Below are 72,089 nucleotides of genomic sequence, written 5' to 3'. Positions count from 1 at the left end.
TCATGAAAGCTCCTGTAGGTCTGATGTGTAGGTTGCCGAATATTTTTGTTCATATGGCGTATTAATATCTGCAAGTGTCTTGCATATTTGTTTCATCTAGTGGCCCTTTACATGCTGTTTTATGCTAAATTTAATTCTCAGAATCTCTTTAGTGAAGTGAGAGAATGCAAATCAACAATATCAACATTACCATTTACACTAGATGAAAGGTAAGAGTATTAATAGTCAACAGTTAACTCTTGGAAACATAAATGTCTGCACAAAAATGCTTGGCCATTGCTGTGATATTTAATGTATAATTCCAGTATGTACACCAACCGATGAACCAAATAAAGGATTTAATGACTTACTGATCCACAGCCTTCTGGTGCCATTGAAATGACCTATTTCATCTGCCATAATTGTGTAGAAGTGCAGCAACATATCACCATAAATGATCTTTTTTTTTAATGATGTCCAAGAAAATATTACTAATATTACTAAATTATTACTAAATTATATTGTGCCAACATTTAGGCAACAGAAGACAAGGGGATAAATTATTTACTGTTCCTTTAACTAATATAGTTAATGTTTTTTTTGGATGGGGAGCTCAAAAATAAATAAATGCATAATTTATCAAAATAGTTAATTTTTAAATAATGGCATGATTTGCTATAATCTGTCATTTAAAAAATAGAAAAAGTAGTTCTTGCATTAAGTGAAAAATAAGCTTCATTTTTAAGAACAACTAGTCATTATCCAATCTAACAAAAAAGTCAGATTTTCTCACCTTAACATTTCTCTTAACAATATTTTCTTTAATGTTATAACACAATTCAAGTTGACCTTGAAGACCTTTGTGAATGTAAGCTAAATGACCCCACTGCAAAGTTTTATCACACTTCATTCAAAACTTTATCACATTCACAGAATGACACCGGTGCATGCAAACACTACCATAAACCTAACCTGCTTGGCAGAGGTAAAAAAAAGGGTTATGAAAATGAAAAAGCTCAAACAAGGACACAAGTTGTCTGCTAAAGTTGTGAGTTTCTACAGTATGCATTAGCATTCAAAGCATAAAGCACAATCCACTGCTACGCCTGCACGGTGTCTGCATACATAGAACATACATCTAAGGAAAGATAAGCTGACCATAGAGGAATTCATCCTTGGCAAAAGCATTCAGTACAAAGGCTTCCCATTGCTATTCTCAGCACTGCAAGCATCACCATTACCACCCCGGAGCACTACTAGCACACTGGCTAGTTACTATAGTGCCATGCATAATACATCAGCCTGACTTTGAAGGGCTTTTCTCTACAGATATGACATCACTGAAGAAATCGCTTATGGAAGGCAGCATCAAAGTTCCGCGGCCGCCTTCAGCTTCTGCCTCGGACCGTGGCTAAAGCTCAAGCCCAAGCGTGAGAGCGTTGGCATCAAACAGCCGAGATGATGGTTTAATGCGAGTTGGGGCACCTTGTGAAACACAGAAATGTCAAGAAGCAAATACCTCTTCAAAAACACTCGTAAGTATCATTTTAAGCTGCAAATGTGACCATTCTGGACAATTTTGGAGAGATAAGAATACTTGCTGCTTTCCTAATGGGTCATGCTTTCTGAGCATGACAAATCAAAGTCTTCCGGTTACTTTTATGGGATGCTCTGATGCCTCTTTGGCCTGACAGCACAGACATGTTATGCAATTTGAGAACAGAGCTATCAAAATCATCTTACATCAGGACCAACACAGCAGATGATGTCAAATGATGAGTCTTCATCCATTCAGCCATCCATTCATATTTACAGCTGGCCTTATGACCCCCATTAAATTAGCATTAGCGGCGGTTTGCCACGGTTATTTTTAGTGCTTATCACCCACTACAAGAACTGAACCAATTCCGCTTTCTTTTGATTCTTGCTTGCGAGGCTTCATCTAAACATAAAATAACATAAATGGAGAGATTCCCTAAGCTGCATGCCCACTTTCAGTGGGCTTCGTTTTGGCTTCTTTTCATCATTATCTCCAGCAGAACAGGACATGCTGTTGCATTCCCAGTAGCACTGATACATTTTTAGCAGTTTGTACAAAACAGTGCTGAGCTGCAGATGGGTTTGAATTGCCACAAAGCAACAACACAAAGCCACAACCGGCACTTCCCCCAAGCATCTGTTTAGCTTTGTGAGCTAAAAGAGAAAAGTGGATGCAGAGGCTTATTAAGCCACCTCTCACTACTGAGATGACACACGCGTTTCTGCTTCAGACTGGCCTGTCGTAGTCACTGCAGTGACATATGTGCCTTCTCAGTACTGGCTGGGATTCCTCTTTTTCCTCTTTAGCGAATGAAAAAATGATGCCACCTCTGCCCTGGAGTGTATATGGTGTGGCCAGTTTCTTCTCTTTCTCTCTTGCAGTACTATAAATAGTGGAGAGTGCTGCTGTCTCTCATATTTCATGTGTCACTGGCTCCCACAGTCACAAGTGAAGAATGCTCACCACATATATAAAGCCTCTTCTTGCCTCCCTCTTCACTCGCTTGCACTACTTCACTCTCCTGATAATCATTCTCCTCGTTCCTCTCCGTGCTCAAAGACCAGGTCTGACTCACCTTTTTTCAAACAGCAAGGACTGCAAGAAAAAGTAAAGCATTTTGAATCACATTAAGCTTGCCATGATTTTTAAAAGAAAAGAATAATAGCAGTGACTTTACACTTTGTGTTTTAATTTGAATTTGTAAAACGAACACTTGCAAATGCTCAAAAGTCAGGGTAGTGCAGCACTCGCATCGAAACCCAAGGCAGCAGTGCTACAATTAAAGGCTGTATTGGAGGGTATGCACATACATAATTTTCTACCAATCAAAAGTTGGTGGTCATTTAGAAATGCCTTTTACTAGAAGGAAAACCTTAGATACAATTATGTTTTTTGACAACCAGGGTGGTTTACCATAAGACTTGGATAGTGTAACTTGTGGATACTGCCTGAGCCGTGGTGCAAGTGGAGCACAGGCGAAGTTTGTTGTACCTGAGCTTTTTGTCGTTTTAATTTGTAGGGTTCTCATTTTGTTCATTCTGCTATTTTCAGCAACTGACAAACAAAATCTGTTAAAGGTGAGAAGCATGCCGTCTAGCTCTACTCCCATCAGTGACTAAAAAAAGAACAGAGGAAAAGATAAGCTAGTATATGTTGATTGTACCCACTTAACCCTCTAACTTCAATCAACCTTTAAGCTAGCTAAAAATAGGACTGTACTGTTGTTGAGATGCTGAAAAAGCTTGCCCACAAAAGGCTTTTTCACATCGGAGGCTACGATAAGGTTGCGTGAATTACCTAAAATTTTTGTTGAGCTGGCCGTTGATGACATTTTTGGCAGGCGCTCATAGTCATCAGGTGTACGCCTGTGCGCCTGTTGCTTCTCATTCTACAGTTCTACAGGTTGTGTGAATATGTGTCACACTGTGCTGATGTCAAAGTTCAGCTGTGTTGAAGTTTGACTGGGGCACCTGTGAGTGCTCCCTGGTCAGCGGGCTTGTGCTCTGGTTTGTTCAACGCAGCGGGAAACTATCATTGTGCAGCATAAACCATAGAAAAGAATGGGGTTCAGAGTGCAGTGCAGTGTATGCTGCTTCCTATATGAAAGGCAGCAGTCTTAAACCAACTTTAAAGTAAATATATCCATGTTGACTGCTAAAAAATGGTTTTGGTCATAGCTAATTTCCTCATTCATGAGTATTGTATGGAGGGGAATTTTTTAGATAACGTAACCCATAAAGTTGTGTTAAAACTAGCAGCTTTGAGTAACAGGAAATTATCGTTGTTTTTGCCTTGATCAGCATTTGATTATGGTTGGGGTTGTTTCATGCATCTTTTAATGCATAGCGTGTAATTTAATATTGTACAGCTGTACCTTGCTAGTAGAGAAGGAAGCTAGCAACTTCCCAGTGTTAGCTAGTAACTTCCCAGCTTTACCCATTCACTGTTTTTTTTGTTTGTTTGCTTTGTTTTGGGGTTTTTTTGGTAAAGCGAGTGATAGCTAAAGGGCCAAACCCCAGGCTGCAAACAATCGTATCAGTTGCTATGGCTACATTTTTTTTTTATCAATGATGCTTTAGCTGTGGTGATTTGAAAAATGGAACCAAATCTGAATCTGCGAGTGTATTAACTCGCATACGCTGACCACAAAACTCACACTTTTCACACATTTTTATGCCACATGTGCATTCCACACACACATACATGCACAGCTAAAAAGAATTCCATATCTGAGGTGGGGCCATTTTAATAAACCAGAGTGTTATTACTTTGTTGCATCTGATGGGCTTTTCCTAAGGTTTATTATTTAAAAACACTTTACGGTTGAAATCATATTCTGATGTATTACAAGGCTATTGCATTTCATTTCCTTCCACTTACTTTAAATCAACATCTTTTAGTTTTTTGTCCTGGTGTGACGTTCATCAAGACCTAATAGCAAGCTCTTTCCTTTTCAGTGTACCTATTTTTCTACTCTTCTAATAATAATTTCCTGTCCTGATTCACATATTATTTACTGCTTCTGAAGCATTTGTTGTGCTCATAGTTCTCATGGTAGAGTAAGTGCACGAGGGTGTTTTTCAGCCTAATTATAATGGTCATGTGGTGCAAGAAATTCGTATTAATTACATTTTTTCTAGGCACAGAGTAGCCAGATGCCCCCACTTCATCTTGAACACAACAATCGACTCAAACAGCCCTGTGGAAGTTGCTGCTCAATGTAGAGAAAACACTGAATTATCTTTTAACCTCTCCTAAATGGGAAAACAATAATGTAGCTCTCTTTTTTTTAACCTCGAGTGAGTGTTTGGCTTCAAAAGTAGGTTTTTATTGGGCTACTTTTTGTCACTGAAATCTGGCAACAGATGTACAAAATTCTGGCAACAGATGTGCTCAAATCTGGCAGCAGATTTAACAGAGCTCAGAGGGTGGACATATGAAATTATCTGCAACATGCTTTAATAATCTGTCAACAAAAGACCACTAAGCTCTAAACCAAGGCTAAGGTTTTAGTTTTTACAATAATATTAAATATCCATTTTATCCAGCCAGCTGCTCTGTCGTGGCTTACAAACTATAATCACATCATCTAAACTATTATGATGGTTTAAACTAGCAGTGAACCCCAAACATTTTCTATTCTCAGTAGAAATTCCATAATGTTGTAATCTACGACAGAATTACAAAAACTTCTATAATCCCAATGCCACTACAGGAGCATCTCCTCAATTATCTACCTATTTTCTTCCAGAGATAGAAAACCATTCACACCTTTGGTCTATTTAGAATCGCCATTATCCTAACCACAAGCATGCCTTTGGACTATGGGAGGAAGCTCGAGTACCTGTAGAGAACCTACACAGAGAACACGCAAACTCCACACAGAAAGGCCTCACATATGAGTTCAACCCAAGGACCCTCTTGTTGTGAGGCTACATTGCTATCCACCACACCACCACGCCGTCCCTCTCAGTGAATCTTTTTGGTTGTAATATCTTAGTTAGCTTTAGGGACGGATCATGACTAAGAGGTTAACATAACGAACATGTGCTTAAAGTTATAATGTAACTTGGAGATTCTAACCCATCCAAGCATCTATATCTATTTATTCTGGAAGAGGCTATAAAAACTGAAAGAATCTGACAAGGGTCAGTCAGTTTGAGGATATATTAAACTTTTCTGTTGGTAAGACTGATGCTTTTACCACTGTTAGTCGGTGTTAGCTGTTATTAGCCATTTTTGGTGAAATGGTCTTTGAATATAACTTTGTTGGACTCTGATTGTGATGCTTTTTGAATAAACTCTCACGTGATGTGAGACTGTGAGAGTGTAATCAAACTTATTTTTAGAGGGAAAATGTGATTTTTAAGATGCTAAGTCCTAACATTAGCTAGCTCATTGTTAGCTTATAACCAACTATTGGTTGTTTAGCTAGTTCTTGTCAGCTGTCTGGACATGGACATGTCTGATCTACTGACGATAAGTAGTTGTGTCAATATTGGGAATAATATGTAAATGTGTTAGAACCGCGACTTCGGTTCAGTAGATGAGAAGGAAGAGGACTGACACGTTCCCAGATACTGTAGGGGATCACAATAGGAGGGGCTTCTAAAAACCTTTAACTTGACATTAAGTGGCCTGTTGCTCTATAACTTAATTTCCTCCTTACCTCCCATCATAATTGTTGCTCACGAGCAGAAGGTGGCACAAAAAATATGAGTCTTACAAAACTGCGTAAAGGGAGTACAACTTCATGCTCCAACACTGTTTGGACACTGCACTGTTAGATCTTCGAAACTGAGGCTTTTTGAAGTTAGAGCTGGGAAAATTAATGCAAAAATATATACATATATATGTATAAATAAAATAAACACAGGGTTTAATAGTGGAAGCAGATAAACATGCAAAATGAAAGACCATGCAAACCTTTCAAGATTTAAAGGAAAACATTTTAAAAAAAGATCGAGTGAAACCGACTTTGAAGCCGCCCTGCTGTAGAACTAGAAGATGCAGACGTGTAAATTTTGAGAGGCCACAAAAACTGTTAAGCTCAAAATTATAGCTGTGTCAAGATGAATGCCTCCTCTGTGAAACATTTCAAAACGCAATATATTTTGATTAACAAGTTGACTGAAATAAGTGGAGGGCATACATAGGTGACGTCAGTCAGACGACCAGGGTCGGACACAAACACGTGGCTCTAATGTTCTAGTGCACCATGACTAGGGCTGAACGATTAAGGAAAATAATCTAATTGCGATTTTTTGCCCCAATATTGCGATTGCGATGCGATATGCGATTATTTTTTAAGGTCTTTGTGTTCTGTATTATTAAACAAAGACAAGCAATACATCATATAGTATGGCCAATACTATATTACATTAATTTTAAACTGTTCTTTCCTGGAAGACAGACCTCTGTTATGATGACATGAGGTGATGCATGAATTGATGACTGACATTTTTATTTAACTTCTTCAATCACAACAGTATATTTGAACATACACAATAGTTTATTTTTAGCTTACAAACATCTGAGCATAAAGTGCTGACAAGGAACCCTGGTGTAAACATTAAAATGAAAGTCAGTACAATGTGCAGATTGCAGAAATATACATAAACAAAATCAGTGGCTTTACCACACTCAGTTTTTCGACATCTGTGAACTACTAGACAGTCATTCAATTAAAAAATAATATTAAATAAATAAAACTAATAAATAAAAAATACACACATCTTACTGATCTCTGCAGTCAGTAACATTACACATAAAGTGCAAACATAATAGCAATTGTATAAACACACACACAAACACGCCTTTAAAATTTAAAGGCGTGAAATTGGACGGTCTAGCCTTCTGAATCAGAAGGCTAGTTCTGATTAGCGTCACCGCTGTCTCGGTGGAGTTTAATAAACTCGGCCGTCTGCTTCTTGCTATCTAAAATATAACCAGACACTGGCGTAAATTCTCGACTGTCTCATACTTCTGTTTAATAAGTTTTCTGTTTGACGTTTAGTCAGCTGTGTGAAAACCAAGGAGGAACCCACCCGGGGGATTAATAAAGTTTTATTTTATCTAATCTAATAACTTTAATCTCAGCCAAACCGATTTACTCACGAACAAACAAAACACTGAAAAAAGCCCAACAATAACATTTTTAGGTTGTCTAAGTGACTTATATATTACGTTTAACCCGAGCAGCGAAACTCCGCGGTGATCTGAAAATGATGTGCCGGGAGTTGTGCCGTTCTCGGCCGCATCAGTAACCCTCGAGCTCCCGGCTAGCTGTCGAGCTGGTGGGTAGCAGACGCCTCTGAAAACGTCGAAGCACTTTTGCAAATATGGGATATCTTGATAAACCGAGCAGATATTTGATGTTTACACAACTACTTTCTCGCCTGAAAATATGTTAAAAGTTTATTTTGTGACCCAGAAAGATTAGTATGAGTAATTTTAAAACTTAGTAGCGGCCGCCATTGTTGGAAACTGGAGTTTGGCTGGGCCGCGCTATGAATTCTGGGATATGGTAGTAATTTGGACAGCCTTCGGCGCGTCGCTGTGACGTAATCGGTCTACAAATGCGGCCTCAGGAGGATGCAGCCCATGAATTTGGACATGTCCAGAGTATAATCGCAGCCTTTGCGGTTAGAAAATTGCACTTGATCATGTCGCGATATTATCGCAAATGCGATATATCGTTCAGCCCTAACCATGACTCCTTTTGGAAGTAATTCTTTGACAATCAAATGTAATGAGTGTTTATATAAATGTAAGGAAGAGGCCATTGTTGTCTGATCAGTGTCTTAACTGTTAAGACAAGTTAATGGTGGATACTGCATTATTTCCCTGCCACAAATCAATGGAATTCATCAATTTTGCTCAAAGGCTAAGATAAGTAAGGACACACTGTCTTTTTGTTACTATAGCAGCTGAGAGGAGTACAAACGTGGAATTCCCAGCTCTAACTCACATATTGAAGCACATGGTGTGCAGTATGTTAGCCAGCTGAGCGAAAATCTCGGTGGGAATTGACCCTTAGCCAATAAACTGCAAAGTCTCTTCGTCTCTCAGTCAGACACAATACTTAGTCATTAGTGAGACGCTTAGCTCAACCTGACTAATCCCTATTAGTCAAACTTAAAAGGTCTGAGAAAAAATATTTCCTTGGAGTTGCAGTCAGGAGCACATTCTGGGTAGTAAGGAGCATAATGGTCTTATTTATTTTGTCTAGCAAACAGAGTGTCTGATAGCTGATTCACTTCATTTACATCTGTTTCCCAGTTGCAAATGTCCTGTTTATTCTCTGTCTTCAAAGCTGTTTAAAATACTTCAGTCTCTGCTTTGTCTCAGATGTGCCACTGAAAATCTTTAAAAAGTCTGATCTGCATTCTAATCAGTTTCCAAATTCCCTAAGAGTCGGGGTTAAATATAACCTTGAACGTAAAGGAAAATATGATGATGGAAAAACATTACTGTTATTAAAATGTGAATTGGATTTTAGCTTACATATAGCTGGCTCATTCACTAAATGGTTGGCTAAGGTGGTCCTCTATTGATTGCTCCTGTGTGCTTCTCTGGCCAGGCTGGTCAATGACAACACTCATTTCAGCCAATCCCAAATCCAGAGCACTGCACTAACAGCGCGGGTGTGGCCACGTGAGCTGGAGGGGTGGGGTGGGGAGGGACGACTTTCACGGGCACTGACTGGAAACAGCATTCTCATTATTTGCACTGCTTGTTTTGCATCTAAACCTCCCATAACAAGACCTTTACAGCTAATTACCCCTCTTAATGTTTCCAGCAAAATAAAAATAATATCCAGAGGGGGGAAAAACACAATTGTATTACAATTTTGTCTTCATTCTGGTTGTTCGGTGTGAGCGTACCAAGCCATTGATTAATGGCAATGACTGATAGATCAGTAAACCTGATGACTCACGTTATGTTCAATTGTCAGCTGTCTGGAGACATGAGGGTCAGGCCTCTAATCCGCTGACAATAAGTTATATCTGGCGTATGTGGTTGCTCTCTTATGACATAAGATAAGATAAGATAAGATAAGACTTTATTCCCACAACGGGGAAATTCTTGCGTCACCTCAGCTCAGGTACAGATATCAGAAGGAAATACAAAAATACAAATAAGTACGATCAATGAAAAAAAGTAAGATAATACACTATACACAATGGTAGCATACACAGTATGTGATTATGGATATAGTTGGAAATATGGAAGACATAAACTATATAGCTTGATAAAGCTATTGTACCACTACTATTCCATATATAAACAGACATACATAAACATGATGCCATCTTGGGCACTATAATAAAGATGGCAGGGCAACATGGCGGCTTCCACAAACCAATACATGCTTTTATGTATTTGTAATGGATTAACTCTTAAGTTTATGAGTATTAGAATCTGTGTATATTTAAGAGTTCAGTGTGCTTATTCTGTTAAACAACCGCATGCACACACAAAATAAACTTGTTGCACTGTTGTACATGGGTTGTAGATGGACATGCGGAGTGGTCTCAGTGGCACTGGACTCGTGCACTTTGGAAGACCTGCGCAGAGACTGACAACTCGGTGACGTCGAAGCGCAGAGGTGGGCAGTCAAGTCTTGCACGTTGACGTAAGGAACCCTTGCTACAGTTTTGCCTGTCTGCTAAAGGAAAGCAGCATTGCAAAAAGAGTAACCAGTTTTTCTCAGTAATCATGTTTTCAAAACTGCTGAAAGCTGAAACAGTAACTGACAATAATAACATTACATTAACACAATGCAGCTTGACAGCCAAAAACGTATTATGCCAGCCTCCAGGTGCTTGCTTGAAGCAGAGGTGAGGTAACTTTACTCTTTTCTACTTCACATCCACATTTCAAACTTATAATCACAAAAACGATGACTCAAGTGACATCCCTTTGGGCAATTTATCAGTCTTTGTGCTTCCCAAGGGCTTCACCGTAGACAGTAGATACATAGCCCTTAAGCAACAATGAACATTTTCTGAAATAGTTCAGTGTTTGGGAACAACTGGGAGTAGCAGTAGCAAATATACTGGGAATGCATGTAACAATTGCAAGTCGGCTCACAGAGAGAACACGGTTGCAACAGCAACCTGTGCAATGCTGTTGTGTCTTTGTAAAATACTATTTTTAAATATCGTTTGGGACAAACTGGTGGCTGTCTGACCGTGCATTTAAGCATTGTCAGTCCACCACCCATCCTCTCCAAATAGCTGTGCACTGCATTATCTGAGCTACCCCACAACTGTTCATTATGGATGCACTTGTGTGTGAATAAAATGGCTTTTGCCTATGAGCATAAGCCACAGGTACGAGCCACACACATCACAAAGATACCCAGACTGTCTAGAATGCGATGAGGGTTCAGCTGAAGTGTGGCCTACATATGCAGTTTTCTTTGTGCTACATTTGGCCTTGCCTAACAGTGTTGGGTCAGCCTGCAACTCAACCACGTGTCCGTTTCATAAAGGCCAGATGGGCATTGTGACATTTGAGGTCATGTCTGGCCTACAGAACATTTGCCAATACCGTGCCTGTCATGGTAAAAGTAGCCCAGATTAGGCCCAAATGTATCCACTATCTGGGATTAACTCTGGATACAGAGAAAAACGCTACTACGGCTAGGTTGGAGCTTTTCCAACCTCACTACTTTAAAGAACAGAGTAAATCTATCAACATGGAGGTCCACGCTGCTGCCTCAAATCTTTGGTTTGCAGCTGCCTGAATGGGACGCCGAAGTGCTGAGCAAACCTTTAAGATAAAGAGGAGATTAGTGACTGTCAGGGCGCTGGCTGGATGTGAGTACAGTGAATGAAGAGGCATTAAAGCCAGACAAAGCAGCACCCAACTGGCCAGACGCCACTTCCTCTACCACACGTGTACACACACACAGACACACACACACTCTTAGAAAACTGCAGGCAAGCAACTGCTGGCAAAGGGTTCGAAATTAATGAGCACTCGGGGCACCAAAATGCCCTTTAAAGTTTAAAAAATGCTTAGGACATAAAAACTGTCAGAAAGAGAACAGATAACACTGCCCTCCATTTTTGAAGAACTCCTTTGCTTTTCATCCTCGGCGCATTTAATTGGTGGTGTGGTCATTTTTTTATGGCATTTAATAGCCACTTAAGGGGATTTTTTTTCCTTTGCAGCACATCGAAAGCGTTATCGGTCACAAAATAATCAAGGACACAGCCTGAAGCGAGAGCATGCACTGACACCGTGCAGTCTGTAACAGACCCCACACAAACCACACTGTCAGCAAAAAATGAAGCAATGGAGGAGTGGAAGGTGGAGTGGTTGGGACAACCTACAGTGTTTATTCACCAACAAAAGCCATTAGGAGCACACAAAAAAAGTAACAATGAGAAAAAAGGGGGGGCAGGAACATCCTCTGTAACAGCACTGATTTAACACGTGAAAAGTCAGTATGCATATATCCTCTGCCGCTTCCAAAGAACCCAGGTGGTGGAGTAAAGCAGAGTGAGAACTGCTCTCAACAGGGTGATAAGTGTTGAATGGGTGTTTGACCACAATGTGTCATTTTTTTAATTATTAATATTTTTAGCTTTACAGCTCCAAAAGCTTTGCATGCTTTCTCCCGGCAGCATTAAAGATAGAAAGCTCATTCGTAATTATGTAAGGCCCACTTACTCGTAAGAGTGAGAACAAAGAGCGCCTGTCAGGCTGCAGTCGACGGTCCTTCAACGCCCACCGAGTCAAAAAAACACAACAACACACACATGCAAAGAAGCGAGGGCACGCAATCTAAATCTAAATTACATGTGGGTAAACACGAGACAAGAGCTGCTTCCTTTGTTGGGACAATAGAGCATCACTGCCTTTATGTGTGTGAGTGTGCAGTGGAGGGTAAACAGAGGGCAGAATATGAGCATGCAATAATTTAACACACACCCCCCCCCCCCCCCCCCCCCCCGAAGAAAAAATTGAAATGAAATGGACATCGACTGGGAAGACAAGTTTACTTCTCTTGTTTTCTGCAGTCAGAAACCCTGACGCCCGGTTCAAAATCAAGTGATGATGCGTTATTTACTAACGTAATAGCATTTTTCTGTGATGCAGCAAATTCAAACTAGAACAAACTATGATAATTTCTTTAAATAGGTTGACTGTAAATGTGGAATATCACTTGTTAGCTGTTGTGCATTTGGTTGGGACTTGAATTAGCACAAAAATGAGCCTGATATCAGACAGAATTCTTGATCTTTTTCTCAGCTAGTTACACACTGACTCCAGCCTAACCAGGGAGGGAATCAGAATCAGAATCAGAAAGACTCGGGCATTAGGTTCTCCCTAAACAATGATTAGATGCTAATATTTCTTTCTGAATACTGTCCACACTGATGCATCCCATTATCTTTTGGGGTATTTTTCCATAAGGGGGAGCAGAGCAGTGGAAAACCAGGTCCTGTTCTTTCATCTGTTGTTCATTAGGCTTGGTGGTGTCAAAAATAAGTGAACACTCATAACTATTGGGTCTCTTTATTTAATATCTTTTCAGAGATACATAACGTTACATTTGATCCTTCTGCTCTAATGGCTATCTTTGGAGTGATACCTCAAAACGTCACTTTCTCAAAACACGATTCGAGTTCTATTGCCTTTGCTTCACTCATTAAGGCACCTTGTACTTTCAGGATGGAAACAGGAAGCTCCTCCCACACATGAACAGTGGCTTGCTCATGAGGTTTTTGCATTTGGTAAAGATGAGATATACACTGGCAGGTTCAACCACCAAATTTCTTAAGGCGTGGCAGCCATTTCTAACATACATGGAAATATTTAAAATGTTTTTAAAATTTAAAAACCACCTTATCTGATACCAAATGTCTACATCACTATTGTGGTTAACTGTACACTGAGTGTCCCTTATACATTTTATTTTTATATTTGTGTTTTGCTTTGTTTTGTTTTTTGTTTGTTTTTCTTCTCCTCTCTTTCTGTTATCTTTTGGGGTATTGTAAATACTGAACAGCAAAGTATTGTATATTCAAAGTTTTGTATTAACATGCTGTTGAAACTTAAAATAATTTTTTTATTTAAAAAAAAAAAGAAAAAAAATTGAAGACTACCCTGTCACGGTCACAAATTAAGGATGCTTGAAGGCAGGTTCACAATACCATTAATCCCACCTGTGGTGCTCATTGGACTGCGTTTTACTTCAAATGTATTGGAACTAACTATGAATGAACTAACAAGGTAAGAGCCTTCTGTTCACTCTACTACAGGCTGAACAGAAGTCTTTTCTAATCTCACTGTTAAAACAACCATTTCAAAGCCCACAACCATTATGATAAATATTTTTTAGCATTGTTAAACATATTGCCAAAAAGTACATTTCACACGCAACATAAAACAGCAAAGTCCAGGGGGGCAACTCTCCCACCCACCTACTCACTGTGTCCCTCACACACTCCAAGCTAATTGGGAGTCGCCCCTCGCTGACCTCCCCTCACGCACAAAAAGAGTCATCGCCATGACAGCAGAGTTTTGCTCATTATCCCCAACAAGGGTCTGCCTTGTTAGAGCACAAACTGCCACGCAGTACCTGGCTGACATCACAGAAAAACCCGAGTCCATGTTGCCACAGCAACCACAACTCGGCAACCATGATTTGCCGGCGTTTTACTCCGTGGGGGATTGATTGGGTGAGCAATGCAGTGAAAGGTGGATTAGGAGTATTATTGTTTCCCTCGGTGCAGAGGGAAATACAAGGTCTGAGCTTTGCCAGACACAAAGAGAACGGTGGACCCGTTGAAACAATGATGAGAGCACTGGCCCCAACTTGGCTTAACACAGAGATGAAAGATGCCTCTCATTTATCCATTACTCATTAATTTGCTAATGTGCTGCAGTGATTAAAAAGTAGTGCGATGGCCTTCTGGCTGAGCAGGCTGCGGCTTGCTCCATGTGGTTACTAAATTGAACTAAATGTCATTGTTTAACTGAGCACATATTCACAGCCATGGTTGCTTTTTCTCTAAAATGTCTTTTCAGTTCACAACCAGATGGGAGCCACAGCAAATGTAGGTGCAAAGCAATAGGAGACTTTTGCAGCTGAAACACTCGACCATCAGGTAAAATGAACAAAACTCAGGTGAAAGAATGACGCATTTGACAAACAGCCATTACCCTCTTCATGTAGCGACTGTTCTGCTCCTCTCCCCTCTTAAAGCAGAGGAGAAGAGAAAACCACTCAGTACCTAAGACAGGAGAGCAAAGTGCAGCTGTTATTTGCCATCATCCATTAGCGAACCAGTCCAACCCATGAGTGAAAGCTGCAAAGAGAGGATATGGTTGGTAGTCGTTCAGTTAAACGCCCAAGCTGTGCTGCAGGTGCTCACACGGTGTCCAAACAGCAAATGTCAACAGCGGCACTGCAAATTTCCGTGAGTGTTTCCATTTAGATACACTCAAAGTTGAGTTCTTCACTCAGGTAAATTCAAAGGAGACCTTCACAATGTCGCATTTTTAAACCTCAGCCTTAACACTTTGGTCAGTGGGATGTTGTGTGTGTTCAAATATTTGAATTAAATAAAAAAAAGCTGAAAGCATTAACTTAAATGTGGGCTGTGACATACTTAAATCGAAAACCCTAAGAGTGATTCCCAGGCATGAGTGATAGTATAAAAGTCTGGACAGAAGATTTTTTTTTAGAAATATTTCACTGTCTTGTGAAAGTTCACTAAAATGCGTGGGTGTGAATGAGATTTCTGAGAACTTAATGACTTATCCAGTACTGGAAACTGGTGATAAATACATAATAGATAGATAAATGAGCTGAATATTTGGAAAAGTTAAGGCAAAGGACTGGCACAAGAGAAGCCTATCACCTGCAAATGTGTGTGGATATGAGAATTTAACTGACGAGATGTCATTAAATATCTCTGTAAAGAAGATCAGGTCAGTATTAAAGGTCATGCTAAAAACAACCAAAAAACTACAAAGAGACATATAATTTGTAACATTTTCTTGAAGGATTTTTCAATTTCAATTAAATTTTATTTCTACAGCGCCTACAGACTCTACAGACCCTACAATAATACATACAGAGAAAAACCAATCATATGACCCCCTATGAACGAAGAACTTTAGGGACAGCGGGGAGGAAAAACTCCCTTTTAACAGGAAGAAACCTCTGGCAGAACCACGCTCAGGGAGGGGCAGGGCCATCTGCTGCGACTGGTTGGGGTGAGAGGGGTTTTTATCTCACTGTACATGAATTTCTTTCACTTTCCCCTGAGAACACAAAGTCATAGTGGCAATCGTTGATGTTTGATATATTTGTTAACTTTGTTAAATAATTCTTCGTTTCTTTTTTTTTTTATTGCTTTAGTTTCATTTGTTCTTTAACCAGGTTTTACAAAATGCTGCCCATGGTGTTGGCACCTTGTCCTGCTTCTTGCATCTCCTGCTGTGTTTCTGCTCTGAGTGGTTCACACAATAAAGAGGTTGTTGACCAGGCAACCTATCTCTCCATCTACACACTGATGGTGGGAGGGGGAGCCTGCTGTGTGATATGAATCAGATACTGCCATGATTGGAATACAATGACCTGGCAACACAATCTCTCTCTCTCTTCTCTCTCTCTGTGTCCATGTCTCTCTCTTTTTCAGAACAAGGTTATCAACAGAGATTATCTGGTTAGGACAATGGATGTAGATAGTGAAGACTTTACCTACAATTCATAGCTCAGTTTTCCCTGTATGCCATTTTTACATCATGTTATTACTGTAATGATGGCTATGAAATTAATAGCCAGAGGAAGAGAGCTGCCCTGTGGTATGGACATGATAATGCACAAGTGAGATATTTGCCTTTGTTGACAATTAGTCACTATAATAATTACATAATAATGTCAAGAATCTGCAGAGGACATTAGTATTTTATCTGTAAATCTTACATAATATCACTATAGAGGCAAGAGAAATGATAATATAGTAATGCACCTGCAAAAGTAGGTCATACGATGTTTTATTCTAATGAATTATTTGTCAAAACCCTATATGCTATTATATAGTGTATGTATAATATGTCTAATAAAAATTGAAGACCTTTTTTTCTCTGTAATTTCATCACTGAAGGGGCAGCTGTGGCTCTGGTGGTAGAGCGGGTCCTTTTCCATTTGGAAGGTCGGTGGATTGATCCCTGAGCCCCCCAGCCCACATGCCTTCTTGCACAAGTGCGTATGCAACTGTGAGAAAGCGTTTAGGCATAGATAAAAACACTGTGTGATTTGCGGTAGAAAGTGCTTTGAGTGCTCAATTGAGTAGAAAGGCACTATATAAGAACCAATCCACATCCCATACTTTATGTTGAGCTCTGGACAAGTCAAATTTTGAATGAACTGCCTCAGAATGCTGTGAATACTCACACTTTAAAGTGCTGAGTGTCACCGAATAAGGACCAGTCTAATAAGTCTATTTAGGTTACGCAGTGTTTTAACTTAGATCTCGCTTTTGTGACTGTCACCACCTATAACAGCATGTAAATTTGCTAATACCTGGGAACATTACATTTAGGCTCGCACAGATCCCACCGGGGTGAGAGACAGCCTGGTTCACCTGTGCCCGACGGATACAGCCACTTAAAACGGCTGGCTGGTCTTTGACAGGCCCATGGCCGATCCTCGGCCTTTCCCCAGCCAGTGCTGAACCTTTCCGTAAAACATTGATACAGATATTTGTCTGAAGCAAATATTAACTCGAGTTTGTTCAGACTGAACGAGCAAGCCACAAGGCCGAAAGTGACACATACAGGCTGCGGTTATTGCTGACTACTGCTGCTGAATATAAAAAAAGAAAAAGATTCTTTAATGGCACTGAAAATGTTTTTATACGAAAAACAAAACCTAAATTCAAATGCCCCTTGATTATTACTGTTAGCTCAAATACATTTTGTAAAAACAGTATTTTGCACAATCGGAACAAATCTCTGAGGAATACTTACCAAATCATGTTTGGTAAGTATTCAAATCATATTCATAAATCTGTAACTTGAGCTCAGTTAGGGAAATCGTTTGATTCTGAGTCTTGCACAGGAAGCAGTAATTCGTGTGTTGGATCGGTCAGTATGAGGTTATTAAAAGTTTGTCCACATCACATGCATCATCATCTGAATATAAAACCTTAATGAAGCCTGTTGAGGCTGCAGTAGCCGAGGACGATAACGGGCTCTTACTTTTCTGAGCCGTGGCAGAGTCAATCACTTTACAGACTTTACGGCTTGACTATCCACCATGAATCTTTAGCAATTAGGCAGAGAAATGACGGTGGGGGGGGGTTAGGGGCACTGAAGGGGAAGGCGTGGTGTGTTGGAGGTACGCTATTATATCTCAGAGTGCCAGGTGAATGCACTCGGAAGACTGTAATGTCGCTCAGCGTGTTCAGGAAATGGAACATTTTGGAAAAAGAAGCTCTTTGATCAGTTAAATGTTGTGTGACGAGAACAGTGGCTGGCAGGTTCACCTGAGAGTGTTAAATCTGGCTTGTAGCAGTCAGTAAACACAAGCTGTTTGTGTGAGCACTCTGCCGGACCAAATGAATACTGGAGACAAGGAGCTGAAACTGTAATCATGCTCATACCAGAGCTGCAACATGATAATGATATCTATAAAGCTTTACGAGGTCACTTCTGGTAAGTCACTGGTTCCAAACCTGGATGTTGGGACCCCCCGAGGGGTCATGAGATCAGTATGAAATGTTGCTAGATGTTTGAAATGGAACTTTTTTATCATCTTGGCTCCCTGCAGCTGGTGACCTGGCCAGGTTGTACTCTTGCAGGAGATGCAAGGTGCAAGACAATTTTTTGCAAATATTTTTGCAAAGTACTTTCTGACAGTCAATACATAAGTAATACAATCTTTAGCAAGTCTCTCATTCTGCAGATGACCTCGCACTCCACCATTACAAACTGCAGCTCTCGATATTAATCCTTGTTCTCTGTAGCTTTGATTAAAAACCACTAAATAACTACTACAGTACAAACTCAGATAAGAACTTCTTAGACACCAGTTGTAGTCTAAGAAGTTGGAAGGTTGGATGGCGTAGGTTGGACCATAGGGAAGAAGTACTTCACAGCAAGTGAACTTTCAAAATAAAAGTGCTTGAGGTTTCTTCCTTTTAAAAGGGAGTTTTTCCTTCCCACTGTTGCCAAGTGTTTGGTCAAAGGGGAATCAACTGATTAATGGGATTTTCTCTTTGTTTTTATAGGGTCTTTACCTTACAATTAAAAGTTCCTTGAGGCAACTGTTGTTGTGACCAGGTGCTGTATAACTAAAACTGAATTGACCTCAATAGTCACTGCAGCTGGCCATTAAAAAATTCCCCCCAAAAGGCTGCTTAAACCTCAGTTTTTTACAAGGTTAATTTAAGGGTTTTCAGTGCACAGGTGAGGCAGATCATGTTAGATTTGCATAATCCAGCTAGCAGTTTCCCCCCCTTTTCCAGTCTTTCAACTATTTGAAGTTTACTAATTACTAGTTGTGGCTTGTGGTTACGGTTAGAAAACTGTTATTATTAGAATGGACTTGTGTATTGGTGGACTGGGCCCACTGAGAGGTAACAGGTCATCAGAAAATGCACTTCTTTTCCAAACCAAAAATGGTTTCCAAACAAAGTTTGTTTCCCTTTAAAGTACTTCCCACAGACATGTGCTACTCTACATTTTACTGTCATAACTCCAACAATTAATCTTGTAATTTAGCATAATCTTAAAGGTAAATGCAGCTGCAGACAACACGTTGTTCTGTTTGGTGCAGCTGAAAACACACTCTATAGTGTATCATAAAAATGCTCATTTAAAAATCTAAATTTCACAAATAATTATTTTTATTTTTCAACGGGTAATGACGTCAGACCTGCAAACAAAAACTGGATGATGTAAGTGTATTTTTGTCATGTATTTTTTGCCACACCCTTTGCAGTCCCTATTTAGAAAAAAGTAACATTATTGCTGTTCTCAAATCATCCAAATGTAACTCAAAGATGACATAGTAACTCCTCTGGTTTACAGTCATTTACATGCTAACATTAACAGAAACATTGGCTAAATAACTTCACTTGGTACAAGTGCCAAAAGTGTCAGCCTTTCCATTCGTTCGGTGTCATGATGAATAGTTCACCGACAGGAAACATAACTGTTACTAACTAATGGTGATTTTTTTCCTCTGCACCTTCTCAATATCTCACTTCCTCATCATGAACCAATGACTGCCAAAATGATATAAGCCTGCTGACAACAAGTTACATTTCCCTGTCCTACATTATCTGCTCTGCCGGTTAACCCCCTAATGTCCATCACATTAAACTTCTTATATTGAGGCTAGCCAGCTTCTCAGTTTCAAGGGGGATCAGTGAGCGAAAGCCCTATAGTCCATAAGAGAAAACACAGGAATTAGCCCTAGATTAGGGATCTAAACGGCTATGCAGCCCATGGTGGCTGGAGATGTACTGGTAGGCTGTGTGGGGGCTAATTCAGCCGGCAGTGGGAAACCCCACTTTCTGCCAGGTCATAGAGCAGAAATCCACAGACAACTGACAGGAGCAAACATTATGATGTTAGCTGGTGAAAAACATAGATTTTTTTTTTTTTGGGGGGGGGGGGGGGGGCGACAACGTGATGAATGACATTAATTACTCCACAGTTGAGAGCTGGAGAAACAGCCTGGGGCTGATCGAGAAAACACACTGTGGCGGTGGTGGTGCTTTTAGTGCTCAACATGGAGCACGCAGGCAGCAAGGTGCTCTTCATCCGTCCTCATGCCTCAGTGATGGCTGAGGGAAACTACAATACGGAGCGTCCACACGCATCGCTCTGCAAAGACAACACAAAGACGGTGCAGCCGGCGCACGATGTGCCGCTGACACCCGTGATAATCACGAGAACATCGCTCTTATTTAGGTCAGCCTGAAAGTAGCCTAATACCATTTTCACATCAGCCAGCCCCCTCCCTCCTCCGACCCCCACACTCCCCGGCCTGATGGATGGACGGCGAGTGAAGCTGAAATATGGGGGTTCCATTTTCATTCCACGAGCAATGCAAGCGCACCACAGCCCTTTATCGCATCATGCCAAAAGCAAAACAGACACACACACGCGCGCGCGATCCACACCACGCCTCGGAATAAACTGACACAAAAAAGAAAGAAAAAACCCCACCAAACATCTGGCACACACTTCGACACACACACACACACACACACAATAAAACATGCAGCCATATTCCCAGCACGCTGCCATGCTCTGGCAACAAACAAAAAAAATTCTAGGCATTTGCACAAATGGGAGGTGTGAGACGAGCGGAAAGAGGACTCTGGAATGACATTGCGCCTGCTTACTGTAAAATAAATTCCCTCGGGGAGGATGGAGAGCCTCCTTTTTTCCCTCTTGACTCCCCTCCTTTCCGACGTGCGAATTTCCCGAAATTCAGACCATGCAAAACAGGTAGTCAGTCATTCCACCCCTCCGAAGTATTTGGTCCTGCTCGGCGGTAGTGCGAAAGGAGAAGGCACAACCAGCATCCGAGAGAGGAGACAGCCAGCTGTGGGGAGGAAATGAGGAAGGAAGGAAGGAGCGGCCGGGCCGGAGCACTGCGCACAGGAGAGAAGGCAAGGAAAGCGGCAGAGGTGCTCTCTCTCTCTCTCGCTCTCTCTCTCTCAGTTCACAATACAACATCACCCTATCCTTGCTAGACAGACGGACAGACGGCTTGAGTACCAGAGTCCGCAGCGACACCCACTGGTGATGAGAGGAACTACAACATGGAGATGATAAGTTCCACGGAAAGGCAGCAGCAGCTGGAAGAGACAAGCATGTCTCACTTATGTTACTGCAGGTACTTTTGTCTTTTAACAGTATATTTTACTAGAAAAGGTCACATTTTATTCTGTTAAATAGGCCGAAGACACTTATTACACATTTGTGTCTTGATTTAAAGAGTTGGCTATTTTGGGGGTAGAAGACAGCCCTAGAGACTGCCATGTATTTCACACTGTTTTTTATTTTTCTATGCATTTCCATAAATGTCTTTAAACAATCTTCCCACTGGCACCCTGAAGCCTGAAAGGTATTAGTCCCAACAAGCTGCAACTGTAGAAAAGTTTAACTGTTTTCATTAAAGTAAACAAAACATATTTTCCATAACTTAAGAACTTCCAGTGGAAAACAACAAGGTCAATGCTGCCTTGGTTATAGAAAAATTGGAAAGATGATTAAATTATAGATGGTAAAGCTGCAGCACAACAAAGTAAGGGTTTATAAAGTATATTTTGGTTTCCTAATCTGTAAAATTGTACATTCATATTGTTCAGTTGTTTACACAGATGCCATTGTAGGAACAACAAGGAAGCCTGCAGTGCGAGAGCACTAATGGGGTCATTAAGATAAGATGGGGTCTGATTATTTAAGACCTTGTATGTGAGGAGGAGGATTTTGAATTCAATTCTGGATTTAACAGGAAGCCAATGAAGGGAAGCCCAAACAGGAGAAATCTGCTCTCTCTTTCTAGTCCCTGTCAGGACTCCTGCTGCAGAATTTTGGATTAACTGAAGGCTTTTCAGCGAGTTTTTAGGACATCCTGATAATAATGAATTACAGTAGTCCAGCCTGGAAGTAATAAATGCATGAACTAGTTTTTCAGCATCACTCTGAGACAGGATATTTCTAATTTTAGAGATGTTGCACAAAGAAGAAAGCTGTCTTACATATTTATTTAATATGTGCATTGAAGGACACGTCTTGGTCAAAAATCACACCAAGGTTCCTGACAGTGTTACTGGAGGCCAAGGTAATGCCATCCAGAGTAAGAATCTGGTTAGATACTATATTTCTAAGATTTTCAGGGCCGAGTACAATAACCTCAGTTTTATCTGAATTAAGAAGTAGAAAGTTAGCGGCCATCCAGGTCTTTATGTCTTTAAGACATTCCTGCAGTTTAACTAATTGGTGTGTGTTATCTGGCTTCATGGATAGAAGCCAGATAACACACACCAATTAGATGGGTGTCATCTGCATAGCAGTGAAAATGTATGCTATGCCTTCTGATGATACTGCCTAGGGGAAGCATGTATAATGTAAACAGAATTGGTCCTAGCACTGAACCCTGTGCAACACCATAGTTGACCTTAGTGTGTGAAGAGGACTCTCCATTTACATGAACAAACCACTGCAGCACAGTACCTGTAATACCTACAGCGTGCTCTAATCGATGTAATAGGATATTATGGTCAACAGTATAGAACGCTGCACTGAGGTCTAGCAGGACAAGCACAGAGATGAGTCCACTGTCAGAGGCCACAAGAAGATCATTTGTAACCTTCACTAAAGCTGTTTCTGTGCTGGGATGAGCTCTGAAACATGACTGAAACTCTTCAAATCATTTTTTTGATATGAAAGGAAGATTGGAGATTGACCCGTAATTAGCTAAAACCGCTGGGTCAAGAGATGGCTTTTTAAGTAATGGCTAACTACAGCCAGCTTGCAGACCTGTGGTACATGGCTGATTATGTGGGTCCATTTAAGGGAAAATAAACTGGCTTTCTGACTGTATTAAAACCACTTGCCCCACATTGTGTAGGTCACAGACCTAATAAATAAATTCATTAATTAACAAACAATACATTTTTAAAAATACTTCAAAGTTACAGAGAGAGACTAAAATGGATTATTTCCATTGTTTTCCATGTTTTCCATGGTTTGGTCCTTTGACCTAATCATTAACAACAAAGTCTTTTGTGAAAGCATAATAAACCAATATTGCTCCCATGGATTCTGCATGACTGCATAATTTCTAGAATAAACCTTTGCCCACAGTGCTCTTAAAATATATTCTCCTGTATTAGATTTTATACAGTAAGCGTATGTCTCAAATGTAAACTGAGGTGTGCTAATAAGCCAGCTTTAAAATGCCAATAGTTAATACTGAAGGGATCGTTCACTCACAGTATTTGAAAACAAGAAGAGAACATCTCTAAAAGGCAAGTGAATTGCAGAGAGCTGTCTCATATCAATAAGCTCCTCATTTGCTGGTGCAGCTGTTTTGCACGGCTACGTTTTCCTGGGGAGAAGTCTAATTAGCCAAACTTCATATACCTGTGTGAGCTGGAGTGTAAAAACAGAGCGCTATCAAAAACAGTTTTCAGTCAGAGTCAGGAAACATTTTTAATAAGCTGTTTGTTTAAACTGTCTCGACCTGGCTCAGAAACCGTGGCGAAAAAGAGTGAGATGCAGGGAAAAGGTAAAAAAAAATACTTGAAATACTTCAAAAACATGAAAGCAACATAAAACAAAGAAAAAGTCAGTGTTATTAGTAGTGAGGATGTGTGAGTGGATGGGTTAATAGTGTGGTGTTGGAGATGCTAAGTGGTACAAACTAAAAAAAGATGCACGTGAGACAAGAGCTTCACTTGAAAACTGCTTATTCTAATATTGACTCTTGTTTGGTGTGGTTTGTTGGATTCGATGATTGAAATGAAATGGCAATTTTACTATTAATTCATTAACAAACAGAGGGCACAGTGGTATGTTGAAGAACCACACAGGGCCACAAAAGCCTGGCACCTGCTCCTCACTGGTCACCAGCGTTTGTTGCACACTGCTGTGGGATGACATCCCAGTCTTCAATCAGTATTTGTCGACAATGTCATGACAAGTCAGCCAATGTGGATGTGTTGGTCACTCTTGCATGAACATCACGCCCAAGCTGATTCCACAAGTGTTCAGTGAGGTTGAGGTCCGTGCTAAGTTTACATGGCTAGCATCTACATGGCCTTTGGAATGAAAATGTGTGGCAGTCTGGGCCGGTTCTAGACAGGCAGAGAGAAATGTAAATATTAACAAAACTTAAAAAAGTAGGCCAAGTTACAAAGAAAAAGGCAATAAACCAAGTCTTGAAAAATAAAACTGAAAAATAGAAATACAGAATAAAAAAAAAATCTCCATCCGGATCTTTACAACCAAAAACATAAAATCTATCTTAATTAAATGGCCTAATTCTCAAATAAATTTGCAAAATAAAGTATGAATAAAGACATTCATTTCATGGAAGCTCAAATTAACAGAGTCACATTAAATGCACATCATTGCCTGTTACACTGCACCTTAAAGATAGGTTAATAAATTGAATTTAACTTAACCACAATACTTTCACATGGGTTCTTTCCAGCTTGAAGGCGGTGGCAAGATGAGTCAAAACCCGCGGTCAACCCGCTTCGTTTGATTGTTGTCAAATGCCACCATATAAATGAAATTCACTTGACCTGAATGATCTGTATGGGTGCATATGTTAGAAAAAGGCAGCACAATAATAATATTACAGCAGTAATTAGTGCTATATGACAAACTAATAAAATACTAGAATTGTATCTACCAAAAGACTTCTTGGTTAGGTTAAACTGCACTATAAACAATGTTATTTGCCACATAATTCCATGATTCCAAAAGGCACCAACACTACAAACATGGCTGAGCGGTTCAGTTCAGTGACTCTGATTCATAAACGTGCAGCCTAAAAGACAATGACCAGCTACAACTGCTGGTGCTGACACACTTGTCAGCCTTATGATGTGCTGGTATACCCCATATGTGTTTTTTTATGAAAAGGAGAAATATCCATAGAAATCAAAATGGCTTTTTGTGTCAGCTGTAAAGTTTTTGTGTGTGTTTATGGGGATTGACAAACTTTTGAAGCCACTGTCAGTGGCTAAAGAGAGCTTAGTTTTGCTGTAGTTTTTCAGTTTCAGAGGTTGTAGCTTGGACTGAAGCAACCAAAGAGGCAGAGGAAACTGTTTCTTTTAGTGGTTCATACAAGGCACTGCTCTACAGCCTGAACTTTGGCCTTGACAGGACATGCTTGGCCCGTCCGTCTTGTTCGCTCACACACTCATAGTTTTCAAGCTTGAACCACCAAATCAGTGAACAGCTACAGGTTTAAGGTGAGCATCCCAACTGAAAAGCCTTGCATGTCACCAGTGACCTGTTCAGTGAGACAACGAAACGTAGCAGGTGCCTTCCTCAGCCTGTAAGCTACTGGTTAGATAAGGGTGGAAAGCAGAATGGTAAAAACTCTGTGCAAACACTGACAGACCAGGGTTCAAATTCTTGCTGGAGCAGAGAGGTTTCACCTTCAACTCAGAAATCAATCAACAGCCCAGGCAGCGATGGCACTACATCCCGCTCGGTTTCGCTCACCATGAAGCAAAAACTCACATCATAAAAGGCCTCACTGATGCCTCCTTAACATATTTCACCCCACTCTGCATCCCAGCCAGCAGAGACCAACCCCAGCCGCTTTGTTAAATTATCTGTAAAGACTATAATACATGCACAGAGACACATGCCAAATCAGGACAAAGCCTTTCCTAGAGGGAGTTTGAACACAAAAGGAGACTGGAAAAAGTTTGTAACCCAGTTGAATTGAGTGCTGTATATCCCTTCCATCTCTGGGTCTGTCTATATTCGTCTGCCTTTCATTCAGTTTGTCTCTTTATTTTTTGCCTCTGTTCCTCTTTGTCTAGCATTTCTTTGTTCAGTCAACTGTAAGCCATTTCTAAATGCCACAGTCAGCGGCATCAGCAGCAAACTAAATCTCGCACACATTGTTCTCATATGCATCGTTTGCTTCATTGAACAAGAAATTACTTTGGATGTTCAGATTATCTACACGTCACAACCAAAATGTCAGACCACGACGCTTGAAGAAGCAGAAGCACAAAATATCACTAAATAGAATCAATTTATTTAATAATGCATTTATGTTGCCACGATGTTACTTTTCCTGCAATGCACGTTTCCCTTGTAAGTATGTATTTATTCATGTGTTTGCTGTATCACCGCAAGTATGCAATCTATTTCTGCACTACACTCCATCTGAGCTATTCTTATCTGTAGCCCAGCCTCTGCTGCTCTAATGAACTGACATCTCCACAGGGATCATTAAAGTTTCATCTGACCTAATCTAAAAATTGAAGTCCCCTTAAGCAAGGCACTTGTCTGCTCCAGTGGAGCTGCTCGGTGTCCATCAGCGGGAGAATGTGCTGGTACTGAGAAGCCTCTCGCAGGTGTCACGATAAGCATGTATGCGCGTGTAAAGCACGATGCTGAAGGAGGGAGCATACAGACACACACACACACACACAGACTAAATATATGAACCCATGTGACTTGGACTGAAAGCACAGGATGGTGGTAAGACTTGTGATTATGTAGCCGTGCGGTTTTTTGAGAGGCTTTTGAAAATGGCATCCAAAGTGAACACAGAGTGTGTCCAACACACTGACACACAGTCACATGACAGGGAGACAGAAACTGATACAAAGATACAGATACAAACACAACAATGACAAAAAGATTTATCGTAGCTAAACATTCGTCGCCATAAAGGCCCATTCAGGAACTTACAGATGCACACGTATATGTGTTTTGAAGATTTGATCTACAGACCCTATTTGCATGGCTGTGATACAGACTGACCACATTTGATCACAGGCTTTTGCATTTATGTGGTAGTGATGAGCATGTGCATCATCATCATCCTCATAAGACCCACAAACTCTCCAGTTATCCATTTTAGGTTTGTTGAAAACTAAACAAGCACATTTTTAGACACTTCTTATACGTGCATTTTGACCTCACACTTTTTCTTTGCCAAGTAGGAATAACACATAGTGGGTTCTCTGTTACATAGTGGAAGACACGTGATGCATCTTAGCCAAATTGTGCTATCAGTATGCAGAGCAGGTAAGCAGAGCTGGTGCTGGTGTAGCAGTGTGCAGGTGTGAGAGTCCGCTGTGTGGGCTTTACTTTTTGTCCCTGTTTGAAGCCATGCTACAAACGTGGCTGTACGCCTCTTTGATCCAAACTCAAATCTCTCAACAACAACTAGCTCAATCTTTTGACTTTGACAACTACTTTTCCTCTAGCGCCACCTTGAGTCCTTTTTTTTTTTTAACATTTTGAATAAAATGTCTCAGCAGCTGTTGGATGGATTGGCATAAACCAAGCAACCCCACCCCCCACTACCACAGGGTAACATTTCAGCTAGCATTTGTCCAATAGCTGGTTTAAGTCCAAATCCCTGCAAAGCTAATGTCATTCTCATCAGCCTCAATTGTATTTTTGTGTTACTGCCATAGTAACACATGTCTAAGATAACCATGATCATTATTTCATGACTATGCCAAAATTATAGGTTTGAACTTTACAAAAAGCAAATATATCTTTTGTACTGCACAGTCCAATAGATATATTTGCAATTTATTTTGGAATGAAAGCTACAACAAATTTTTTTTAAAAGTGCTATGAAGCAAAATGTGCCTTTCGAAAGGAATTACATCACATGTCAAAAGGGTATGGAGAACTCAAAACCATTCCCAAAGGGCCTGCCAAGATGAGACTGTCCTCTAGCTGCCAAGGTGGCCAGCTGGTGTTACCCAGCCAGCCTCTTCACATCTAGTTAGGAAAATGATGACAGCTTTTAGCCTAACTCAAAATCTCTGCCATGGCTGCTGGATGGTACCTTCTGGGAACAGGGAGCAAAAAACACTTTATTTAGACTGGCTGTGGACTATAGTGCAGTTGAAACACTGCATGGGCAGTGTCAAGGTGTCATGAGTTCAGCCAGTAATGCACATTTCCAAAACTATTACACATTCTTAACATTAGCTTGTTAGCACTGAGATTTTTGACCTAAATTTTTGATTATATTATATTAATGATAATAATAAATGATGATTTAATAGCCTGTCAGTCCATTTGACAGTTTTCGGTTAGATAACATGTCTTGGATTGAATTACAGAATGCACCTTTAATTTCTAAGCAAACTAGTGCACTGTATTTGATTCTAATACAATTTGATGATGTTATTTTTCAAACAGGTTTTAATTTAATTCAGTTTTATTTATATAGCCTAGTGCCTGAAAACCCAATCAGACGATCCCTTATGAGCAGGATTTGGCGAAAGCGGGAAGGAAAAAATCCCTTTTAAAAGGAAGAACCCACTGTCAGAGCCAGGCTCAGGGAGATTCAGCCATCTGTCACAAAGATAAAAGGAGAGTAACTTAATGCCTTTATCAAAATATCTGATTTTAAATAAACACTTATATCAGACACCTTTAATCTCCTCCCTTGCAGCAACACCAAACAGCAGCACACTTATAACTGCACTACATCTTTCCATATATAAATATGTATTCTTCCAATTCATTGTAGTGTGAAGAAATATTTTTAAAAAACCCAAACAAACATATAAATACAATATTCATCTGCAAAAATAATGTCTTTTACTTGGATCTATTATCTTTTTTAACCTGTTCCATCTGTGTCATTAAAAATTCACAGAAAACTGAGATACCATAAAACAGTAGAGCTCCTGGTTGCAATTAAAATGTAATAGACAAAACTGGAGAGATGAATGTTTAGATTATTTTTTATCAGCAGAGCTGCTCCTCCTCTGATAAATTCCTGTGCAGGTTCGCAGGTCTACTCAGATCATCGCCAACCTCGTCTTCTGTAGTGAATAAAACATGCCACTGCTTTCACTGAGGTCTGAATTGTGTCCTTTTCTGCGGAAGCAGCTTGTAAGGAAGGTTAACCTCAATGTAAAAAGAAAAGAAAAGAAAGAAGCTCGTGGAAGAAGGTCGCATCAGGAGAGGCTGAACTGCTATCTTATTAAAGATACAGCAAGAAGATAATGCAGGTTTTATTGATCCACTCCAAACTAACACAAATCATACACAGTTGTTGAGATGTGCAAGACAGCAAGCACAGGGACCAGACGTCAGTCTTTGTTTCAGGTAACCCGTACAGATTTGGCATTGCAGTTGTCGGGTATGCTTGTTTTTGCAAGGTTTTGACTCTAGTAGTAGTAGAGCAGTATCCATGCAGATTACTTACAACAAAAATCAACTACCACAGAGATGTAATGAACCTTTAGATGGGTTTTGTTACATGTGGTATAAAACTAACACAGAATTCCATAAAAAGAACATCATACCAGCAGTAAAACACAGTGGTGGCCGTGTGACGGTCTGGGGCTGCTTTGTTGTTTCAGGGCCTGGGCGACTCTCTGTAACTGATGGAAACATGAATTTTGCTGTCTACCAGAAAACTCTGAAGGAGAATGTCTGGTCATCAGTTCATGCCCTGAAGCTCAAGCACACATGGATTATGTAGCAGGACAATGATCTGAAACACACCCAAAAGTCCATGGAATGGCTTGAAAAAACAAAAAGGTTTTGGAACGGCCTAGTCAAAGTCCAGACTTAAGTCCAGTTGAGATGCTTTGACATGACTTTAACCTCCTAGGACCTGGTGTCCACATATGTGGACATCACATTTTCGGATGTCTAGACCAAAATACTCAATTTTACAAGGGCCTGATATCCACTTACGAGGACATTATACTGCCACTTTTCTATCGAAATTTTAAATAAATATCCTCATATGTGGATCTAATTTTTGTCAGAAAAAAAATCAGGTAAAAAAATCTGGAAATTCTTTGTTTTTACAATCATCGGGTCCCAATATGCCCAAATATCAAAGGGAAATTAAAAATGCATGCCATGGAAGAGTTCGGGTCTTAGGAGGACAGGTCGTTCATTCTTGAAAACACTCCAGTGTGGTGGGCCAAAATTCCTCCACAGTGACATGAAAGACTGAGGGTGGGTTTAGTGATACTTTTTCACATAGGCTAAGGTAGGTTTGGCTTTCTTCCCCGTAGTAATAGAAATATTAATTTAAAAACTTTTGTATTTACTCAGTTTATATTGGTCTAATATTAAACTTTGTTTGATGATCTGAAACATACATGTGTGAAAAATATGCAAGAAACTAAGAAATCAAGAAGGTGACAAATACTTTCCCACAGATATGTAGCGATGTACTTTAAGTATTCTTAAGATTATTAAAGCCGTGCCACAAGACTCTTTTAGGAGGAGGACACTGTCACATCTCATCCAAATCTAGTCAAACATACAATACAGTTGCTTAGTTCAGATGAGGGATTGTTAAAGGTGCTAGACCAGAGAAGAGAGCCCTACATTCTTACATGGTGCTTATGTTCACACCCTTCAGTAAAACCTTTGCTAGGCAAACAGCTGTACCATTCTTTCAAATAAAGTCACATAATGCTTGAGATTTTTAAACCTCCCCTTTCTTTTGAGAATTTGTAAACATACTCAGGAATGTAACTTGTAATTGTTTTTTATTATGTGCAGTCGCTTTTCACTGTATATACAAAATGTGCATTTGCCGTGTCTATTTGAAATTCCCTGTAGGTCCAACATTAAGAGTCCACATGAAAACCCTTGTAGTTGATGTGGTATGAGTTCAGCTTGGCACTACACATTAACAGAGAGAATTTTTAACATGCTCCTCTGAGAATTGTTCCTTGAGCTGGAAGCCCCTGAAGAAAGGTAAAGCGCAGCAGTGCAGACTGTCAGTGAATAAGTGAGCTGAGCCTCTCTTTGCCATCACACAGAAGAAAAAGAGGACTACTGACATTGGTGTCTGAGTGCCAGAACAAACATCGCACCTGATGCATTTGTATGATTTTTAATTTGTATTTATTTATTGCCAAATTATAGATAAAAGCTGATGTGGCATTAAATGTATTTGCTCCCCCAAAGGCAATGAATGCTCCACGTCACTGGTTACATGTTGTATGCTATATGGTCTGTATTTCCACACAGCCTGTTACTCACTGCTGAAATTACTATAGAATTTTAAGAATTCTTTATCTGTTTCATAATGAAGGACTCTTTACTCCCCACTGACACAGTATCAAAGGAATACCTGATGCACATTTGGCTGATTGTAAGGCATCGCTTCTTATTCTCTCTGACAACAGCGCCATCCTGTGGTTTGAACCAAGCATTTCCAACGATTATCTCCTGGCCTTGTCATGTTTAAAGAGCACCTTTCAACAGGAATTACAAAAGTAAAGTTACATCTAATGACATTAAGCTTGCTTCCCATCATGTTCTCTGCACTGAGATCTACTGAAACTCCATTGTTTGGATTTCATATGGACTTGTTTTTCATCTTAGTGTGGCAGCACCTGCCCAGTGCACATGCATCAGTAGTCGCACACTAGCAAACCTCCTTTTGAAATGATTCATTTAAAAATGGAGAAATATAGCCTGCACTGAAGCATCTTCAAAATCAAATCAAATCACCTTTATTGTCACATCACATGTGCAGGTACATTGGTACAGCACATGTGAGTGAAATTCTTGTGTGCGAGCTTCACAAGCAACAGAGTTGTGCAAAATACAATAATGTAAACAAGCAAAATACAAGAATGGCTACATCTGAAACTAATAAATATATGTACAATATATAATAGTATATGCATTTCTGGATGTGTATACCAAATATTTTTCTACGTGTGTGTGTGTGTGTGTGTGTGTGTGTGTGTGTGTGTGTGTGTACACATATTTTACAAATTAAATAGAGTAAACAATAAATAAAATATATAAAATAAATAAAATAAAATATACAGAGTGAGACATGTGCAAAACAGTGGCATTACTGTACAGTCTGGAGTGCATAATATTAAAGTTCCAGTAGTGAAGCTGAGGTGTCTATGAAGTGTTCAGCAGTCTGATGGCCTGGTGGAAGAAGCTGTCTCTCAGTCTGCTGGTTCGGGATCGGATGCTGCAGAACCTCCTTCCTGATGGAAGTAGTCTGAACAGTTTATGGCTGGGGTGACTGGAGTCCTTGATGATCCTCCCCGCTTTCCTCAGGCACCGCTTCCTGTAGATGTCTTGGAGGGAGGGAAGCTCACCTCCAATTATCCGTTCAGAGCACCGCACTACTCGCTGGAGAGCTTTGCAGTTGTAGGCGGTGCTGTTGCCATACCATTTGTTGCATCTTATTTCTCTAAATGTGTTTTCCTAAAGTTCTATGACTCACACGGCATTAAGACTAACTAATGAGTCAGTGACAAGAAATCCAGGGAACATGTTTCACAGGTAAAATATGTATCTATCATTTAAAAAATATATATATTTTTTTTTTTTTAAAAAACAACAAAAAACATCAGTTTTGATCATTTTATTACACTACATGATCCTAAAATCTTAAACTAATTTCTAAAGTCTTACATAATCTGGCCCCTAAGGCGCTCAGTGATCTTGTGGTTCCCCTTAAAAGCTTTGGATTCAGTAACGAATGGAGCACCTAATGGAAACTGCAAGATTGCATTATACAAATCCTCATTTGGACAGATAGCATTTTCTATTTAGGGAACTGGCCTGATACAGGACCCTGACTGGGATCCTTTTTTAAAATTAAACTTCTTGAAAGAGGAATCTGTCATGCAGTCATGAATAATCTCTGTATCTTGTTTTATGCTACTTCACTATACTGTTTGTCCCCTGTGCTGCCCTATGCAGTATTTATTTTGCAGATTGTAGATCTTATTTAGTTTTGTCTGTATGTGTTTTGAGGACAGGGATTGCAAACTAGATTAAACCCACAACACGTGTCATTTAAATCAGCTTTCTTCCCCATTTTGATGCTCAGATTGAAATTCAGCAGGTTTTCTTGTCCACGTTCACATGTCTACATGCGATAGATATTTACATTAACAAGAAGTTGGACAGGTGTAACTAATAAAGTGGCAAGTGAGTGTATATTTTCAGTATATTTTCTTTCTAGTCTTCACTGTTTAAAATGAAAAAAAAGAGTGCTTTATGTCTGGAAATATTTGATAAATAATATAGGCCATTTACCTTAATAAAAAACAAAAAATTGGACTGCAGCTAACTTTTTTTTTCAATAAATAATTAATTATTTCCATGAATCAATTAATCTTCTTTTTTTTTTGTCCATAAAGTCTCAGAAAATATTGTCATTTTTATCTCGGATATGTAAAAGCCTTTCACAACAAAAAGCTTGAGGCATTCAATGTTGCATGATAAACAAAAGTCATTTCATAAATGTTATTCTTCTTTTTTTTTTATTAAGAATAAAAAATAAAATAATAATTTAAATAACAATAAAAAAATTTATAAAGAACTAACACTGAATAAATTTCGAATGAACCTACATTATAGTGTATTTATTTTCTATGTTAAATAATGGATATATTTGAGTTTAGTGTTTTGGTTGTCATTTTTACGAGGTGACGTGAAACACATCATAAGCATCGGTGCTGCTCAGAGCTCTCTCCTCTCATCCTTTTGTGCCCGCTGTCCAATGAGCGATCAGATACGGATTGCCGTCTGCTCATTGGTCGCGAAGGAGGAAGATGCGGCGGCCATGGAGAATAGATTAAGGACTTTTCAAACCGTCCTGCTGGTGTGATTGATATTCGGTGATTTCAAGCCCGGGCACATCGCGCTATGTAGCGTAATCTCACTGTGTTGGTACCGAAGTCTCGTTGCTTGGCTTCGGTGGTTTTTTGGCCACATATACTTGTAGTTTATTCCTTTGGTTTTGTGTTGTTTGTTCTGTTTGGTCGTTTGATATGATGTCGGGCCCGTTGTGCTGCTTTGAGTGAAGTCCCTCCCTCCCTACACAATGTAGCGCCGAGTTCTTCCAACAGATACGTCATCACTGAAGGTAAGGAAATACTGAGAACCGGACTTAAACGGAACGAAATCCTGTCACGTGTTTTTGTGGTAGACGGACTTCACCTGGTTCTTGACTTGAGGACTTGAAGGCCTGCTTTATGGCCGGATTACCAAAGGACCGAATAGCTGTGCAAATGAATGACACAAGATTGTTCAGGCTTAAGACAGAGAACACTGACACACGTGCCTCCCTGCGCAGGTACAGATATTTAATGGTTGAATTGACTTATTAAAACAACACATGGTATCCTTATTGCCTCTTTTCGTGTCGTTTGTAAAGTAGCACTATCATAATATCACAAGACCTTTCAAGCAACCCTGCATTACACAATGAGTTGCAAAAGTACACACTGTGGTGTGTGTAGGTGAACCACTGAGAGTAAATGTACAGCTGCTCTTCTTGTAGGTGTTGCTGTGTGAACAATGCGTGAGCGATGTCTGATGTTGAGGCCACATACGCAGACTTCATCGCTTCTGGCAGGACGGGCCGGAGGAACGCCCTGCATGACATCCTGCAGAGTCCCACCGACCCTGAGGGAAGAGAGATGCCCCTCACCCTGTCTCTGTCCCAGCTGCACATCAACGCAGGAGGAGGAGGTAATACGCTACACTGATTTGTTTGGGGTGTACCACCCCTGGGATCGGAATCAGAATTTAACTGTCTGGTCGCACAAAATCCTGTATATAAATTCCACTCTGTTTTATTTATATAGGGCCAATTTACAACAAGGTAAAGATGCTACTGTACTACTACTGTAATCAAACAATCCTCTGTGAGCAAACACTTGGCGACAGTGAGAAGAAAGAAGTTCTTTTAAACAGGAAGAGACCTGGCAGAATCAGGTTCAGGGAGGAGAAGCCATCTACCATCTACGCAGGAGTTTAAGATGGTTATCAGAATAATTTTTATTTGGCCTAGTTTGTGCACATAAACAAGGAATTTGACTCTGGTTCACTTTAGTCTCTGTATCCAAAAAAGTTTTTAAATAGGCAATAGATAAATAGGCATATATCTATATATACAAGGAGAACATACATATGAGGACATGGTTAAAAAAAGTAAGGAAAATAGAAGTTACAGAACATCTTAAGAACTTATACAAACTATAACAAATTTAACACCTTTCAATTTCAACGGAAAGCTGAAAAGTAATGCTGCCTTAACACATCTAAAGCCATGCACCATCCCGAGGAAGTCCAGAGGATCTGAAAAGGTAATGCTTAGTCTTCACTGTGAAAATGAGAGCCAAACTTCTGAGGTGGTCTGTACCAAATAGCAAACCATAATAGTGATCAGATAAATGCTCCAAAAGGATACAACAACACACACAGTGAGGAGGTCCAGTCTAAGGACTCAGAGCAGTGGACGTGTCCTAGCAGGCAGCGATCAGCTGCAGCTGCCTCAGTTATGCAGGTGGATGAGTTATAAAATATGGGAAAACTACACATGGAGATCAAAGCCATCTTTGAGTGTACTCACTTTTAGAGTCAACCTCATCTAGTGCCACCTGGAGGAACTGCAGTTTTTGCCACTCCCTTGTTGGCTTCATTTTTCAGCTCTGGAGGGTGCTCCTTGCACCGACCTACACTAAAAACTTTAAAATCATTATTTTTGTACTTTAACTAACCCAAACAAAGGTAGAAATGAGCCCTGCTATACTTCCTACCACCAGGAGAAGTAATTATCTTTTGGTTATATAAAGAGGGCGAGGACAAATGAAGTGGTTGTTCCAGTTGAAGAACACATCTAGCAGAAGAGATAAGTTATTGCAAACAGTGGATGTTATGGTGTATTTTACTCTTTTTTTTTTTCTTTTTTTTTTTAAAGCAATAATTACACAGCTGATAGCATCCAGAAAGTTTTTAATGTGGTGTTCTAACCTGCTTTCTTTTTTTTTTTCTTTTTTTTGTAGATGGAGACGACACTGAGGACAGCCAGAGCTCCTCCTCTTCGGCTCAGAGGGAGGCGGAGCAGAGGAACAGCTAACCTGCAGCACACTCCAGCCCGCAGACAGAGATTTGCAGGATGGAGTGAGGCTCCCACCATGATGAACCTGTTTGTCCAAAGTGGGCTGGTGGCTGGAGGGTAGTACCGTCACTGCTGATATGCCTTCAAGCAGGGCACAGTCTTCCAAATTCAACTCGAGAAGTGCTGTAATGTGAACACCCAGTGTGGCTCTGCTGTGCACTAGAATAACAGATTGATTGCAGGGTGCTTTTCAGAATCGGGGGTAAGCAGAGAGGCCAATTTGTAGCTCTTGTAAAGCTAATTTTATTTTCAGTCTTAGTTACTAAACAATATAGGTTGGGGGACTGAAATACAGGAAGAAAATAGACGTGGCTCCTTTGTGAGTTTTATAGTAGTTGAAGCAATTTGTAAGACCATGTGCTGAAGTAATGTGCTGAAGTAATGGCTCACAGTGGGAGTAGCATGTCTGTAGAAGTAGTGGTGCTGATAGATTGTACTGCCAGTTAATGGCTTTATGCTAACGCTAAGTTGATAATATTGCAGAGGAAAATGGATTGGGCTGAAGTAAACCTGAGAGGACAATGCTGCGGTTTGACTTCTTGTTTATATGCTGAAGAGTGTGTTCACTGTTCTGTACTGTAGAAAGCAGCAGGATGCAACAGAGCAGTAGCCTTGTGGTCTGTTGACACCAATATTACTTAATATTGCACTTTCAGTCAGTTTAAATGTCAGTCGCTCAGTGATTAAAGATTGATGATATACATGTTTAAAAAAAAATGTTTATACTTACAAAAGGGTTTTTTGTTTTTTTTTAACAATTTCATTATCACGACCTTTGAGGAATTGTTTGACATTTTTGTAAATGCATTTCTTCACTTTCTTGCTAATGAAATGATAAAATGTCTATGTGCTATATAATGCATGTAGCTAGAGTTTGTCTTAATAGCCACCAGGGGGCAATAGATGTGGTTGCAAGATCTCAATCTGATGTCTCTGTGCTGTGTTTTATGTACATCATAATAATATTGTTGGTCCAGAATTAACATAGCAACTGAGCATTCAGTTAGCACTTGCTAAGAAGCTAGTGAATGCTGTTAAAAACTGTCACTAGTAAACCACGAGTCATTTGGCTAACAGCAAACCTAACTTGATAATACAGTTATTATTATAATTATTTAATATATTATATATATATTATTTAATATATGGTATTAAATAATAAGTAAAGCACTTGAAATTTTTACCATTTGATCCAAAAGTTGTTTTTTTCTTGACATTGTAAAGCTATGACATCACAAGAACATGACTGGTCAGTTGCAATGTTGATCCCAGATGATGCAGGAACAACACCGACACGAAGTTATGACATACCCCTGTTCCAAGATGATTTCTAGTCCTATTGAGGTCTTTAGTGGAAAATGACCCCCAGACATGGCCTCTAAAAACTTTCCTGCTGTGTTTATGGGCTCAGCCCCTCATATCAGGTCATACCAGATAAAACACTGAGTCAGTTTTGCAAATTATGGTCATTTTAAGTCTCGGAAGGATTATTAGGATCTACTCATTGACTAATAACTCGTTAACCACTGAGTGTTTGCTTTCACACTGACATCCAATCCTCTCTCTTAACCTCCAGTTTCAAAAGACCAAGACAGTGATGACAGAAATGCTTAAAGTAGGAATTCAGACACATATGGGTGATGTTGTCTGGTCTATGGTTAGCGCTGAGGTGGCCTGCAGATGGACATATTGACTAATATGAAGTAAACAAATGAATTAGATAACAGAAACGTCCTTACAGGTTACAATTAAAAGATTAGCATAAAAAAAATTCACCCAAATCTTACATTTTGCTAACTGTCAGATATGCACACAGGTCACTGATAAAAACCTGTTGCATTTGAATCATGTTAAAATAGTATAATGTAATATCATATATGGCATTGATGAGCTGTTTTGTCACATAATGTTGCTTGGATCAGAGCTGTTGGCTTCACATTATAATACACTGGCCCCACATTACCTTCACTTTTTAGCGTGCAGGGGGATGAGAGGTGACGTGACCTCCAGGGAGTGCGTAACCAACTCTATGAGATAATTAAGGATTCTAAAAATCATAAATCTTGCAACACTACTCTAGTGTACCAGTGAGCTGCAAATTAGCATAATAAACACTCTTTATACTTGACAGCTAAGCTAATTATCTGCAGGCTCCAGCTACATTGTTAAGAGATTGATCTTGTCATCTGTCATCAGTTCACTAAGAAAGTGCATTGCCCAAAATGTCAAACTGTTCCTTAAATGTAGATATGCAATACACCGCGGAGCTTCCAGGATTTATAACATTGTTTGTTTGTTTGTTTTCTGACACTGAGCCTGAGCTATGTTCCTGCTACTGTGTGTAATAGCTAGCTGATGTTATCATCTGTACAGACCACCACGCATGCACAAAACTCTGTGTTGTCATTTTCTTCACCATTTTTGCGAACTATAACCTTCCTGTAATCCTCCAGCTTGACAGTAAGTCAATCATACTGAAGATAATGTAGCTATAAATGTTTATTTTGTAATCCTCACTCAATCAGGTGTTTAGATTGTAAACTGCCATGTAACTGTTTCGGGGCTCACTCTGGTTTCAAATTAGACTGTGTAAATGCAGCTGTTCAGCATGTTGGATTTTGGCAGGTGCATGATTCTGTGAAATTTGTAGATGTTTGTCTGAATGTGCATAACCGTATTTTCTACTCTCTGTGTCAAACAAAGTGAAATAAACTGGACAAGAGGGAAAATGCAAGTCTTCTGTGCTGCTGTACGCCTGCGGTTTGACCAGCAGGTAGCACTGTGGGAGAATTTATGAAACGTGCATTAGACTTCAACTGTGAACAACTAATGTATATATATATATATGTGTATAGAATGACTTATTTAATTATTGTTTTTTCTAAAAAGGACATGAGAGGAATTTTTAAAAATATTTTTTAAGAGGATTAGATTAAATTAAAGGGATTCTATGACACACTGGAAAATTCTCCCCCACTTCAGGTTAAACGTATAGTATTTCCATACGTGTAGCGCTGAAAGGCCATCTGTCTGCTGTGTCTTTCAGTCTCTTTCACTCTGTGTGTGTGTGTGTGTGTGTGTGTGTGTGTGTGTGTGTGTGTGTGCAGTGCTGATTATGCAAATAATCATTAGACAATTGTACCAGGAAGTTTCACTAAGAAAGAAAAATCCCCAACCAGTTCCTCATTCACTCATTGGTATAACAGTCCAGGTCGGCCAGCTGACCCACTTGTCAAACCACCTCAACACCAACGCACTGCATGTGTCACCCACTTCCATGTCAAGCACAGAGAGGACGTAGCTGAGGAGTGAAACGGCTCTACATTTTGGATTAACCGTTTTCTTAACCAAGGATACAGACTGAGACAGGTAAGCTGTAATGTCCAAGTGACATTAGGCAGACGCATGCTTGGTTTACACAGACGCATTAGGAGAGGTAAAAGTGTATGTAACTTTTTTTTATTAGTAGGAAAAAAGTAAATGTAAGAAGTTTTATTAATTGATTTTTTTTTGTTCTGTGTTTTTGTGGACGCTTTATTCATTAAGCACAATCATAACTCACATTAAGTATAATTAGTTTAAGGAAAATTCTCTACAGTGCAACATGTTTAAAATCAGTGCTTTATTTTCTATTATAAAAGTTTTATTCCTATGGTTTCATGTATGGTATAGCGACGGATTAAACATTAAAATTCACTGCATTTATTGACGTATCCAGACTTTTCCTCAGTCTATTGCAAAAGGAGGAAGTGTGTGTCTGTGTGTGTGTGTGTCATAGTCCAATATATCATGTGTGTGCCCTTAAGCCTTTCAGACCCCTAGTTTCCGGCTGTTTGCTGACAAGTTAAAAATATAACAGAGGCACTGAACCAACAAAGTGCAAAACAAGCCTGTGCAAACCTGCCAAACCGCTGGCTAATGCATTCACTGACCTTTTTCTACCAAGAAAAATATGGTTTTACCATTTTCTTTACATTTACTCCCTGCCATCTCAGTTCACAAATGTGTTGTAGGCTGGTTTTCAGGTGTGCTTGCTTTGTATTTGCATTAGGTTAATGGTGTGTCGTCCCCCCCCCTACTCAAACAACTCAATTCAGGCCAGCTAGGTCCAGCAACTTTATTCAGCACTCAGTCTTTCCACATGAATATAAGATATTAACTATTTTTAACGTTATATGGTAGGATAGCTGTGCTTTGCTATCACCGGCAGCCTAGAAGCAACAGAAGTAAATGCTTTTAGCATGCAGAATGCAAGGTTTTGGTGTTGGTAAAGAAAAACTTTGGTATCAGATCAAATATTTCCAGATGAACCCTATTGTTGGGATTTGTCATATTTTCTTCCCTAAAATGTACTACCTTACTATTACTGATAATAATGTTATCAAGTCAAAATTTCATTTAAGCTGTTTGGCTTGGTCGAAAACCTAATATGCCTCAATATAATAACCTAATAATATTTCTGCCAGCCTAAGCAGTGCTTTCTCCAATTAGCATACGTACATTAGCATTAGCAAAATCAACATGTTAGCGCCAGTATGAAGAGCATGTTAGCTAGCACTAAAAAAACAAAAAACAAACAAAAAAAAAACCAAAACAACCCACGCTAATTCATTTTTTGTGGGGGTTTTCTTTCTTGTTTTGTCCTGTTTTATTTTCTGACTTCCCTAACACAATTCATCAAAGAATATCTCATCTCCTTAGAACTTCTGTTCTAGCTTTTTAAAAATTTTAAAAGGCTATTTGCTGACCTACAGGACTAGTTGAACATGTTCCCCTTTTCTCTGCAGTTCAGCTGTGCACTTTAGTTTCCTGGAGAAGGACAGAAGCTTTTTATTTATTTATTTTTCCGTTGTACTTTGAATAACAGATGTTAAAAACCAACGTGCACTTCTGCTCTACAGCAACATGTTTTGTTCTTTTTTTCCCCTTTTTTTCCCTGTAGGGAAGCACTCAAAGTTGATTTGACCTGGTTTAATTTTAGTGCTTTATATGTTTGTGCTTTTAAGCCATATTGCTTGACAATCTAAGTATAAATGGTTTTAAAGGTGGTGTTTCTCACGCTCATAGGAAGTTTAGTTTTAATTTAGACAGTTACTCATATATAAAAATCCTTTTTATGTTCACACATTACCTTTGTAAAATATTTTAATTGTTAAACTCAAGGTACAAATATCACTTTGTTTGTCCTTAAAACTACAATATAGGAGATACATACTTTTAATGTTTTTGACTTTTATACATTTTAAAACTTATAACACCTCTCTCTCATAAAAACCAACATCACCAGTTAAAAAGATGTTGTTTTTTCTTTGCGACTTTGTCATCTTTGTGGGCATGTGGTCAGTATGTGCGCATGTAGAAAGCAAGTGCACATTGGTGGCGGTGGGCTTCATGCTGGTTAGCTACCCACACAAAAGTCAAAAGAAGAAAAAACAATGCAGCAAACTGCAGCAATACATGTTTGATTTCCCTGAACAGAAACCACCATTGGATAAATTGCAGCCATGTCAGAATACAGGGAAGCAGCAGTGACATTGTGACATATTTTTTTCTAAAGAACTACTTTGAGACATTCACATTTTTATTGAATTTTCGTTGAGTTACAGCAGTAACTCAAAGTTACTCAACTCAACAAACGTAGAATTTTTCACCTGAAATATTAGAGTTTGTGTAAGAAGTGCCATGGCTAATGACATTTAGACTACTGGAAACATTGGTTACCATGGTGTTGCTGAAAGTTAGATTAAAAGACTGTTACCAGTTGTAATCTTGTTAAATATATAGCTGAATCCAGCAAGTCATTAGTCTAGCTTAGCATAAGCTTTAATGGTGAATAATGGCTCTGCCAGAAGCTTGAAGGTGGCATTCAAAGCTCACAAATGAAGATATGCATTTTGGACTTATATGTATTTTAAACCCACCCAGGTCTGATATAAATGATACAAAGCGTGTGCTCAGTCCACAACCTGTGCATGTAAAACCTCATCAGGTCTTGTAAGACGCTAATGCTATGGATATAGAGGCAGAAGTAGCAGAATGTCTCATTCAAGTCTATTTTGGCTACACTGCATCATCAAATCCTCCCTGTTCTGCTTCTCGTTTTTACTGAAAGCTCTTTTCCTGAAAGTGGCAAAGACAGCAGCAGCTTACTTGGTCACTGAAACATCCCTAAAAACAGAGCAAGAAATTAAAACGCATTGTAGACAGAACAGTCTGTGTTTTGAGCAAAATGGTGGAAAAAAACACCCATCGTACTGGACATACTTCCCCATATAAATATGATAAAAGTTGGGTTTTTTGTTTACACCTTTTGATGTATGATTGAAAGAGTATTACTCAGCAATGCCTTTGCACCCCTATTATGTTAACAATCCAGTTAGAGGTCGACATCATTATTTTTATATATCTGGTGCTAAGTGGTGCTGCACCTTTCCTGTGACATTCCCATAAGATGTAAATCAGAGTGCAGTATAAAAGTCAGTACAGTCAGTGGTGTGGTGCGGCTGCGAGGGAGGCAGCTGGACAGCATGAGCAATCACGCCACATTCACTTATAGGTCCTGATGTGGTTGGTGTTAGTGTGTTTGACTGCGAACTGCAAAGCTGCAGCCACGTGCAAGGACAGCAACGGTGATAATAAAGATGCTGAAAAGCATGGAACCGAGGACAGGTCTGCCGTGGAGTTATTACAGTTACATTTGCACATGTGCAGCAGTTTGTTTTTGTGAAACAACTTATTATTCTCACTTCTTGTTATCTTCCCCTTTATGTTGAACTTATAAGTAACACTGGAAACATGACACCAGTTTGGATCTTTATTTTCACATGTAAGAACTGAAGAGTCACAGGTGTCTGCTGCCACACTTTATACGCATTGTGTTTTTTCAGCAGGTGTAAATGGTATATTTGTAACAGCTTTTTTCAATCTTTCTTTTTCTCACTTCCTCGTGCAGACAGAATGGGCTGCATGAAATCCACGCTAAATCAAGGTCTGAGCGGAGGTGTGGACCAAAAAATGGGCCAACATGCTGTCCATCCTGAACAGTCACGCTATGTTAGAGACCCCACCTTTAATCCAAAAGTCAACACGGTAAGTAGTAAGACTTGGGTGGACCTTACACTCAAATCTCAAGTGTGGTTGAGTGTTAACAGCAACAAAATCGTTAGATAACAAAAAGTCAAATCATAAATGGAAAGCATGCTATTGTTTTCATTCAATCAAAAATTGACTTATAATCGTCATTTGGTTTTTTCGTCATTATTGTATTGTATGAAGAACAGAATGATTCAGTTTTCTTTACATATTGCATCAAAGATATGACCTTTCTTTTTGTTTTTGAAAAAAGTTGCTCAATGTTTCCTGCCTAATAGAATTTCCCATTTGCAAAAGATGACATCTATTACAAGGAAATGACAAAAGTCTGTGCAAAAATCTCTATGTAAATAATGTCTGCCTTAAAATAATGGAAGTAATGATGATAGAATGACACTGTGTAACTTTAATATTGTTTCCTTTTGCAGAATAACTCACTGTTACCGGGTCAGGTGTTCCAAAAAATGGAGGGTACGACCCTTTCTTCCTTGTTTTTTGTTTATTTATCTGCTGTCTGTTCATTGTTTCGTACTACTATACCGTACTTCTGGTAACACCTGTATGTGGTAGCTTCTAAGGTAATAGGGAATTCACTCACCTCAAAGTATGTATAGTGAAACAGTTAGGCCCCAGAAGTCCTCATAGTCATGAAAGACAAAATCTTCATCTTCTTTTGTTAGTTTTTTAACTTTGACTCATTTTGAGATTTCACCGGCAAATTTTGACTGATTCAAGGTTTATTTACTAATTTAGCAAATTCACTAAGAAAATTATTCTAAAGCTAAACTTTAGAATAAATAAACCAGTCAAATATATGAGTATAGATTAAAATAGAAAGTAATCTTAGTTATGATAGTTTTTATTTAGAAAAGAGATCCTTATAGGAAGGCTAGTCACTACATTTGACCATGTAATTTTCCGCATTATATTAAAACTCTTTTATCTTAGCAATGTACACAAAGGCGTCTAAGTACATCCAACGAAGTTGCAATTTAAACATAAAATTATCATTAGTCATTACTGATTGAGACTACAGCTACTTATAAGTAGGTTGAGTAAACTGATAAGCTAGGTGCATGCCCTATAATTGCTTCTGTCTGACGTTTCTGTACATGTTGTCCCCCGTGTCTTTACATAGTTTAAAAATAGAACAACCTTTGTATTGATCTATGAGCCTATTTGCATGTGTTAAATGATGACAATTTTCTCTTTCCTATTTCAGAACAAAAGGGGGTGGGTAAAATAGTGGTTGCCCTTTTCCCATATGAAGCTGTACATCCCGATGACTTAGGATTCAAGAAGGGAGAAAAGATGAAAATTCTAGAAGAGTGAGTGTCTGGTATTTATGGTACACTGATTCATTCTCAGAAAATGTGTCATCATTTCTACAAATGGCAAGAATCACTTCCACTGTTATATATAGCCCCCCAGTTTTAGATAGACAAACTGACACCCTTTTACATATAAAGATTATTTTTTACTATTTGAATAAAAATTCTTTGTAGTCTGAATTTTTAATCAGGGGCTAGAAAGTGAGAGCGTATTTCTCCCATATTGGCTTCTCTTCATTGGCTCTCTGTTTAATGCCGATCTAAAATTCTTCTCCTCACATTGAAAGTGCTGGACGATCAGGTCCTGTCTTATGTTAAAGACCTCGTCGTACCACATCATCCCAGTAAAGCACTTTATTGTGGTTCTTAGAATATTTAAAAGCCTTCAGCTTTCAGGCCCCCTGTCTCCCTGTCCTCTCCCCCAGTCAGTCAGATGGCTTCTCTCTTCACTTCCCAACTCAAAAAATTCAAAGCAAAAAATCCCCAAATTTCTACAGTTGACAGGCTAACAAACCCCCCTGTGTCAGTGGCAGCTGAACTTCATTCGACCATGGCCTGCAATGACTTTGCCAAATTCTTCACTGAAAAAATCCAAAAAATTAGACAAGCAATTGGTACATCAACAGCAGATCCAGGATATGTACTGTGTCCACCAAAAAACTGTTTAAACACCATGAAACAGTTTCAACCTATTAACAGCAAAGACCTGGAGGACATCTTAGGTCAACTGAACTCCTCCTCCTGCTGTTTAGATGTCCTGCCAACAAGTTTTTTCAAAAAGGTCTCAAAGACTTTAGAGTCAGACCTGTTACAGATCGTCAACTTTTCTTTATTATCAGGTGTGTTTCCAGAATCACTAAAAACTGCTGTAATCAAACCTATACTGAAAAAGGACAATCTTGACAAGACACAAATGAACAACTACAGGCCGATCTCAAATCTCCCGTTTTTAAGTAAGATCATTGAAAAAGCAGTTTCTCAACAGCTCAATTACTTCTTAAAACAGAATAATTGCTACGATGCCTTCCAGTCAGGTTTTAGACAGAACCACAGCACTGAAACCGCTCTGACCAAAGTGTTTAATGACATATGTCTGAATACAGACAGTGGAAAAATGTCAGTCTTAGTTTTACTGGATCTCAGTGCAGCATTTGATACAGTTGACCACAACATATTACTCAAACGACTGGAGAACTGGACAGGTCTTTCAGGAACTGTACTAAACTGGTTCAAAACATACGTAGAAAACAGGAAATACTTTGTATCAATAGGTAACTTCACATCTGAGCAGACAAGTATCACATGTGGAGTTCCCCAAGGTTCCATCTTGGGACCCCTTCTGTTTAACATCTACATGCTCCCACTGGCACAGATTATAAACAACAACAAAATAAACTATCACAGCTATGCAGATGACACACAAATATATATCACAATGTCACCAGGAGACCGAGGCCCTGTACAGGCTCTTGGTAAATGCATTGAGGAAATCAATGACTGGTTGTGCCACAATTTTCTCCAGCTAAACAAAAACAAAACTGAGGTAATAGTCTTTGGCGCCAAAGAAAAACGATTACAGGTCACCAGAGAACTTCAATCTATACATCTAAAAACCACAAACCAGGCGAGAAATTTGGGTGTAGTGATGGATGCAGACCTAAACTTAGAAAAACACATTAAGACAATAACAAAGTCAACTTACTATCACCTCAAGAATATATCAAGGATAAAAGATCTGATGTCTCAACAGGACCTGGAAAAACTAGTCCATGCATTCATCTTTAGTAGGCTTGATTACTGTAACAGCATCTTTACAGGTCTACCTAAAAAATCAGTCAGACAACTACAGCTCATTCAGAACTCTGCTGCTCGAGTCCTCACTAAGACCAAAAAAGTGGACCACATCAGTCCAGCTCTGAGGTCTTTACACTGGCTGCCTGTCCGTCAGAGGATAGACTTTAAAGTTCTGATGCTGGCCTATAAAGCTCTGAATGGTTTAGGACCAAAATACATCAATGACCTCCTGACCCAGTATGAACCATCCAGATCCCTCAGGTCATCTGGATCCGGTCTTTTATCAGTTCCCAGAGTCAGAACCAGACACGGAGAAGCTGCATTCAGCTTTTATGCTCCTTATATCTGGAACAAACTCCCAGAAAGCCTCAGATCAGCTGAAACACTCAGTTTATTTAAATCCAGGTTGAAGACTCACCTGTTCTCAGCTGCATTTGAATAAAGCACCAAATCCACACTTTAAGCTTAAATTTCAAAACTTACATTTAACTACTGATTTTATCTACTGTTCTGATTTTATCTGTTTTGATTTTATATACTGTTGTTTGTTTGTTTGTTTGTTTGTTTGTTTGTTTGTTAATTAGTTAGTTAGTTTATTTGCTTGTTTTAATCAATTTTAAATCATGCTTTTTATTTGTTCTTGTTTCTAATGTCTCTGTAAAGCACTTTGAATCACCTTGTTGTTGAATTGTGCTATACAAATAAACTTGCCTTGCCTTGCCTTGCCTTTATTCTTTTTAATCATGGCCTGGTTCCTTCCTTCTCTATATTTTGTTTCATCTGTCCAAATTTTGTTTAGCTTTTGTGGCAAGCTTAATCTATCCCACCAGTGACACTCCCTGAGTGTTCTGAACCCTCTATATTTTCATTTAGAAAGCCATTTCTCAATTGCAGACTATGGCAGTTATACAAATATCCTCACTGCGTGTTCTTCTTGACTTGGTTGTGAAGCTATTTTTCTCAACCATGGGAACAATCTTTTCAGCATGCGCTTAATTTAGGATTTAGCCATTGCTAAAGTTTTGTGCCATCTCTCGGATAGGCTTATTATGTTTTTTCAGACTAATGATGGTCTCCTTCACTTGCAAAGACATCTCTTTTGGCTTCATAGTTGAAATTACAGTGACAAAATATAAAAGTTTAACTTGGTAAATCAATTTCAGATATTATGTCTTCTTCCTCTGTGATGTCCAGTAACTTTTGAGCCTCTGAAAATGAGGCTGAGGATGTATGAAAATGACTGTAAACTAAACAGTTAATGCAAAATTTTTGTTATAAAAATATCATATACGTTTTATAAAAGATTTCTGCAATGTGTGAATGTATTTTAGGCTAAATTACTTGCCCATGAGACAAAATAGCATTTCAGTTCAGAAATAATATTTCTCTGAATATAGGAATTACACTAAGTTAAACGATGGAATTTAATTTTAAAAAATCATCTTTCAAGACCTTTTCAGAACATCTCTGTCAATGCAAATGATTGTTCTAAAATGTATATGTATATTTATGAACTGACAGACATGGTGAGTGGTGGAAAGCGAAGTCTCTGGTAAACGACAAAGAGGGATTCATCCCGTCCAACTATGTGGCCCAAGCTGACACCATGGAGACAGAGGAGTATGTACTTGTTTCCTAATATTACTTCATGTTATTCAGATTACATTATTCATTTTTGCATTCAGCATCAACATTATGTATGTTACCAAATATTTATTATGTTTTTTGTTCCGTGCAGTTGGTTTTTCAAGGACATCACAAGGAAGGATGCAGAGAGGCAGCTGCTGGCACCGGCGAACAAGCCAGGCGCTTATCTAATCAGAGAAAGTGAAACATCAAAAGGTATGGCTACCATGGTAGCTCTGAGATACCGACATACATTCAGCAGCATTCTCCACTTTGGACACGTGGAGTTGTGACATTGTGTGTGCTTGATTTGAATGATCATGAATCACCAGTCACTCTTTTTTTTTTTCTTCATGATTTTTCCACAGGGAGTTACTCGTTGTCCATCAGAGATGTGGACGCCCAGGGAACAGACTCAGTGAAACATTACAAGATCAGGATGCTGGATAATGGCGGCTGCTACATCTCTCCTAAAATCTCCTTTCGGGATATTAGCAGCATGATTAAACACTATCACAGTGAGTACAGTGCAGCCAAAAGTCTGTTTTCACACTAAAACGTTGTATCTGTGAAATATTATTTTATATGGGAAAATAAAAGATTAATTTCTACTGCAAATCCATTTACAGTACTGACTATTTATTACTGCAAATAAAAATAAAGTAATAATAATGTAAATTAAGCAACCTAATAATGCTATAAATGTAAAAAAAAAAACTGTAAATAAAAAATAATCTATTATTAAAATACTGAATACTGTAGAGGAAAAACAGCAACACTGTAGCCACTTTTACAGTAACTTCCTTAACAACCTTTTCACGGGGTAGCGTGCTCATACCTCTTCTAATAAATCTCATATATTCTGTTTGTCCACATAAACAAGTTTTAGAAACATACAAGCTGTGGCCTTATGTAGAATTATGCTTTGTATGTAAATGACTGTATGATTTCTCTGGGTGCTTCCTTTTTGCCTAATAATGTGAAACAAGTGACAAAAAAGAGCCAGCTTTGCTCCCTCCACCTGCTTCCTATGTTTGTGCAAAGCAAAGCTAGTTGGTTTCCAGCTTTTGCTCTACACTTGCTGATCAGAGAACAATGTTGATCTTCTCATTACAAAAAGATTACACATGCTATGTTATTGATTAGGAAGACTGAGCACTGTCTGTGTGTGTGCCTTCCAGACAAACCGGATGGCCTGTGCCGTAAACTTGAGCGTCCTTGTGCAAAACCCAAAGCTCAGAAACCTTGGGATAAGGATGCCTGGGAGATATCCAAAGACTCTATTAAGATGGTGAAGAAACTTGGAGCAGGCCAGTTTGGAGAAGTCTGGATGGGTGAGTAGAAATGACTTTTATGTCCAAGAGTTGACAAGGGAAGAAATTGCCAAAGAAAGGGAACGCACAATGATTTTTACCACTCTAGCCCTTCAAATAAAGACCACAACGAGGTCCCTTTAAGATACACGAGAGTATTGTTTCACAAAGAGCACAAGAGGTAGGGCACGTGGCCTTTTATCACTTTTAATTATTACCTCATGAATTCTATGACATTCCCAGCGTTATTTCCGAGAAGGCAGCCGGCCTGTAAGTGGCAGCTAACATGGATTTGGCACTTGACAAGAGAAAATCAAAGACTGGGAGACAGCAGATAAGTAACAAGGGAGCATATCTTTTTATGAGCTCCTTTATGAAGGAACAAGATTTCTAATTCCCTTCTATCATTTACAGTAAACACAGACGCAGGGAAGTGAGCGTTACAAGGAAGTTCCATTTCCCTCTAATTAAAACAAAAATGACTTCCTACTTTTGTTGTCCATGAGGTACAGGACCGTGCTCTGTTGCAAAAAAAAACCCAAACCTCGACTGCCTGCATGGCTGCCTCTGCTCAGACCATCTCATTGATGTGTCGATGAGTGCTGTCGTCTGTGGAGGAAATGTTTGAGTCCGCGGGGTGATTTGCGTGTGAGGTTTCAGAGGAATAATCACAAACAAATAGATGCGTATCATTTGTAAAAAGCGCTACCGCAGAGAAGGTTTTATTGCACAGTTTCATGAACAAACCGAAGCTGACTTTGTTTTACGGCTTTTAAGTGCTTTTTTCAAAGATTATATGTTTTTTGTGGCTTCTGACTTACACAACTGCTTTTTCACTTCGTTAAATATAAGGGGAAGTATGTGAGAACAAGTGTGTTGCCATTTGTGCCGTCTCTGTTAGTGGGAAATTATGTGATAGTTACGTCAATACTTCGAGGTATAATTTTAACTTCAACGACGACAACTGTGTCTGACATCACTAACAGCATCTTTACAATTAGATTCAAAAAGCTACACGTGATGAATTTATAGAGGTGTATTCCCTGTGGTTTGCACTGAGGTCTGGGATAATAGAATAGAATAGAATAGAATAGAATAGCACTTTATTGTCATTGTACATGTACAACAAAATTATGTAAAAAACAAACAAACAAGCAAGTGCTACCATTACAGAAACTCCGCTGACTAAATTTACCAGTTGGCAGTACATCCATAACTGACTCTGAAACAATAAAACTCTGTGAATTATACACAGAGGGAGTTATAATAAAAGTTCAAACTGGCCACAACTCACCTTACATCTTTGCATTCAAACTGACGTACTGTATGCAGTTTCCACGCTACAATGTGACATTCAATCAACCCATAAATCATATTATTAATATCATTATGTAAGGCAACAACTTTTCCTTTGTTCTTGAACCAAAGTCACAAAAATGAGGTTTTTGTCAGGATCTTATAACTCGAAGGGAACAAAGCTAACACAACCTGACCCAAGGGTGGCCCAAAGGATCTTTAGAATAGCTCTTCCAACAAGTCATGAATAAATAATGAATGCAATGGAATTTGCGCAGCAGTTGCATTATCTAAAGCAGATATAAGAGATAAGATAAGATAAGATAGAACTTTATTAATCCCTCGGGTGGGTTCCTCTGGGAAATTCGATTTCCAAAAAAGCACAGCACCGACAGAAGTTACAGAGTTATACACACACACACATATATATAAATACAGAGACAATATAAATAAAATATACGAAGGGGATAAATAGAATAAATAGGAATAAAAATAAAAATACAAGTGAATTCCACATTTCAAGTATTGAGTCTATTGCACCGTTGACTATTTACAAAAGTATTGCACAAAAGGTATTGCACAGTGAGGTGAAGAGGCACTACAGCTTAGTTGTTCCCTCCTTTGTCCTCCTGTTTCCCCTCCCTCTCCCCTCCAGAGAGGAATTAAACAGTTTGATGGCGTGTGGGACAAAGGAGTTTTTAAGTCTGTTAGTTCTTGTCTTTGGGAGAAGCAACCTGTCACTGAACAGACTCTTCTGATTGTTTATGGCCGTGTGCAGAGGATGCCTGGCATTGTCCATAATGTCCATCAGTTTCTTTAATGTCCTTTTCTCTGCCACTGTCACCAGAGTGTCCAGCTTCATGCCGACCACAGAGCTAGCCCTCCTGATCAGTTTCTCCAGCCTGGATGAGTCCTTCTTTGCTGTGCTGCTCCCCCAGCACACCACAGCATAGAAAAGTACTCCAGCAACCACCGACTGGTAAAACATCCTCAGGAGCTTCCTGCAGATGTTAAAAGACCTCAGCCTCCTGAGGAAGTACAGTCGGCTTTGGGCTTTTTTATACAGGTGCTCTGTGTTGCATGACCAGTCCAGTTTATTGTCCACCCACAGCCCGAGGTACTTGTACTTGTTGACCACCTCCACCTCCTCCCCCTCTATCTGAACCGGCAGTGGACCTGCTCTAGACCTCCCGAAGTCCACAACCAGTTCCTTAGTCTTTGAGGTGTTGAGTTGCAGGTGGTTTGTGTGACTCCATGCAGATATGTTACTGCACCTGCCAGGATCTGAATAAAAGTTATGCAACTTTCAATCTGGGTGACAGATAATATTCACACCTACCTGAATTACCAATAACAGGGTGTTTAACGGATGGAAAGGGTGTCATGCCTGACTTCGTAATGACACTGAGTGTTATGAGTAGCAGCAGATTCCAACATTTGTTCCGTGGATTCTTGTTTCCTTTATGCAGTTTTGTGGAATATTCATTTACAGATATGCTGCATTACATCATAACTGAAACCAGCTTAAAATGGAAACAAAAATCCACCTTTACAAACACTGTAACATGCAAACAAATGTGTCCAGTCATGCATCAGTGGTCAGCTTTTGACAACATGGCATATTTTTCTCACCTGTCACTGAACGTTAAACAGTAAACACAGTGTTTTCCTTCCCGTTCTTTCCTTTAATTTGCATTTGTTTGGTGTAGTTGTTTCAGTTTCCTCAAAAATTTTTGTGGAAACGTATTTGTTTCCACAGGGAAACATTGAAAACAGTCCAAAGCCATGTAGCAGAGCATATCATGCTTTAAAGTTCTTCTTTCCCCATGCTTACTCTTCACGTTCTCCACTCAGCATACTACAACAACACAACCAAAGTGGCAGTGAAGACGCTGAAGCCGGGAACCATGACGGTTGAAGCTTTTTTGGATGAAGCCAACATGATGAAGACTCTGCAGCACGACAGGCTGGTGCGGCTCTACGCTGTTGTCACCAAGACAGAACCCATCTACATCATCACTGAATTCATGGCAAACGGTAAATGCCAAAAGTCTTTAGAAAAACTAAACTGGTTATTATGAAATTTTGTGGCCTAATCACAGAGTCGACACTCCAGTATAGGCATAGATGCAGACATGCAAAGCACTGACGCTGTTTTCTGTTCTGTCTCGTCTTTAGGGAGCCTGCTAGACTTTTTAAAGAGCGACACAGGATGCAGACTGCAGCTGCCCAAGCTCATTGATTTCTCTGCACAGGTGATTACACCAATATGCTTCTTTGTGACCTCGCTGCTCACTTGTCTCACTACTGTGAACCCTGCATACTTTCACTTTCAAACATGAGGTTGTTCTGTCCCAGCATCACACTGGCAGTGTCCATCCATCCATCCATCCATCCATCCATCCATCCATCCATCCATCCATCCATCCATCCATCCACATAATCTAATAACAGATTGTTATTATTTGCTTGTAATTGCTTGTAACGGGGGTGATTATTTTTCTTTCACATTTCTTCTGTTTTATGTAGGTTTTGATTGTTTTCCCTTTCACTCTTATGCTTAAGACTACACACCTTCCTCTTGCTCTGTTACAGATAGCAGAGGGCATGGCCTACATTGAGAAGAAGAATTATATTCACAGAGACCTCAGGGCGGCTAATGTCCTGGTGTCTGAGAGCCTGCTTTGTAAAATAGCAGATTTTGGCTTGGCGAGAATCATTGAGGATAACGAGTACTCTGCCAGAGAGGGTAAGTGTGTATGTGTGTATGTATGGGTATGTGTGTTTGCGCATATATGTGTATGTGCGTGTATGTTTGTGTCTATGTGTATGTGTGTGCGTGTGTATGAGAATTTGAACACGTCTCCACTTTTTCTGTGGAAGGGGGCTTTCCCAGCACAAATGAGACAGTACCCTGGCTTGATGCTTGTGACATAGTGAAACAAAAAGCCCCTTTTGAGAAGTGGAAGCACCCGCAAAAATTTATGTTGAATCAGACACTTTTGGTTTCATGTACCAGTCGCTCCACTTTTGTCTCACTGAAATCACACCACAGTGACCAATACCTCTGATGCCCCCAAACTACACTACCTCCTTTCACACTCTCACAAGGTTAAAATGAAGCAGGGAGTCCTTTTGGTACAGCCAACATTTCCCCATCATTCGATTAGAAAAAATAAATAAAAAAAATGTCAAAAATTAAACATAGTTTTAGAACTATTTTCAGTCAAATTTTGGAAAACTGAATTGTCTTTTCATAAAGTTTATACCTACGCAGTATGGTTTTGATTTCACACCTGTAACATGCCACAAACTGGAGGACAGCGGAGGACCGGAACCGAGCTAGGAGACTGATGTGTGGGGTTAACCACCATTTCCAAAACACTGACCATTTAGTGATTGTGACATTTCAAACATTTGGAATGAACAGGGTTCATGCTCAAATTGTGTACTTCAGAAATAAAGTCTCAGTCTTAGGCGTGGTCAGGGAGGTGACCGAGAACTGGGCTGCTTCTGCAGCTGAGCTTTAGAAATCGTTTTGATAAGCGGAACCGTATGGCAGAGCAGCTAGACAGAAGCCAGAGTGACTTAAAGACAGCCCACACCCTGCCTTTTTTCATACAGTGCATTTCAAGAATTACAAAAGGATGAGATAAAGATTCTGTCGTCAGCTGAAACAGAGTGAAGTGTTTAGGCAGCAAAAACAAAAAGTGTGGTAAACAACAGACATTCTGAAGAAACATCCTGCAGAGTTCAGAAACCTGAGACTTGGATGTCAGTTTGCCATTTAGCACGGTGGTGACCATTTCACTATAGCCAAGACAAGAGTGAAATGGAGTAGAATTTTTGTGGAAAGATGGCAGATGCTTGTCGTGTGCATTGTATTGGGTGAATCCCTTCTAATATAATGAAGAAAGGATTTACCAAAAGAGTCTGTGCAATGTAATCAATGAAACACTGAGGACGTGGAGTTCTTTTTTTATGAAAGGAGAATCAGGCAACAATGCTAACCACTCTATCACCATGTCATCGATGACCGCTTTCATTACTTAACTTTTAACTTATATGGTGGGAATTTTTCAAAAACCTGTTTTGGCCTTTTTAATTGTGGGGGGAAAAAAATCATTCATAGTTCATATTTTTAAAATTAAAGTAACTGTGCAGTAAAGTGCACGAGGAAGTGTCTGAATGCTATTTCTCAAGTGACTCATGAAACCTTATGAAACCCGTGTGATCACTGGTCTGGACCCAGGATGCTGAAACTATTTGCAATTGACGTTTTGAAATAAATCCAGCTACACAGATAGAATCTAAAACCTCATTTACAAAAACAGAACAGGTGATCTTTGGGATTGTGTGAGGGAATAATAGAATTATAATTTCACAGTGTCTGTTTGTGTGTGCATTCCACAGGAGCCAAATTCCCCATCAAGTGGACTGCTCCAGAGGCTATTAACTATGGCACCTTCACCATCAAATCTGACATGTGGTCATTCGGAGTCCTGCTCTATGAGATTATCACCTATGGGAAAATCCCTTACCCAGGTAAATATTAACTGCAGCACTGTTGATAACTGCTTGTGCATTTTAGTTTTTGGTAAATAAATAATGACATGGTGTCATGCTTTGCTGTTCTTCTGCACTTAAATTTACCTAACTTTAAGACCTGCTGATAACCAGGTTAGTTTTTATTATGTCCTGCCATGTCTTTTTATTATGACTATATAAAATGTAATGCATTGTCATGGATTAAACGGCCTTGACCTATTAAATTAAAATATTGGGTTCAATAATATGATGGAAATTCTAACAATACAGAGTTCAGATGGAGAACCGTTTGTATTAGGTATGTTTTACAAGTAATATTTATTAATTTATGGTTATTACAGATGACTGAAGCTAAACTAAAAGCTGATACTACTTGTAAAAAAAAGCACTTTAAATAACTAAAAATAATGCAAACTCAGAAAAAAAAAAGAAAGCTAATTTAAATCATTGTGCACTTATAAAATGTATTCAGGAAATCATTTAAATTTAGTCCCTTTTTTGAACCCTGTAAACACATAGGCATCACAAGCCAATGTTTATTGAGACTCTGGTATATGTTTGTCGAGACTCAGGTCTCTACATGACTGAGTGAAGTGTTTGTGTTGATATTTTTATTGTATTATACTGGTCTGAACTTCATAAACCTCTCCCCTGACACAGCTAACTGTAACCATAACTTTTATGACCCAGCCTCACTGAGCAGTAAGTGTTATGCTGAGAAAGACTGCCCTCTGCTGGTGACTTTTGTGTTCTACTTCGGGTTGAGAATGTGACGGCGAGTACAAAAAGGTTCTCATTGGAAGCCTTTCCAGCAGTATTTACACTAATTTGGTGTCTGCAGGCATGACTAAAGGAGAGGTGATGTCCTCAATACAGCGCGGCTACAGGATGCCTCGGCCCGACAACTGTCCCACTGAGCTGTACGATATCATGATGTCCTGTTGGAAGAACAGACCTGAAGACAGGCCTACATTTGACTACCTACAGAGTGTCCTGGATGACTTCTATACCGCCACAGAGGGACAGTACCAGCAACAGCCATAGATGGAAACAAAACTGGAGAGACTTTTGGCACATAATAAACTAATAAAGGTTATCTTATCTTATCTTATCTTATCTTATAATACAAGCAGCTTGTAAATAGCTTTATGTTTGGACCTACTGGAGATATGTGATTGTATTTTCTATGTTTATATTCATGTATATATGATACATTCTGCAGTAAGCTGTGTGATATATTCACAGTGGACAAAATATAGTTTGCATGTTCCAGAATATAATTTACTGCAGATTTTCAGGGTGTGTAAATATGAGGTTTTGTGCAGTTAAGCCTCGGTGATCTGGAGGAATTTTACAGAAGTAAAATTGTATCATATTATTTGTACTTTTGACACTGGAGTCTTGTTAATAAGTGTTTCAATAATTAGGGTGTTTGTGAGAGTTACTGAACAAACAGCAGGCATTATACAAAGAATTTGTGAAGCAATGATATGTAGGTTAAGAACACACTTTGCACGCAGTGCAAATTTTAAGTGGTGATATTTTGGGTTTACAAGCGATGGGATGAGTTTCTATGAGTTTTTGAGCATTGATTTTTCATACATTTTAATTACTTTACAAGAAGAAATGGTAAATGAATATACACATTTTTACTCAGCCATACCACTCTCTTCAAAAAGATTTACATGACGATCATGATTACTCTGCATTTTTATTTTGGCATGAGAACTTACTTCTTCACAAGCTGCTCTTACTAAATTAAAACAACGGTTTTCTTGTTTTTGTTGCTTACTGTTTCAGAGACTTGTTGATGCCCCACTTCATATTGAAGTGCTCTAGCTCTTGCTTGTTTTTTTCTTCATCACATCATCATTTCAAGTATGCTTTGTTATTAAAAGGAGATTTATGTTTCTTTTTAAAAAAAATAAAGTGCAGTAATTGTTATGCTGTATTGAATGCCTTTGTACAAATGTGAAAAGAGCTTTAATAAATGCAGCAGGTAGCATTGTTTCCTTGGTGACAAATTTATACACTCTAATGAATTTATAAAATTAGAGATAATTAATATATTCAATTATAATTCAGTTAATTAATTCTATATGTGCTTGTCAAACGTAAGTACTGTACCTCGATAAGTTTTTTTTTCTTTCCTTAAGTAACACAAAGATGAAAAGAAGGAGAATTACTACTACTACTAATGATGATAATAATGATGATGATACAAACTGTACTGAAGTTTAAGGGAACAAAATGTAGATAACGACTAAATATGGAAAAAGACTATTATTTTGAAGCGTCATCTCGTTTCCTGCTATGGTCACGTGGTTTTTCAAGATGGCCGCGCCCACAGCGCTGTAGCAGCTGATTGTGTCCATGCGAGCGGGGTTTAAATGACAGTTGAGGAGCAGCAGGTTACAACTGACATCCCCGCAGAGAGACAGAGGAGTTTCTGAAAGGCTGTCCCATCCTCAGCACCGCCAACATGAGCAAGCAAGAAAATCTAATCCTGTGAGTACTTCCTTCTTTGTTTCTCGAAACAAACTGCCGCTTGTTACATTGTTACATTTAAGGTTAGCATTTTGGCTGTTTAGCCGTCTAAAAAGTGACCTTATGAAACCCCCCGTTGTCATTGTTATGAAACATTTCTTCCTATTATGGGTCAGTTATAGAAACACAGGCCTCATTCCTTAAAGCTACGTAATCCAATGCCAGAGCGAAGTCGCTTCCTCTTACAAAAAAACAAAAAAAAAACTCATTCAGAAATCCAGCAGTCTAATAATCTCTTCTTCATATTTAGAGATGAACTTATTTTGCAACATGAATTAGTGCTTTAAGCAAATTCTGTGGATCGTCTGATAAATTCGGCAGAGCTAATAATGTAAAAGTCTTATTAATCTTTTGGTTTGTTCTATTTAACTAGCTTCAACTCCGAGAAAGCCAGGCGTCATTACAAAACGTATGACGCCTTTTGTATGGCCTGCTTTAACAACGTGCTAACCTTATTTACAATCAGTATTGTATGGATGTAATAATGGTGCTAAAGATACAGAGGGCTGTTAAAAAATAAAAAGAAAGTTTATCCAGGTCATTTTACTTTAAGTCAGTTTACTAAAAGTGAGTGATAGTGTCAGCTGAACACAAAAAAAACTCCTACGGTTCTGTCACTCTAATGGGAATAGTTTTTTTATTCTGACATTTTTACATATAGTGTGGAAGCTGAAGCATCTAAATGATCCCATACAGAATCCATGACAAACTCTGATAGTGTGTTTTTATAACCCACACGTTTAATTCTTAACAGCAGACTTGCATCTTTTAAAGTTAAGTGTAGCAAGCTAAACATAATTGGCTATCTGTGAAATGTTTTTGTGGTCCGTCTAACAGTTTCATGTCAGAGTCTGAATTAGATTAAGGTTGTGATACATTACTGATCCATCCTAAGCACTCCTGTATTTAACTGTCATTTCTCCTGCTGGGAGAAGATAAGAGAGCAGAGGACGGTTATCTCCCAGAATCACTCTTTTGGTGAATGCCCTTCAGCTGGATGCCCAGAGTGATTGCAGGGGAAAGGGAAGGGTGGGCCTTTATTTTTAGATAACTCAAGTTTGCGGCTGTATTGTAAAGAGGTTATGACACTATCAGCTAAGCTCCATTCCCTCAACTATGTAATATAAATTGAAATTGCCAGTGTGCTTTGGCCATGCCACAAATATCTTAAAATTCTGTCTAAATTTGTATTATTTTTATTTTTCGATTTTTCGATTCTAACATGAAGTGCTTTCTACCCAGCCCCAAAGACTTTCCTCAGCTAAAGAACGACACATTCCTGAGAGCGGCACGAGGAGAGGAAATCGAACATGTCCCAGTCTGGTGTATGAGACAGGCTGGCAGATATCTACCAGGTACAGGCTTCAGATCAGTTCTTTCGTCTCTTGTTTCTGACATGAATAGTAGCACTGTACTATCAAATGTGCTACACTGATTACCCTTAATATTCGTGATCATGTTTTCAGGTTTCATATTGTAGTATTTCACTTTCTGCATGACCATAAGCATGAGATTCACATCCCTGATAACCACTAACTCCCTGTTATTGAGTCTTAATGCTGATCTGTAGTGTTTTTTTTTTTTTTTTTTTTTTTTTTACTCTAATCTGCAGAGTTCCGTGAGTCCAGAGCAGGGAAGGACTTTTTTGAGACATGTCAGTCACCAGAGGCTTGCTGTGAGCTCACTCTGCAGGTACAGACCTGGATTCACAGGGGGGAGAAAAAAAAATCTAATTTCACAGTGTTAACATCAAGTCAGCAACACCATTATGTGGTGTGAGATGATGGAGTGGTTGTTACACCACCCACAGGGTACCAACAAGAATAACTTATCCCAATTTTTTTTTCTCTCTCCCCCCCCCTCCAGCCTCTGAGACGTTTTCCCTTTGATGCTGCCATAATCTTCTCTGATATCCTAGTTGTCCCACAGGTAAGTCTGTTCAGACCAGGCTCAATTGCTAGCATGTATAAAATGTTTACAGCTAGTCTTTTGCTATATTTTTGCCAGATGTACAGTAAAAGAGGTTTTCTGTAATCAGAAAAATATACATTTTGTGAGTAGAAAGTGTGTTTAGGGTTTTGACGTTTATTAATATTTAAATAACCTCTGACATACAGTACAACCAGTGTCTGCTATGTCTTCAGGAATGAGAAGAATTTTCATGTGTGGTAACAAATGGCTATGTATTGATGTAATACATGTATGTGATGTCCACATGTTTTAATTGTTAATTTAACAAATTACCATTAGTCAAGTATTAAGTATTAATTTTTCAGTTTGGTTCAAAACCCCCAACAATCAGATTACCCCCCTATGACCAGCACTTGGCGACAGTGGGAAAGAAAAACTCCCTTTTTAACAGAACAAAACTTCCAGCAGAACCAGGCTCAGACTGGTTGGGGGTGAGGGGAGGGTGACTGTACAAAAGACATTCTGTGGAAGAAATAGAGAAACTGTGTTCCTCCACAGTGGATGCAGTGTCTCAAAATGTTTTTGACAAAATAACTCTTTTGATGACACTATTAATTAATTAAATAACAAGATATATTTTTCATCTATTCAGGTGTCCTGAATCTGTTTTCCACTCATTCTCTGTACAGCTGTGACCCTCCCTGATCCTTCCTTTATACTCAAAGCCTTCTTCCTGTTAGCTGGGAGTTCTTCCTCCCCACGCTTGCTATTATTTTTTTTCTTAGAACATCAGTTGATAGTTGGGTTACCCTCTTTAATATGTCTTACAATATAAAGAGCCTTTGGATGGCTTATGTTGTGAACAGAGATGGGCAGTAACGCGTTACTGTAATCTGATTACTTTTTTCAAGTAACGAGTAAAGTAAGGGATTACTATTGCAAAAACGGTAATTGGATTACCGTTACTTTCCCGTAGGAACGCTGCGTTACTGCGTTACTAAAACCGTGATTTTTTTTTTTTTTTTTTTTTTTTTTTTGCAAGAATGTCTCATGACAGTGACGTAAGACGTGTGACAACAGCTGTCTGCAGATCAACAATGGATCATATATCGAGTGCGGGAGAGAGTATGAGCATCAGAGGCGGAGCCAGACATTTGAAACACCCGGGGCTTAGCCCTAAAGGGTAGTAAGCATGTGGGATTTTTTTTTTTTTTTTTTTTTTTTTTTTTTTGGGGGGGGTTAGAAATGACTGAAAGATTAATTGGCTCTGTTTTGAGTTTTGTTCAAAAAAGAATGACTTCATATAGGGAAATATATATATCACATGTGCAGGACACCTTAAACTAGTTTTTTTATTAAGCAGCAAGGCAGAACAAAGTCGGGGCTGTATCAAGACACGAGGACTAAACCCCGATTCAACCAGACCCAGAACTGATCCGGAATTAAAACAGGACTGCAACAGTTCAAAATCAGGACTACCGAGGACTTAACCAAGACAGAACCAGAATCAGAACTAGATGATAGTAGCACTAAAAATCATCATAGACCTGCACTACTTGATCATGTCGCGATATTATCGCAAATGCGATATATCGTTCAGCCCTACTTCAGATCAAAACACAAACACTTTTTTAATTGTAACATCAAATCAGACTAAATGTTTATTTTTTTAGATTGATAAATATAAAAAACATATTTGTTAACTTTAAGAGTAAAGAGAGAAACTGTCTGTATTTCTTAATTGCAAATGGCACCAAATTGTATTCAAACTGAGCCACACTTATGGAGCTCCATAGTTCTTTTCCTGGTGTTTTGGTTGACATCTCTTGATTTTCCCATGTCACAGAAACAGGCTCTGTGTTTTGCCTTTATATGCATCCACAGCTGTGCCACCAATTTACTCACATGGACTCTACGAACCTATCAGAAGCTTCTTCAGCTCAGAATGGAATCGTCTGGAGTTTCTTATTAATTAACAAACTTAGTGTACATGTACTCCTAAATTTGATCAAAGTGATAAAAATAGACAGCTCTGTCTCTCTTTATTCTGACATTTAACTAATTCAAAAGATATTTCAATATTTATCTAAAACAAAAGTTTACTCTAAATTGATGTTGTACAGTAAAAATGTTTTATGTTTTCTCCCTAAAGTGTATGTAAATATCTGGTTACAAATGTGAATATCCTGCTGTGTACTGAAATCCCTCTTGTTTTGCATAGAAATATACTGAACAACATACAAAGCATAATATATAAAATAACATTTACCTGAGTTTTTTCTTTGAAAGAAGCCTCTAATGTCCATTCTTATATTTCAGTACATAACTGAAACCGATTTAGTCGGGGAGGGTAAGAACTGAAAATATGAAATAAACACACGTAAGATAAGACTCTATAAAAAAAAAATAGCATTTGTTCGGCTTTTCATTTCGCCATTTGTTGATTCACTTGAAGAGCGAGTAACGTAATATTGGTCAAGTGATCAGTTTGATATCAATCTTTCGTGATTCACCGTCATATTTACATTATTTGTACCAGGGGCGGAGCGGGGGGGTGGCTTACGGGGCTTAAGCCCGGGTTGTTTTGTCAGAAGCCCGGGGTATTTTGGAGTGTAATTTTTTCATAGTTAGATGCCTGGCTGATAACTGTATAAAACAAAAAGTACACACAATATTCGAAGCACATAGTGCACACTGTGGGAATTTACGACTGTGCGTGAATCCCCCCCTGATATTGGTATGATCCAAGCTCAGGCACTAAGCGACTGAGCGAGGGGGCGGGGCAGCTGCTGCCCGTGAGTGCGCTGTTGGAGAGACGGAGCTAGCCATACTAAGGAGAGCTTAAGTTTGACCAGATACCAAAGCAAACCATTCATACCGTACAAATAATGTAAATATGACGGTGCATCACGAAAGATTGATATGAAACTGATCACTTGACCAATATTACGTTACTCGCTCTTCAAGTGAATCAACAAATGGCAAAATGAAAAGCCGAACAAATGCTATTTTTTTTAGAGTCTTAGCTTACGTGTGTTTATTTCATATTTTCAGTTCTTACCCTCCCCGACTAAATCGGTTTCAGTTATGTACTGAAACATAAGAATGGACATTAGAGGGTTCTTTCAAAGAAAAAACTCAGGTAAATGTTATTTTATATATTATGCTTTGTATGTTGTTCAGTATATTTCTATGCAAAACAAGAGGGATTTCAGTACACAGCAGGATATTCACATTTGTAACCAGATATTTACATACACTTTAGGGAGAAAACATAAAACATTTTTACTGTACAACATCAATTTAGAGTAAACTTTTGTTTTAGATAAATATTGAAATATCTTTTGAATTAGTTAAATGTCAGAATAAAGAGAGACAGAGCTATTTTTATCACTTTCATCAAATTTAGGAGTACATGTACACTAAGTTTATTGTTAATTAATAAGAAACTCCAGACGATTCCATTCTGAGCTGAAGAAGCTTCTGATAGGTTCGTAGAGTCCATGTGAGTAAACTGGTGGCACAGCTGTGGATGCATATAAGGCAAAACACAGAGCCTGTTTCTTTGACATGGGAAAATCAAGAGATATCAACCAAAACACCAGGAAAAGAACTGTGGAGCTCCATAAGTGTGGCTCAAGTTTGAATACAATTTGGTGCCATTTGCAATTAAGAAATACAGACAGTTTCTCTCTTTACTCTTAAAGTTAACAAATATGTTTTTATATTTATCAATCTAAAGAAATAAACATTTAGTCTGATTTGATGTTACAATTAAAAAAGTGTTTTTATCTGAAGAGTAAATATCTGGTTTCAACTGTATATTTGATGATTGTCAGCACAAAGAGGGAGAGAGAGGAGAACGAGGACAGAACAGATGAACAAGAGCAGGGGCCCGTTCTTCGTACGTCGCTTACTACATCCAAGATCAAATGACACATCCAAGACCAAATCATCGCGCTAACCGTGAGCTCGCTAATCCGGTTCTCCGAACACACCTGCTGTTGACGATCAGTACAGCTGGATGAAGTAATGTGAGATCACTGGGTGTCGTAAAAGGGGCTACGCATCGATAGTAGAAACATTGATCGGCAACCCTCTGATTGGTCGGCGAAAATGTCGAAGGAGCGCGCTCGGTATTTTTCGGCAGCAGAGCAAGAACTCTTGATTGAGGGATTTCAGGAGTTTCAGAATTTAATCAGAACGCAAGGGAACACTGCAAAGGCTGCAAAAGCAAGGAGAGAGGGCTGGCAGAAAGTTGCTGACAAATTAAACTCGTAAGTAATTTAATAATAACAATAATAATGGAGTGGATTGATATAGCGCTTTTCAAGGCACCCAAAGCGCTTTACAATGCCACTATTCAATCACTCTCACATTCACACACTGGTGGAGGCAGCTACAGTTGTAGCCACAGCTGCCCTGGGGCAGACTGACAGAAGCCAGGCTGCCATATCGCGCCATCGGCCCCTCTGGCCAACACCAGTAGGCGGTAGGGTAAATTTACTGTATTACACTATATTATCCAATATTATATTACATTATATTATGTTATATTATATCCCCTTACACATTAGAGCCACAACAGGACCCACTAGAACATGGGAACAAGTAAAAGTGGAATATAAGAATATGCTACAGAATGGTAATATTTATCACTTATATTGCTTTTCGTCTCTAGGAAAGAGACCCTGAAATAATCTGTTTGTTTGTTCATAACAGCAACCAAGAAAAGGGCAGAGCAAAAAAAAAGACAGGTGGTGGTCCTGCACCCCCTCGTCAACAAGTTGGTTAAGTAAATAATACCCTCACGGGAATATCGATATCTCTCAATGAGCACACTGTCGAGCTGAGCTAAAGGATCCTGTCTATCCCCCACTATACGCTGAATTCTGAAAACTCTCCTTATCAATCTTGCACCTTCCGCAATGGGTTGCTCGCGTATACGGACAGGACATGGCTGCGACAGGCTTCCCAAATCCACCTTCGCTTTTATAGCCGTGGTCTCTCATCTTGATTACACGAAGTAATTTACAATTACTACTCTGAAATATGAATTACATCTGAAATAATCAAATACATGAAATAGAATGTTAATAGTACATTTCCCTTTTTTAGGAAATGACCTGTATGTATCTGTGTGACATCAATACATGGATCAAGTGCTGCATTATCTTTAGTTACATTGATAATATTTATTTATGGTGAAACAGTGGTGGAATATCGCTGTTGCTTTCGTATAAATGAAGCGGACATACCTGCGTGGCCGCGATCTAATCCTGTTTACATAAAGTGAACCTGCTCCCGAGCAGGTTTACGCTTACGGCTCTGTTGCTATGGCAGCAAGTCCCGGATGAGCTTCGGGGAACCGAACGATCCAAGATCACGCAAAATCGTCAACAATCTCATCCAGCTAACTTACTTAGCGAGGTACGAAGAACAGGCCCCAGGGTGAGACACACATGTTAGTCAAATGGTTGTTTACCAAAAGTATCACCGTATCACAGGTCCTCATGTATCTCGTACCTAGTGTTTCTTTTTAGGTTTGTTATTTTTCAAATTCTGTATTTATTAAGTTATGCAGGCTTGTTTGCACAACAAGGCTAAATAATTATATAAACTTTTCTCAATCTAAATAGTGGACTTTGGTAGAATTAAAAAAATAAGTGTAGTGCAGGTCTATGATGATTTTTAGTGCTATCATCTAGTTCTGATTGTGGTTCTGTCTTGGTTAAGTCCTCAGTAGTCCTGATTTTGAACTGTTGTAGTCCTGTTTTAATTCTGGATCAGTTCTGGGTCTGGTTGAATTGGGGTTTAGTCCTCATGTCTTGATACAGCCCCGACTTTGTTCTGCCTTGCTGCTTAATTAAAAAACTAGTTTAAGGTGTCCTGCACATGTGATATATATTTTTCCCTATATGAAGTCATTCTTTTTTGAACAGAGCCTATTAATCTTTCAGTCATTTCTTACCCCCCCCCCCCCCAAAAAAAAAAAAAAAAAATCCCACATGCATACTACTCTTTGGGCTAAGCCCCGGGTGTTTCAAATGTCTGGCTCCGCCTCTGATTTGTACGGTATGAATGGTTTGCTTTGGTATCTGGTCAAACTTAAGCTCTCCTTAGTATGGCTGGCTCCGTTTCTCCGACAGCGCACTCACAGGCGGCAGCTGCCCCGCCCCTTCGCTCAGTCGCTTAGTGCCTGAGCTCGGATCATACCAATATCAGGGGGGATTCACGCACAGTCGTAAATTCCCACAGTGTGCACTATGTGCTTCGAATATTGTCTGTACTTTTTGTTTTATACAGTTGTCAGCCAGGCATCTAACTATGAAAAAATTACACTCCAAAATACCCCGGGCTTCTGACAAAACAACCCGGGCTTAAGCCCAGTAAGCCACCCCCACGCTCCGCCCCTGATGAGCATGCAGCATTTAAAGCTTGGAAGTACTGACCTTACTTTGAGTTTGATTCCATAAAAAGTGACAAAAACATTAGCATCCGTTGTGCGTGGGAAGAAAACTTGTTTTTACTCCGAAAAAAAAACCCTAAACAAGCTCCGAGTGCGCAACGACGTAATGGGAAATTCACAGAGAAACTCGCTGATTCTTCCACTGACTGCTGCGCCACACCTGCACTAGAGCACACCTCCGCCTACCCTACTCCTGCTTTACAGGTGAAAATAGAGCAACAGGACTGCTAGTCTTTGATTTTATTTACTTTCTGCTGTGTTTTTACTTGCATCTATTTGAAAGACTGAGTGTAAACACACAAAATATTTTATTTTATGTGCTGGAATGTGCAGAAAATAGGTTTAAATGTTAAACTAATGTCTTCAAGTCAGAGAATGGTGCATATAATTTAATTTTTGCTTGATGCATAAAGTTAAAAGATTAAAACTGATAAAACAAGTTAAAAAAAGAGACTTTTCCATTTGATTACATTTTGTATGATGGATTATGCAGAAAAAGTAGAATTGGGTTGACAGATCTATTGCTTTATCACCTATTCAGGTTGTAAATCGTGTTTTTAAAAGTAACTAAGTAATTAATTACTTTTGAAAATAAGTAATCAGTAAAGTAACGGGATTACTCTTTTGGGGAAGTAATCAGTAATTAGTTACTGATTACTTTTTTTCAAGTAACTTGACCAACGCTGGTTGTGAACACATCATAAATAAAATGAGGCCTGTGATGGACTGGACACTGCATGACTGAAAGCAGATATATTAACTTGTTTGGTTTGTCTTTGTTTCTTCTTCCTCCCTCCAGGCCATGGGTATGGATGTCCAGATGGTTGCAGGTAAAGGTCCAACATTTCCAGAGCCTCTGAAGGAGCCAGAGGACCTGCAGCGGCTGCAGGTCAAAGTGGACACTGCCAAAGAACTGGGCTACGTCTTCAGAGCCATCACACTGACCCGACACAAAATTGAGGGCAAAGTGCCACTAATAGGATTCAGCGGGGCTCCGGTTAGGCGCGCACATGTTTAAACATTTATAGAAAATAATGCTTCCATATTCTAACAGCTCTCTGTTCATCCACAGTGGACGCTCATGTCCTACATGATAGAAGGTGGAGGCTCCAACACTCACTCTAAGGCAAAGCGCTGGCTGTATCAGCACCCCGAAGCCAGCCACATGCTGCTGAAGATGCTGACAGATGTGATCGTGGAGTATCTGCTAGGACAAGTGGCAGCTGGAGCTCAAGTCAGACTTCCTTGCTTTCTGTGTCTAAACAGACTTCCTCCATTATGATGTCACTATATATAAATCTTTTTATCTTTAGCTTATTTTAGTTTCCCTTGAAAAAAAGAAAAGATGTAATAAATAAATAAAAAAAATTCACAGGACAGAGTCAGTGTAAGTCATATATGTTTGAGTCAAGGACATAAATAAATGCTGACAATCTCTACGTCAGTGCAAAATACAGCTGAGGCAGCACAAATTATTCCAGTAAGTTTACCCAATCCTGCAATTTTCAGTATTTGTACAGAACATAAACAATGGTGTGGGTGTGTGGTCCTCTCTCCCCATGCTCCCTTATTTCCTCTTTCCCGTCACCTAGCCGATCGATCGTAGCAGATGGCTGCCTCTCCCCGGTGCCTTCGTTCTGCAAGAGGTTTCTTCCCGTTAAAAGGGAGTTCTTCCTCTCCACTGTCAACAAGTATTGGTCATAGCAGATCATATGATGGTTAATATTGCACAATCTTTGTCTTAAAATACCTTGACGAGATTTTTTTTTTCTTGAGAACCGGTGCTGCATGAATAAAACCGGACTGAACTGACGTAACAGCACCATCTTTTAACTGTCTCATTAATCAGTATGTGTCAGCGTAATGCAGACTTGAACAAATGTGTCCAATCTGAGACAGCGACAGAGCTCCGGGTCTGTGTGCTTGCTTGAACGAAGTGCTTTTTTTTTTTTTTTTTTTTTCTTACAAAAGAAGAGAAAGTACTGAAGAAGTGTGACAAGTCTATGAATGTAGCAACAAAGTCAGTTAACTGGCAACAGTGACGTAAATTGAAGTGTTGTCATCACTGCTGTGAGTGGGAGGGATGTCAGTCAGACACGCTGAGACAGAAAATGTTTCCAAGTTAAAAAAGAAAAGTGGTCAGCACGGTCGCCTTTCAGGTTTCAGGTATTTTAATTCATATATTCTACATAATACAGCAGAAAAATACTCAAGTTGAAGGGATTTGAAGTTGTAAGTGAAATGTTAACACAAAGACAGCCCTTTTAAAGTGTTATATTTCCTTTTTTCTTTGTTTTTTATTTTATTTTTTTTAACCCCACTGCTGGGCGCCGCACCTGTGAAATCCCAGTGTTTATAACAGTGACGTCTTGGGTCACTCTCAAAGTGTCACTGTCACCATTCACACAATTCTTGTGTGTTTTTCAGGCACTGCAGGTGTTTGAGTCCCACGCCGGCATTCTGGGACCTGCGGAGTTTAAAGAGTTCTCGCTGCCTTACCTCCGAGACATCGCTCGCCGCGTCAAAGATAAACTGAAGGAGGCAGGACAGGATGTCCCCATGGTGAGAGGGACACCTAACAGATTCACACACAGACATTTGTCCCTCAGTGTATAATCAGAAACACATTTCCTCCATCCACACATGCGTAAAACACGTGGACTTCTACACTTACACATCAGCATGAATGCACTGCAAAGAGAGTCACCTGACATGCATATCAGATGCTAAGCTTCAAACAACTAGTAGTAAAAAAATGATGTTCATTGTTTTGTTTGTTGGGTCATTAGTAGCTGCTATATTTGTGTCAGCACTCGGCTCTATTCTTATTAGCACTGTGTTGCCTCCCTGGAGGGATCATTAAGGATTCATGCAGTGTAAGGAGAACCACTGTTCTGTTGGATCTACCTGCAGGTGGCAGCATTTCACCAACAATGGTTCCTGAAGAAGTTGATTTGAAAATCTGTTGGTGTGTGTGTGTGTGTGTGTGTGTGTGTGTGTGTATATTTAGATTGTATTTGCAAAGGATGCTCACTACGCCTTAGAGGAACTGTCTCAGTCTAATTATGAAGTGGTTGGCCTGGACTGGACCATTGACCCACTATCCGCACGGTAACACAAAACGCACACTGGTTTGTCTTTGCATGCAGCACCAGACTCTGTGTTTTAATTGTAAGATTTAAACCAGCCAAACATTTTTGAACGTGAGCCTGAATAGAGAAGTAGCATACAGTGAAAAGCCCACACAGAATCTACAAATACTTGAAGCAAATGTAGGCGGTCATAGCAGTGATGTTGGGCGTGATGTTGGCCATTGCTGACCTCTCTCTTGTTGCTGGGCTGATCTATTCATCAAATGCTTAAACCGCTGGTTGAAGGATTAACTCGTGTGTCCTCTGATGTGTATGTTTGTGAATTCAGGGAACGCACAGGAGGGAAGGTCAGCCTGCAAGGAAACATGGACCCCTGTGCTCTGTATGCTCCAAAGGTAACTTCCAATTTCACTGTGCTTTAAACTGACACATAGAAATCTGAAACTCATACTTAGGTAATTCTCATAAAAGTGACTTTCATAGGTTTTCATATTTAAGAAAACTTCATTTTGACCTTTGATTTTTGCCATTTGCTGTTAATGACTTTAACCTGCTAATCTGGAAAGATTTTGTCTTTGAAGTTTTCCATCTTTTGTGTTTTTTAAATGATACAACTTTAGTCTGACCCCAGACTGACATCCCCAGGTTGTTGGCTGTGGTGCTATCCACGTCAGCTGCTGTGGTCACAGAAACATCAGACTGCTTTGGCAATTGGATTATTGTCATCCCTGCAAACATCTGATTTTTCTGCTCAGTGTGGTGCACAAGATGACACCAAACAGCACAATGAAGACTTTTCTAATAATCAGTCACCATCTGTGGTGGTGATTAAAGAAAATAATCAGCTTGAAATATCCCTGTTAATTTAGCAGATCATCGTTGAATGTGTGATTTAAGAGCTTTTAATCACTATTTATATATATATATATATATATATATATATATATATATATATATATATATATATATATATATATATATATATATATATATATATATATATATATATATATATATATATATATATATATATATAAGTATGAGCTGTTTCATTGAAGTCTATGGGTAACAACACAAACCTGTAATCTGCGGTGATAATCATAGGAACAAATTTTAATTGACTTATTTATACTTTGTTAAATAAGCACAAACTCCAAATGTATCAACATTATAGCTGCTAATTTTTTAATGTTTGTTTGAACAAACTGAAAAAAAGCCAAATTAATTGCAACCCTGAAAAGTCCAGACTCCTGCACCCTGTATCGTTACACCTGCCAAACATTTAAATGGTTATCTTCTGTTTTTTTCCCCTCTAAACTGTAAATAAGGAGGCTCAAACTTTGTATTGTTGGCCACATAGAGCCCACTTTGAGCTTGAGTGGGTCAGACCAGCCAAAGTCCCATTTCTGTCATTGTAGAGACGTTTGACTACACATTGACTCTGTCAGATATCCTAATATTAAAAAAAGAACAAGTCTATAAACACAGATGTTCTCTAAATGAACTTATAGGATATGATCGCTGGAAGAAAAGCTCTCCAGTCTCCTGGCAAAGCGATGACCTGAAACGTCTTTCTCTTGATTGTGGTGGCCACAGACAATCTGCTGAGATTAGCTTGCACTCCTTGTCCTGATTCCCTCATTATCATTCAGTGAGCATGTTCCCTCACATTTGCGCTAATTTCATCTAAAATGACACTGCACCACCTCTCTCACACACTCTGCCTCTCACACGGCTTCACCCTTCAGCTCACCTGTGCACTGTGATCTGGCGTATGTGTCACGTCGTGTCGCTGATGGCGAGCACAAACAGTTTTGCCTTCATTGTAGGAGATGATGTCTGCATTTAACTTCGGCCACCTGCTGTTGCCGTTGAGCGTCCTAGTTAAAATCAGTTTTACTGCGTGAGAATGCGTTTTGCCGAAAGAGCGTTATGTTGGATCGTTTCTTTGTGACGGTGACTGACGTGAACCTGCTCTCTTTCTCTTCAGGAGCGCATTTCAGACATCGTGAAGAAGATGTTGGAGGGTTTCGGCACAAGGGGCTACATCGCCAACCTCGGCCACGGCGTTTACCCTGACATGACGCCGGAGAACATAGGTGCCTTCGTCGAAGCTGTGCACCAGCACTCCAAACAGATGATCAAACAGATATGAAGATAAATGTCTTGTATGAAGAACCAAACCTGGCCTTATGATGGTGATGCAAGAAAAATGTATAATGAGGCATTATTTTATTAAAAGCTCTAAACAGTAGTAGATGTGTCCATTTGAATATAAACAGGAAATCCTAAAACAAATTACTTATTTTTCAACACATGAAACACAGAGAATGCTTTTCCTGTTATTTTCAGAAGGAGGCTGATTTTCAACAAAGGAGGAGAAAAAATAACGTGAGGATATTAATTTAAGATGGAAAACATCCAGATCAGCATGTACTGTACATTCTCATCTGCCACAGCTCTCCACAACAAACATTTTCATTTTTTTTTTGTTATTATTTTGAAGACCAGATTTTCTCTTCAGCAGTAATGTTTTTTTGAGCAGGACTGGATTATGTGTTTGGACTGAAAAGGACTGAATGAGATTGTGTTTGTATTAATATTAGATCTAAAAGGTCTAAAGAGCTTTGACTAGTGGTGTGTACTATGAAGCGTTTTGATGTTTTTATTCTCTAAATCCAATCACAATCCTGTAAAATATCCCTGTGGCACTTTCAAAAAAAGGAGACACATTTCTGCATCTGTAAACATCTTTAGTCCAAGCAGAGCTCTTCATCAGTACAAGGAGTTTCATTCTCAAAGGCTGCCAAAGTAAAAAAAAACAACAAAAACATAAAAGATCCAAACTGCTGTAAAAACAAAAACGGGTGATTTGGCAGAGAGTTTCATCAAGG

The 72,089-nt window shown here is 39.2% G+C and overlaps 4 protein-coding genes across 5 annotated transcripts in view; 3 read left to right on the top strand and 1 right to left on the bottom strand.

The window, feature by feature from the left end:
- ctnnd2b (catenin (cadherin-associated protein), delta 2b) overlaps positions 1 to 21,262 on the bottom strand; it is a 240,231-nt gene extending 218,969 nt beyond the window's left edge. Inside the window, exon 1 of the mRNA XM_026149115.1 lies at positions 20,911 to 21,262. The gene's annotated coding sequence lies outside the window, so the exon portion shown is untranslated. The remainder of the gene's footprint in view (positions 1 to 20,910) is intronic.
- A 12,523-nt stretch (positions 21,263 to 33,785) lies between these two features.
- On the top strand, positions 33,786 to 37,099 carry LOC113011383 (cAMP-dependent protein kinase inhibitor alpha). Of its 2 annotated transcripts, none has more exons than XM_026150911.1 (3): positions 33,786 to 34,136; positions 34,554 to 34,744; positions 36,061 to 37,099. In XM_026150911.1, the coding sequence occupies exons 2-3, from the start codon at positions 34,582 to 34,584 to the stop codon at positions 36,132 to 36,134; spliced, it is 237 nt and encodes a 78-aa protein (XP_026006696.1). In that variant the 5' UTR covers positions 33,786 to 34,136; positions 34,554 to 34,581; the 3' UTR covers positions 36,135 to 37,099. The 2 variants fall into 2 exon arrangements, with proteins under 2 accessions (XP_026006696.1, XP_026006697.1); XM_026150912.1 differs by lacking the exon at positions 33,786 to 34,136 and adding an exon at positions 34,146 to 34,346.
- Positions 37,100 to 39,326: 2,227 nt separating this feature from the next.
- lyn (LYN proto-oncogene, Src family tyrosine kinase) lies at positions 39,327 to 57,120 on the top strand. Its single transcript, XM_026150409.1, has 13 exons — positions 39,327 to 39,545; positions 43,129 to 43,265; positions 43,697 to 43,739; positions 44,491 to 44,596; positions 47,915 to 48,013; positions 48,132 to 48,235; positions 48,388 to 48,537; positions 49,201 to 49,353; positions 52,483 to 52,665; positions 52,807 to 52,883; positions 53,224 to 53,377; positions 55,042 to 55,173; positions 56,018 to 57,120. The coding sequence occupies exons 2-13, from the start codon at positions 43,134 to 43,136 to the stop codon at positions 56,218 to 56,220; spliced, it is 1,536 nt and encodes a 511-aa protein (XP_026006194.1). The 5' UTR covers positions 39,327 to 39,545; positions 43,129 to 43,133; the 3' UTR covers positions 56,221 to 57,120.
- Positions 57,121 to 57,480: 360 nt separating this feature from the next.
- Positions 57,481 to 71,449, top strand: urod (uroporphyrinogen decarboxylase). The gene is made up of 10 exons (XM_026150557.1): positions 57,481 to 57,684; positions 58,966 to 59,078; positions 59,336 to 59,415; positions 59,590 to 59,652; positions 66,903 to 67,100; positions 67,176 to 67,337; positions 68,531 to 68,665; positions 69,114 to 69,214; positions 69,524 to 69,590; positions 71,186 to 71,449. Exons 1-10 carry the CDS (start codon positions 57,659 to 57,661, stop codon positions 71,348 to 71,350), a joined length of 1,110 nt encoding a protein of 369 aa, XP_026006342.1. The 5' UTR covers positions 57,481 to 57,658; the 3' UTR covers positions 71,351 to 71,449.
- The last annotated feature ends 640 nt before the right edge of the window (positions 71,450 to 72,089 follow it).

This window comes from Astatotilapia calliptera, chromosome 18 (assembly GCF_900246225.1).
Source record: "Astatotilapia calliptera chromosome 18, fAstCal1.2, whole genome shotgun sequence".
Classification (NCBI taxonomy): domain Eukaryota; kingdom Metazoa; phylum Chordata; class Actinopteri; order Cichliformes; family Cichlidae; genus Astatotilapia; species Astatotilapia calliptera.
Note: the sequence above shows the minus strand (reverse complement) of the source record. Positions and strands in the feature narration are given on the sequence as shown.

What these genes read in the sequence shown, in the direction of transcription:
- LOC113011383 (XM_026150911.1), top strand. Translation starts at nt 34,582, where the DNA reads ATGTCTGATGTTGAGGCCACATACGCAGACTTCATCGCTTCTGGCAGG. An exon ending in CATCAACGCAGGAGGAGGAG is followed by an intron (nt 34,745 to 36,060) that starts GTAATACGCTAC and finishes TTTTTTTTGTAG; the next exon opens with ATGGAGACGACACTGAGGAC.
- lyn (XM_026150409.1), top strand. Translation starts at nt 43,134, where the DNA reads ATGGGCTGCATGAAATCCACGCTAAATCAAGGTCTGAGCGGAGGTGTG. An exon ending in TTAATCCAAAAGTCAACACG is followed by an intron (nt 43,266 to 43,696) that starts GTAAGTAGTAAG and finishes TTCCTTTTGCAG; the next exon opens with AATAACTCACTGTTACCGGG. An exon ending in AAGATGAAAATTCTAGAAGA is followed by an intron (nt 44,597 to 47,914) that starts GTGAGTGTCTGG and finishes ATGAACTGACAG; the next exon opens with ACATGGTGAGTGGTGGAAAG.
- urod (XM_026150557.1), top strand. Translation starts at nt 57,659, where the DNA reads ATGAGCAAGCAAGAAAATCTAATCCT. An exon ending in GGCTGGCAGATATCTACCAG is followed by an intron (nt 59,079 to 59,335) that starts GTACAGGCTTCA and finishes TCTAATCTGCAG; the next exon opens with AGTTCCGTGAGTCCAGAGCA. An exon ending in GCTGTGAGCTCACTCTGCAG is followed by an intron (nt 59,416 to 59,589) that starts GTACAGACCTGG and finishes CCCCCCCTCCAG; the next exon opens with CCTCTGAGACGTTTTCCCTT.